This window comes from Dermacentor andersoni, chromosome 11 (assembly GCF_023375885.2).
Source record: "Dermacentor andersoni chromosome 11, qqDerAnde1_hic_scaffold, whole genome shotgun sequence".
In the NCBI taxonomy this organism is placed as follows: domain Eukaryota; kingdom Metazoa; phylum Arthropoda; class Arachnida; order Ixodida; family Ixodidae; genus Dermacentor; species Dermacentor andersoni.
The window spans coordinates 30799725-30871813 of NC_092824.1; positions in this window are offsets into that span (position 1 = coordinate 30799725).

A 72089-nucleotide genomic window follows, 5' to 3' on the forward strand; every position below is an offset into this window, starting at 1 on the left:
TGGGTTCAGCAACATACTTCGCAAATAAAGAAAGACAAGACTCTCAATATTCAATAGGGAAAACGAAGAACTCCATACAAAGGCAAGCGCTGCGAACCTTTTACGTAAATATTGTTTGATCATCTTTTGTGTTTTCCCAGTGACCTTTAGGATGTAAGGAGAAATTTACGTAAGGATCCCAGGGAATCGATAAAGCTTCTGTAACGTAGCACTAGTGCGCTTGCTGTAAGGCTGCGGCTCCACTGGCAGTGGATGTGGGCCTGCCTCTACGACATCCGTTCCATACATAGCTGTGCATGCTGTACTTTCGTTCACACTCGAAAATACCTCGATACCGTTCAATCGGACTTGCTCCTTTGCCATCCGCACCATGCACAGCGCAGCTCGCTATTTTTCGAATGCAATTATGCGCAACTTTTCTTTTTATATCGGCGAAGTCTTGAATAAAACAAGTTTTATTCCTTAAAAAGAAGCACACTGAGTTATATGGCTGCTAATGCGTAGTTATTGATCATTTTTAATTTTCTTGTTATTTTCTGGTTTTTTTATCTGCAAGCCCTTGCGAGTAGAGCTCAGTAGAGCTCAAGCATTAACGCTCCGTCTACTACAAACGCATACATATCCCAATCAGTCGCTCTTACATAAAATCTGTCCGGATACTTACACCGATGCTACCTGCCACGATTGTGGAGAAATAGCCACGTTAGACCACATGCTCTGTCGGTATGCCCGGTCACGCTCTATCATCGCTAACAGCTCGGCCAGATGGGAGGCGGTTCTCGGCAGCCCTCCTCTGGCTGACCAACTCTGGGCTGTCCAGCAGGCCCACGATGCGGCCGATAGGCTCGGCCTTCCGTTTCGCACGTGAGAGTGGCCCACTTCGTGAAGACTCACGACCTGCAGGACTTCATTAAAGTTTTACCATACCATACCAAGCCCTTGCGAGGAGCCTCACGCACGTGCTTCGCTGCGCGCCAATCACATTCGCTCGCGTGAGCATGTACGTGAGGCTCCTCCCTACAAATTGCCAAGTGATCCTCGCCTCAGTGGCCCAATTAGTCTCACCCGTATGTTTCTTGTACGTCCTCCTGGTAGTCGTATTTCCTCTCTTTTTCTGAACAACTTTCTCCCAGCTTGATGTAATATTTTCAGGCAAGAAGTTCTCGGCACACTTTTAGTGCTTCAAGATAATTCCACGGGCCATACTAAGCGCTAAACGTGGTTATTGGTCGGTTTAGGTACAGCCAACTTTTCATCCTTGCGTATAGCTATATTTTATCATGACTTGCTGTTTTACGTCTTCCTGCTTTCTTCCTTATATATGCTACAAGGGACAGTCTGAGCTACAGCATTAGCGCCTGACTATACTGGGTTTGCAGCGAATGCTTCAGCCTATTTATAAAGATCACCCGCGGGAGATAGCACATTTCCAGTTTTTGAGCAGAATTTCACAAACAGGAGGGTATTATCTGAAAGAGAAAACTACATGCATATTCGACTAAATGACGTTGTAGTTGTCGACTAACAACTACAAATACTGACATGTTACTTTGACTTCCACTTCCTCGTGGAACATGCACATTAATTGCATTTGCTCTGCTTTCCGCAGACTGTTTCCTGAGACACAAACTGAAAAATGCCTCTTTCAGTGCAAAATTATTATGTTATTCTTCATTTATTACACCAAAGGTAGAGCATGCATGTAAATAATTGGATCCTATACTAAGTCAAATATCACACATCTTGAAGAAATATAAAGGCTGTCAGGTGTATACCTCATAAATTCACAAGGCTGGACTCTCCCTCTGAAATTAGGTTAAAGCATTCTATACCTACTCCAAAAAATTCCTTTCCTTCGTTCTCAACAAGAAGCCTCAAATTAAATCACTCATTTACATAAGGCCTGCACTAACATGGCACACAAGACAGTATCATCCTGACTCACAACTCTCTATTATGCTCGAAGTGATACGTCTAAATTTTGTTTTGTTTTTTTCCCGAAAAATATCAGACTGGAACGATGATTTACAAACACTGAGAAAAATATATAAGTGATACCTGCTTGTTCTTCATTTGTTCGCTATTCTTTGTATAGATTCTATTGCTCCTCTACTTAGACCGAAGGGTATGCAGTATGTACTAAATCAATAGATAAGCAAAAAAGAAATCACTAATAAAACTTGTGATTAATTACTTTATGGCACATATTGCTATTTACTTATTGCGGCTGGTGATTTTGCAATCTGTACCAACTTAACAAGGAACGACGGTCCAAAATCACAGCAGTTCCATAATATACCATGGCGAAGAAAGCTATGGACGCCCTAATCACTTTTGTGTTTCTATGCATAATATGACGGTTTCATCAAAAAATGTATGGCAAGAGTGCATTTTCACCTTAAGTTCGACTGCACATATCTGGACAGCAGTGCCATCCTTAATATTTGCTCCAAGCACATATGCCTTTCAAGCTCACTGGATGCAATTCACAATTTGCAAATATACCGTCGATATAAATATCTCTAATTAGTAATATTTCGTTATTTACTCGGTTAGGCATTTCGATTTCTTGGGCGATTAATGTTCACCGCTTCGAGTAGACAAGCTCACCGGATTCTAATTGCTCTATGAGCCACAGGTGATTTTCTTTAATAATGTTTAACGTCTTCGCACGAAAACCTGGAAAATATACGCTGTAAGATATTAGCCTTAAGAACTATAAGCTATATGTAGTCGTTATAGGGTGACGCCACATCTTTGGTCCAGATTCGAGACAAACTATATTGATCTCTTCGCTACAAACCTATCGTGCGGTTGAAAGTGTGGCCAGCCTTCAATTCTTTTTTGCTTGTATTTGTGCCGCTGCATAGAACAGTGAAGAACACAGGTCAGGCTTTTCTAAAAGACTAAACCAACATTATCTGGATGGTTCATTACTATTGTTTCACAGATGGTGTTTGAGGAGCGAAAATCACGAGAAAAAACATGAAGAAACTGTGGCAGCCGAATCTACAGATTGTAACGTTAACTCATAATGCGCAATTTTTTTTCAATTCTCCGCTTTGTTTTGCTCTGTCTTCTTGGTCCCTGGTACTAAATCCACCATTACATTTGACAAAATTTCGTTTTTTTTAATTACCCGCCGTGGTTGCTCAGTGGCGATGGTGTTGGGCTGCTGAGCACGAGGTCGCGGGATCAAATCTCGGCCACGGCGGCCGCATTTCAATGAGGGCGAAGTGCGAAAACACACGTGTACTTAGATTTAGGTGAACGTTAAAGAACACCAGGTGATCGAAATTTCCGGAGTCCTCCACTACGGCGTGCCTCATAATGAAGAAGCGGTTTTGGCACGTGAAACACCACAATTTTTTCGTTTTCTTTACTTTTCTTCTTCAGTGTCACACCTTTGAGTGAGTAAAAGTTTTCGGTGGTCGTTCTAGAAACGCATTAGGCAACGTGTGCGCCAAATTTACGAATAAGCTGAAGGAATAAAACAGTAGAAACCGGCAGAACATTTCAGTCTCAACCATATACTTTCTGGTGTTTTGAATGGCTTTAGACGGCATCAATCACTCCATGAAGTAGGCAAAGAGAGAATGTTTAAACATTATGGCAATATCCACAGAAAAAGAGGCTCGAATCTGGCATCTCCTATGAAAGCATCTGGTTATTAGATGGCAGTCCTTTCCTGGAAATGTGGAATTTATTTTTACACAGTCACTCTGGATAGAGTTTCTTGTAGCACAGTCATCGCTTGTGCTGAAATTTGGCAAGGGAAACAAAATTCCCCGAAATGTGGTACTTATCGGTAAGCACATTTGCATCGCGAAGAGCTTGAGAAGCAAGCCTATGATGAATTCCCAGGGGAAGTACCAGAAAATTTTTTCGCCTATTCGTTAAGCTTCCGCATGGACAAAACAAATTACGGTAATTCGCTGCTTCCGAATGGATAATGACTGAGTTGAAACGGGCACAGAGGTCGCAGCGAGCTGTCAGCCAATAAGCGTAATGACTTCCGTGTACCGTTGGTGTGTCGGTTCATGGTGCTCTTAAACTCGAATCTGCCTTGTTCTTTGCTTTTTCCAGTTAATGACCGCTGTCATGAGTAGCCTACTGTGCTAAGTGGCGTTCCTCCTAGCGCTAGCAGAGTGTGATCGTGATTAGCTTGCTGATATGCAAAATCCTCAGCGATGTGATTTTATCTACAAACCTTCAACATACCTTCTATTGACATCCCCGACGTGTCTACCAGGCTCGTTTGTCCATCCTTGGTTTCAGCCTCGTTTACAGGCGTTACCAGGAATTTATTGCAGGTTAAGCTTTTAGTCTGGTCACATTTTACATGCGAAGGTTACTCCAAACACACTATCAGCAGCCCTAAGTATCTAGATTCGCAAATCATTAGTGATGACGTGTCTACGTCCGGAATTACTAGTGACGTATACCAATACCTCCACCATCATGACAGCTAGGCTCTTAAGTGTTTAGTTGTAGACAATGCCCACGATTAAAGATGGATACGAAGAGTAGTACTAACGCATCTTTAAAGATGGGTTGCCATGCCCTCGCAAACAGTGATTGGGCACGTGAGAACCTCGCGCATTTTCTCTTGTGTCAGCAGGGGTTAACTAAACGCTGAATTTTCTTGCTTCTACAAGAAATAAATGTAATCCAAAGAGAGCCCATAATTCACATTTGTTGCCACGTTTCTTATGTAGAGTATCATCGAAACCTATAAGTACCTAACCGTAATTAATAAGTACACCATAGCTTGAATATTGTCTTATGCCTTCTTTATGATTTCATCGTAGAACTGAGCTGAATTTGGTTGTAGAACGCAAGCTGGGGTGCTACTGTCAAGAGTTGATCATACGTGCATCCGCTCTGACAGGCCTTCGTACTTTTCTGATTCTGTTACATTTCTGAACAGATCGGGTACTATTAATCTACCGTTTCATCGCAGTAGAGGAGGCTGGTAGTGAATTTTCGATTTGATATATCTCAACTAGACAAGAACATTTGTTGTCAGAAAATGGGACAGCCCAAACGACGGACATTGGACAACCATTAGAATGTGAGATAGCGAAGGTGTTCGAACAAATTAGGGTTGCATTGAGGAAATGAACGGGAATGAATTAAAATGGGAGATTAAAGGTGGTATACGGGAAGAGATCAACTCAAAATCTCACTCCGCCGATTTTATGCTCTTTATGGAAGCTGAAGCTACGAATAATTCGTTCCGAACGCCAGGAACAGTCGTTACCTTTTGTGCCTAACGTATATTGTTTCAACTGTGTGGCCGTCTTTTCTTCAATTTTTTTACTATGCTTTGTGTACGGCCGTTGATTACAGCTGTGTTAGATTTTATTCACAAGGTGCTTAGCAAAAACCAAACTAAAGCATAAGTGAATGAGTACAGGCAGGAAAAAAATCTTTACTGCATAACGCTGATGTAGTTGATACATACGCAGTCTTTTTTTTTCCTTCATCGTGCTCTGCAACCTGCAAAAAATAAGCGAAGGGCCGATAGGTAACCTATCTAAACTCAAGCAGTAATGTGGCCCCCGAAACTCTGGAATCGCATCGCTGCTGAGCAAGTTTCTCTTCTGTGCTAAACGTTGCCGGACCCGGAACGTAAACTCAGGGTCCCGAAATTGCCGAGAAAAACAGTTCGTAAGGCGATATTGGGGACGCAGCCACATGTGAAAGAAATGTAGATGAGGCAGTAGATAGATAGCAGACAAATCACGCAAACGCCAACCAAGGACTTATTCTTATAAGTAACCAGACATTCCTGCTTTTCTATCTGATGTGACTACGGAAAACTCCCGATTCACGAACTTGCCGCTGTTAAAACAGAGGGCTCCCATAAAACATAGCTACTTTCACCTATAATCTATATTCAATTGTAAGAACGATGCTGGCGTCAAGTTAAACTTTGGCTGCCTCCCTTTCTTCTTTATCCCTCAATATTCAGAAAGATACACCCTTCATCACTTCCCGTATCTGACGAGGAGAAGACCGCAAAGCATCACCTTTCGTTCTTTAATGCGACTATTATTGCATCAGGGCATAAAGGGGTATGGGATGTGGGGGAATAAGGAGGATTAAATAAATGAAAAAAGGTTTGCGGATCTAGTGAAGTCCAGTAGAGATTGATATTGTGGTCCCTGCGTCCAAGTAGTGTAGTGGCTGGGATGATGCGGCGAAAGTCCCGCTGCTGCGAAGTCCAGGAGCCTCGACGGTTTCAACGCAGTGCCGATCTACAGCACTTGTGCAGCCCTCGATATTGATGCTGCACTTCACAATCACGGGCTTCACATGTGCTAATAGAATGTTGAATTCCTGTCTGCATGTCTTTCTCTTCACATCATTATTTCATTCGTACAAATGATTACAGTTAAGGAGAGCCCGTCGGCATACCTTTTGTAACAAAGGCAGTGTCATTCAAGAAAAAATAAAATCTATGGACCCGTACCTTTGGGTGTTGTTGTACGTTTTAGCGCTGTTTTTTAAACATTATAGAAAACCATCAGCTCGCCCAATCTGTCGTTCTTCTAAAGAAATCAAGTTGTGACCAGGGTTTGAGCTTTTTTGTTCATAGATTCAATTCAATTCAATTCACTCCTCATTTTCTTTTAGACAGAGAAAGAAACAGGACTAAAACCTCGCAAGCTTGACCGAGGTCCTACCCCCTTTATCGTCTTGGCAGTACAATACCCAGGCAGCGATTTTCAAATCTCCAAATAAACACTAAAACAAGATAACAAAATACATTGAAAAACGTCCTTAATATGGACGCGTGTACTTGTTTGTTTTTATCGGGCGACATATTTCACCGTCTAACAAATGTTATCGTACAGCGCAGGACGCACCTGCATGTATGGGAAGTTTCTGGAATGTTATCGATAGTTTACACCGCTGTCTGTCACCAAACCTTGTGTAATCTGATTGCATGTATGTGCGACACAAATAGTGCAGAACATTGTGGAGGACACGCGGGTCCCATCAATTAGTCTTGAACATTCGACGATTGATGTATAAAAGCCGACGCGCTTGACCCGTAGACCAGACTTTCAACGATCGCCGACTGTGTTCGCCGCTCTCGTTGTGCTTTAAGTGTAGCCTGTTTTGTGGGCACAGGTTCGCCCAATAAAAGATAGTTTTGCCTTTCACAGTATTGCTACTGTGTTCTTGGGCGTCACGACCACGTGACAATATTATCTGTATTGATGCTGGCATCTGAGAAAAAAGTTTTATACATTTCCAAGGCATTCGTTCTGAAATCAGGTGCACATAGACACACACAAACATACATACATGCATACATGCACACACATGCATGCATACATACATACATATATACATACATACATGCATGCATACATACATACATATATACATACATACATACATACATACATACATACATACATACATACATACATACATACATACATACATTTAGTAAAGCAATTAATGGGGCTACCTGGTGAACGTTCATGATTATGTTACGCTTATAAGTGTCACATCAGTGTAATAAGTGCTATAAGTGTAACATGAAGCGCAATATAATCATGTACATACATACACACATACATACATACATGCATACATACATACATACATACTGTATCGGACATACACTTCACACATGACAATATTGAAAAATGAAGAAAAAGAAGCTTTATTCAAACGCAAGAAACTCTGAATCAAATGGTAGTCACATGCCCAGCGCTGGAGAAAAAAAGACAAAATTACTTTTATGAACTTTAGAAGACACTAACACCACTTCATCTCTCCCTGATCCTAGGGGAAAATGCAATGGTATCTTAAGCCCATATATGTCTATGTTTCTAGAACAAATACCTTTCTTAAACAAAGTGTACAGTAATAATTTTTGTTGCTTGAAGCATTTTAATCAATATATATATTCTCATCTTGGCATGGCGCATCATAGAAATAGTTACTTTCGCACTATAAAGCCTTACATGGTTGTCCGAAGATACGAGAAAACAACTATGTTACGCGGAACCAGAAATTCAAAGCCCTTTTCCAGTTGCCGCTTGAAGACTCAGTGTATGAAGCGACTAGATGGTGGTACTGTTTTAGAGCACACCTCGTGGCGCCTCTTAAGCGAGCGTGGGCATTATCTTTCGTAAACTAGCGTACAAGCGCAGCGAAAGATCAAAACAAACGTGAACTGCCGCGGGAAATGAAAGGTGGCCATAACTAAGAGAGCGCTAGGAGGAAAGCGGAGAAGGAGGGTATGGCGAAAGCGTGAGAATAAAAACGTATTGCCGAGCAAGGTGGCCTTGGCAGCAACAATGGCTACGAGATGGCGCGAAAGTAGCGCGGGACGTCTGTATGGTAACACAGCGCTGCATGAGCGGCAGTCTGTTTGCGGCGGCGGCTGTAAATCAAGTCCACGAGTCACCCACGCGCTGCCTCTCGTGATCTCCCAATTAGCGAGGCACTTGCTTCACACATCGCTACGTTTCAAACGTGCCGAAGGAAACAGGTTGTCCACGCCAGCCAATATATCGATAAATAAAAACATTGAAGGACCTGCGCTCACATTTTGTATAAGGAAGAATCGTAATCTTCGGTAAATATTTTACAGAGTTTATCAGAAGGTCAATTACCGTCGCAGCACACACTATCCGACCGATTAAGTGGGCAGAGCAACCACATATTCAGGGCAATATAAAAAAAATTATTTCATCAAGAGACGATACGAACATTGAGTCACAATCACGGCAGAATTACGCCAGGACGATAACATATACAAAGTACGAGCATTGTATACATCACCCATGTACAAAGAAGTGTCCGAGTCCTCACTCACTGACTTATAACCACACACCGAACGAAGCGCCCACTTGTAAAATAAAAACATATTGTAAAATTATAATGGATGATGCTCATTATATAGAGTCCACGCAACGGTTGACTACAATCATGATATGACAGAGAAATTATACATAATTTTGCAGTGAGCCTATGAGATGTGTATATACAAAAGTTATCATGCATATAAGAGCAGGCACAGATGTCATGGGCACCTGCGTTCTATGTACATTCAATGAATACTTTTGATGGTCTGGCTACAAGAACCAGGAGAGTCGAAAATTAAGCCAAACGCGTCCATCAGTCACCGACAGGAAACGACATTACCACTGTCGAAGGAACTCCTTTTTCCCATAGAAGAACAAGTCTGACAGTATCAGTATCTCAAAGTAGAGCCTCTCCAGAAGTGAAAACAGCGCGTGGTGACAATGTCCTTCAAGTGCCACACAACTTATGCCTTAGAGAAAAGGCCCCTGCAGCAATCAAAAGTCGCGTGATGCGTCCACGTGAGCAGCGGCCGGATGGAATAAAGTGGTTAACTCGGAGGTCATGCAAACCAGCTCACGGCTACATCGCGCAAACATGGAAATGCAGCATACATCCTAATTCCTGCAGGCCTTCTGCAGAGCTCACGTGCGTTATTAAACTGCATTTCTCAAAATAAACTGCGTCGAAAAGTCAGTAAAGTGGGACTTACATGCAAACTGCAGAAAAGACATCATCAGGTTGTACTTCGAATATAAGAGAACACATAATTATGTTACGCGGAAACTCCATACACGAAGCGCTGAACCTGCCGTTTGTTTATGTCTGGGCTCAGATGGAAAACTCCCGACCAACTAGAGGCTAACAACATCACAATAAAGGTCTGCTCCAATCTACGCTTTGAAGGCAGTTGTCCAGCGAAGCTTTCGTATCGCCTGATTCGATTGAGGAATGTGACGTAGCCTTCAACTGCATCCTACTACGGCTGTTGTGTAGCACCCCGGCAAAAAGGGATGCTCAACCACCGTGTCTCCTCGAAACGAAGGGTGAATTCCTAATTCGCTATGGTTATCTAGAGTGGAGGCAGGTGTGGCTGACGCCCCGCAATGTTCACAGGCCCCTTTGTGTGTGTGCATCCTTTCCGCGAAATAAAGAGGTCCCCGGGCTGCCGCCAGCGGAGACACACTCGTGAAGACGTCAACTGGGACAATGGATCATCCGCCTATCCACAGCCAGATGCCCTTTCCACGAACTGTCAAGCTCTACAGGAAAACTTCCGCGTACCAACGTCGCCTAGAAGAAAGGATCAAGCCGCCCCGCTCGGACCTGCAGGGTCACTGAAAGTGAGAGCAGCTGCAAAGCGACGACGAGCGCTTACCAAGTAAACTGGGAGAATGGACCAGGCGCCCGTTCCGCGAACGAACGATGCCTACAAGAAAAGATAAGCGCCTCCAATCCTGGACCGGCGGGTTGGTACCTGCTGAGTCGGGGCCGTACCGGCTCACTGAAAATGGGAAACGCCCATCCACAGACCAGACTCAGTGCTGTGACGATGACGTGAGGAAGTTCTAGCCCACGATTTTAGAGAGCCTATTTAAAGGGGCTCCGCAATGTACTTTTTGACTTCATTCTCTTCTCATCTTTCACCAACCATTGAATAAACAATGCAAGTTTCGCACTAGAAGTCGTCTCGTCCTTGCCTGGTCGCCATGGTCTACAAGACGCCTGCAGCCTGGCGACAACGCCACGTAACCACTAGTAACAACGCAATAGTAACGTCGGTCGAGCTTCGATATACCGGCGTCGCAACAATTCGGCAGCGGTGCGGTGCGCTACCTTGGAGGACGCAACAGTCCGGACGAGCCTGAGCAGGACGCCATTGTGTATATTGACATGGCTGTTCCACTCGCAACTCATCTGTTCATGCTACTCTATGGGAGTCCTAACTATGGGTAACCTTTTCATAGTGATATCACAAAAGAAATGAAATAGTTGCTGGTCGGGTTCTTCCTATAAATATGAAAGTGTAGTTACGTCCCTCCCTGCTTCGTAATAGAGAGTTGCCGCTTCCTGGCAACTGCAGCTTATGTAAACGTAATCCTTACCGGAAAACGCTTGCGGTCAACGCTGTGCATGAAGGCGACCTTGTTCGTATCTACTTGCGATAGCTATTATATGGGCACTTTAGAAGCACTCCTGCCATCGCCACGGGAGTTGCAGAGTGGTTCCGTTAAAGTGCGACGGGTATAACATCTTAGCCACGCGCCCTCTGCTGTATCTGCGAGTGAAAGTGTGCGAGGGTGAGCAGACCATGGCGGCTCAATATCGTGCGTACAAATCACGAAAGCGGGGTGGAAGCGCTTAATTTCCGTTGCGTGCAAGCAAGCGGGGTGAAAGCCAACAAGAGAGTGCGTTCTACAAAGGCGGCCGGTGCGTTCGGCGCGGCCGCGGGTTCGCTTTGTTTCGAATGGCATTGTTCGAGCGAGCGGCAGCAAGAAGCCCTAATCGCTCACTGCTGCCGCCACGCTTAATCACTCCAGAGTCTTGACAGCGCGTTTGTTAGAACATCGAGTGAGATTTTAAAAGCGAAAGCTTTACTGGCCGCGAACTTGCGATTTCGTCATGGCGGAGCTCAGAGGAGGCACATGACGTCACAACGTGCGCCTCGCCCAGGATATTTCTCTCTCTCTCTCACTCCCTAGTCACTACTGCCCATGCACCACTATTAACACCGATCCACAGGTGTTCGGTCGCTGCGCAGCGCCGCGCCTCTCCGCCGCCACCGTTTGGTATGACATCACAGAACGTTCCTCGTCGTTGCGCTCGCCTCCGCTCGCTTCGCCAGCTGCGTCGCATGCCTGATAACACGTCGGAGGACTGAAAAGGAGATCTCGCGCATGCCACAACCACAGTTGAGGCGGCAGTATGGACGGCGACACTTTTGATAATCAGGAGGAGGCCTGGAATCGAGATGGGAACGATCAGAAGAGGAAACGAATCATCTAGGAAACAGAAGAAGAGCGCGCCGAATGACTGGCTAAACGCCGCAACATAGCTAGACAACCAGACTAACCTGGACTTGCAATCAAGATTAACCAAGGCTAATCATGCTGTGCCTTAGCTTTCGCTATGTATATCCTCGCATAGCCAAGCTAAGCCACCGCCAATAATTTTTTTTATGTTTGCTTGTGTGCGCGTGATACCATGCTTGTTATTTTGTTAGTAAGCGGATGTTTACAACTATATACGGCTGATAAAACTGCCATCTCAATGCGTATAGATTTCTAGCAATTTAGTATCGCAATCGATTCTTCGCCTTCCGTGGGCAACTGCGACTCTCCTCTTTTACCCCGCAATGCTGGAGCCGCCGTTGCCGCGCAACGGTTGATGGATGGATACAGTAAGCGTCCCCTTTGAAGCTGGCTCGTTGTTTGCGCCATCTAGTTGTTGTACTCGTTTTGACTAATAGTACCTATATTTTTGAGAAAATAATGGAATGCTTCAAGCTTTTTCAACTGTTATTCGGAGCCTGGATTTTTTCTCTCTCCGTAGTTCGTGGTCTCACCATGTTCATTAAACCAAACTTCAATTGCCTTTTACTGATGTACATGGCCAACATGTTTACTTTCCCCCTTGCTATACTTGAATCTAAGAGCTTGAAGGTGGTCAGCGGAACTTAGACCGACTGCGGGGTAGGTTTCTTTGCATTCCATACCTGGCGACAACATTCCGGGCACTGCAGCGAAGGCTACGTAGGCGAAGCCTATGCAATGTATTACTACGCCAAGTGGTCTGAAACCACCACTCGAGGTTTCGGTTTTTGGTTGAGGCTTTTGGTTGCGCCGGCGCTTTCCGCAAATGACGTTTTCGATGACTACTTTCGTGCATGCTGGTGATAGATATATATTAGCCGTGTTAAGGCACTGCAAAGATTTCAAATACGTATATCGCAACATATGTATGGAAAGCTGGTATATATATTTTATATATTAATACTCGAAAATTGTTTGGTTCGCAAGCAGCCATGACAGTGAGAAATCGCCGTTGTAGCTAAGTACGAAGTGAATTTCAGTTAAACTCTTATGCAAAATAAGCCAGTTCTGTAACTTTTGGAAAATGCCTCTGACTACGCGCTTTGCCGCGCATTTTACGTATACAATGCATGGGATGCGGTGCTGCGACATTCTATGTCATGTGTTTCATCGCAAGGCGCAAAGTCAACCTGTTTATTTAGGCAAAATTTCTGTACAGATGATTCCGGCATTCCAGAAATATTCGTTACTATTCCCACAACCGTTATCCCACAACTATAACATCCAAGAACCATGTCCTGCACCCATTACGACTGCTTAGCAGCTATGTGCTGCTGCACAAATTTGCGGGTTCCATCACTGCGGCCAAATTTCCATGTGGGCCAAACATCAAAGCGCCCGTACATTAAGTTTATGTGCACGTCAAAGAACGCCGTTCGCGTATTTTTCACACCCGCTTGGTTAAGCCTAAGGGGGAGCTTCCCAATTAAAATGGAAAAGCAAAGTTGTACACAGGCTTTCAGTGTGGAGCTGCACGCTGTTCCTTCGGGTCATAACGTGGGTTTGGCTAGTAAAACTTCACAGCAACTTAGTTCATATGCCGCGTGATTAGTAAAACCTTGAAGCAGAAGCTCAAGCATAATACACAATGTTGTAAGGCTTCTGCGACCATACCTGCATTCACAGCGGCTCTTTTTCCGCCCATCTCAGTATCACTCGCATCACTCTCCCTGCTCGTATCTGATAATGCCGTCACGCTCGCAGAATTCCACAGTGATCCTCTGAATATGAGAACAGGCCTAAGCCACTTGTCTGCCGTTATAGAATTGATGCTTTCCTGCAGTAACTTTTCGACAGCTGCAAGGGGTGACTGTGGTATTGTTAGCCGCTGCATCACCTTTAAACTTACGCCAAATCAGTTTGATCGGAACCAACTCGCAGTGGTATGGAGGAAGCCACACGACGTCGTGACCGGTAGCCTTAGCAACCACATCCAAGCGATAGGCCGAAAACATCTTTTGTGTTAGTTGACCAGCTCCAGCAAAACTGGCTTGTATTGACCCTGAGAAAATGCGCAGCCTTTCTCGGTTAGCCAAGACTGAATGTCAACCTTTCGTGTTGATGCTGTCGGTACTTTCGCGGGGTGCACACTGTGGTTGGGCGCCTTGTTCGTTACTATAACGCTGCCTGGTTTGATGTCTGTTAGAAGGTGCTCAGAGAACCAGTTCTTGACCAGCGGCCCATCCATTTCTTTGTGGTAGTCACAACCTCACTTCGCTGCTCGGAAAACGAGGTAAGCACTATTTACGAAGCCATCCTCGTTACCGGCGTGCGATAAGATCAGTCTGCCACATTTGCCGATGCGTGCGTGAAGGCCTGTTGTCGGACTTTCCCGAAAAGCATCCACATGGTGTAACGGCGTTCACGCCCTCCCAGACCTTTTTCTTGGTATGTCCATTATTGACTCAAATTTCATCCAGGTAGTATATGTGCCTGCAAAAAGAAACAAACAACAAAAAGATTTTAATCATGTCGCCAAGCGTACGCAGCTTGTAATTTCTCAAGACGGGCGAATGACTCAGTGAATTTGCACCACCCAGCTATTACTATCGAGCAATATCCAGGCACCACATGTTCGTGAGGCGCAATAAGCCAAGCACATTATTCTGCACTGCGTACAAACGCTTGCCAAGTGATTGGCGTGAGCTGCACAGCGGGCATCGAATTGTGGTGATGCACGACATGCGGCCGCAAAAAACGCCACCGCTTGCAGCGCTAACCCTTAATGTCTGTTCCGCAGGGATAAACAGCGCACCGAACTGCTAAGCAACAGCGCTTGCGCTGGTGCACGCAGCGCTTCTATGAACAGCGAAAGCTTGGGCGCCACCATTTTTTATGCTAACAGTTACAGGCAGATGGAGTTCGCGTGTTGTCCGTCTCTGAAAACAAGATTGTTTTACGGAAGAATTAAAGGTTCAGGCTTATGGGTTGCTAAGAAAATGCATGGACTATAAAAGTTGAGAAAGGGTTCCATTAATATACATACCGCTTTTGGGTGCGAAGTTGCCGCATGGCACGCAGGTACTGCCGCCGCCACAATATCATGTTTCTCTGGAGAAGAGCACAGTTGCTCTTCTATTTGCAAAAAGAAAGCCCACAGTCATTGACCAGCCTTTGCATTGTACGTACGGAGATTTTAGGCATATCCATGTCTCTACCACTGGTCACTTCCGGAACAAATTTTGCGGCTGTGGCAATTTCTTTTCGCAGGAAATACTGGCGCAGTTTTTCTAGTAGAGCGGCGAGGGAGAAGCTGTCGTGAAGTTGCAGTTTCGTTGTTCCGCTTTCTGCATTGCTGTGTGCACCTGGGAGACGCGGCCGTTTGCGCTTCGGTGACTTCAAGGTGCCGCGCTGTATGTCGCGCTTATTCCGGTACACATTGCGTTCGCTAAACCCAGTCAGCTCGCTCACCTTCCGACATGCGTCTGTGATGGTCAGCATGCGGGTCGCTTTTGCATACTTGTGCGTACACGTTGTACACGACTTTCTTAGCCTGCGTGGACAGCCTTTGCTTCGACAATTCTTGCCACAGATGCATGGCGGCTGGGGTCGCGAAAGGCCGTGGACGTGCATCGGCAGGCGACGTTGACGGGCTGTAACCAGGGGACGCCACATTCGTTTAAAGGCGGCGGAAAAGAGATACGGACGCCAGGAAACCGCATAGCATGGAACAGCGTGACACGAAGTCGCTTCCACAGGGCAACGTTTTTTTTTACTATTAAAATGTTATATTGCAATGAAAAAGTGCAAGTTACTCTAACATTTTGATTTACGCTGCATAGCGTAGAAATTTTTTCCGTAGGAAACCGTATTAAGGGACGCAGCAAAAGAGGTAAAACTCGGCTCCGTAGTTTTGGCTGCACTTCCCTAGAAAGTTGTGGCCAGGTATAATATTTCCCCTCGTTTCCCTAGCTTTACCACAGCAAACACGTGTGTCTTCATTCTTGGTGGATCGTTCTTTATAACTACGCTTTCTGAGCCATGCTGAACCCGCTTCGAACAGTATGGAGCTTCCATTTCAATTATCATACATTCTTTCTTTTCTGATCTCGATTTTGCTTTCAGGTAGTTACTCATAGAAGGTTTCTTTTCCATTGCCGCCACTTGTAAGATTGTGCAAGCCTCTCTCACTTTGCATGCGCCTTTCTTTGTTACCATGTCGCGGGTGATACCACTCGCATACTTGCAGGTAAGCTTTCAAGTTGTTTTACGCCGCTGTGGCTCAATGAATTCCTTGTGCAAATATCTCAACACTCTCACATCCTATTTACTTTCTTTCAAAATACGCTTTATTCCCATCAAACCTTCTTAGGCGCATATCAAGCTGCACACCTTCATTAGTAGTCTTCCCGTTTGTGCCCGATTCGAGGCATCCCACTGGCCTGTCGTTGGCATGGGGTTCAGATGTACCCTGTACATTATGAAAACAACCGCATTCCCATATGTAAGTACTGGAAACATTACACCTTTCCACATATACAGGAGCATCTCGCACCTATTGTATCCCCCATAGCGCTCTGTGTCTTATTATGCCCGCATTTCTATCCCTCTTTGCAATTATTGTTTTTTCCTGCCTCAAGAGATCTATCACCTTCGCTTGTCGATACAACAAGGAAGTGGTATTATTTTGCCGGACGTATTTCCTTGCCCGCTATTAAAACTTTTCGTTCACTGTTTTCATTTATTACCATAAAGTCTATTTCTTGAACGCTAAATATTAATCCGAAATTCTCAGCTTCTTTTCTACAGATATCATCCAGACATTGCATATCACGCTGCTTGTTAGCAAGCAACACAATGTCGTCCACATCAAATAATCATGAAAGGTACTGCTCAACTGTGGTTCACCCTCTTCTGCAACAGAAGTAAACTCGATAGTGATTCCTTCTAGCGTCCTTTCCATTCTTACGACGTACACATGAAAAGCGGCGGTGATAGTGGGCACCCCTGTGTAAGTACCTTGGTGAAATCAACACCCACCTCCTTCCTCGTATCTTTATACTCAACACAAACGGCGGTATCTTCTCGGTGAATCTCCCAGAAAAGCTGAATATAGTCGTCACCTACACCTTCTCCTTCCAGAATATCACATAAGTGTTGCGGTCTACATTGTAACGCACCCCGGTAATGTGGAAATAAACTGTATATTAACCCTGTAACCCTGTATTTTTCTATGCAATGTGGGAGAATAAAGAAGTTATCAATCCAAACGCCTACCGATTCTGAAGCTTTCCTGTGGTTCTACCAATGTGCCATTTTGTTCTGTTCAAGCTTGCTGTTTTTAATTATTGGCGTGCATTGTTCACGTGTATGTTACCGATGTAATGCTCGCCGTTCTGTATGAGTGAATTGTTTTTCATCCTTACCTTTAAGAAGCAAATTCAATCGGCTCTGCCGCAAACTGTCTCGTATGCGCCTATCAAGAGAGAGAGAGAGAGAGAACTTTATTAAGAACCAGCAGTTTAGTCAGCTGCGCTTATGCCACCCACGATGGGACGTCGACGTCCCATCAAGGAAGCTTTTTCTTTTTTCTACCGCTTTCAACAGAGCTTTAAGCCTGACGAAAACCTCGCCTAAACCTGTGGCTTTGAGTTTAGAAATTTCTGCTTCACCTTTGTTCCAGTTGAAATTTGTCAGCACTAACACCTTTTCCGTCTGATAGTCGTTCATGATCTTTCCCCAGAAACCACCTCACAATGTCCTTGAAATGATTGGGCTGTTATTTTTCGAACGCACTTGAATGCTGCATTCCCTTCCAATGTGTGGCCATCTTCGTGTAGCATAGGCTGTACTGTACGCGACGTTCTCGCTAATAAGTTAAAATGTTTACAAACTATTTCATGAGTGGCATCCTATTTCTCGCGCTTTCCTCAAAGCCAAGTTTCACATTAACCTTTATTTTTGTTTTAAGCAATGTTTAAACCAGATGTTTTTTTCTCCAAAACATTTCTCATTTACTGTCTGTTTCATTTTGCGGGAACTGTGCTTTTCGCCTGCCTATGCTCTCGTGATGCTTTCTATCGTTCGTCCATTGCTGCCCATATCTCCCTGTTCCACCAGCATCTGGGTTTCTTTTTTTCCTTTCCAACAAGCATGCTGCGTCTCTGTCCCAATTTATCTCGTCCGTACACTTATATTGTCACTATTCCTCCTCATTACTTGGTAATTCCCCAAGTTTACCTACTTTCTTCTTACTATAATTGTTAGTTCAGCATTCAAATTTGAAATTGCCATTCTTCGTTCCTTTCTCTCTTTCCCTACTACATATGCCATATACAACATAATGCGTTTCTGGTCCCTCCTTATGCTACTATAACTTTACTTCTCAACGACAATTTCTCTCATCATGAATTACTTTGGCGATCAGACAGTAATCGATGGCTGTATGCCTATTTCCGCCGTATCACGTGATCTGGCCGTCACATTTAGGCCCCGTATTCTCGATAACGAGGTTACGTTGTGCACAGATATCTAGCATTGCCTTCCCGTCGTTGTCGGAATAACCGTGTAGATCCTCTCTGTGCGCATTATTGTCACTAAACAGGATAATTACGGTATCACTCTCGAACCCCCTAATATCTCCCGTTTAGGCATTCCACGAACTCTTGGCTCTTGGCAATTTTTATGTGTCCATAAATACGTCGCGCTGGGTCTACTAGTTTTCCGCTGACTGCGCCTGATAATCAAAGGTGCTCTTCACACTTTGAATTTCCTCTTTCTATTTGACCCCAGGATATATAAGCATTCCAACTCCCCCTCTCTCTCTTTCCAATTTTGTTCTATTAAAGCATTCCCAAACACAATTATTGATAATTTGTGGATCCCGTCAGTTTGTACGGTGCGTTTCTGTAATCACATACACATGTATTTGTTCTCTAATCCAATGCTTCTCAATATCTAACCACTTTTCATTTGGTCTGCCACCTTGCAAGTCTATGATTTAGTACGGCAAGCTCTTTTCTTTCTTTATTTGTGTCTCTTTTTTCTATTGGGGCCTGTCATGCTAGTCTAAGGTTCTCCTAGGGCGCTTTCTTCATTACTACTTACACTGGTATCTTGTGCGCCCGTGGGGCCCCAAAAGAAATAATTGCACGACCAGTACGGCGCCAGCCCACTTTTCGTCCAAACCTGTAATTGAAGTGCATTTCGTCTCTGAAAACTGCCATACTTTCTCACTTCCCTTTTGGCTTCCGCAATCTCGAAACCTTTCGCTCGGCTCACTTTCCAAATCTCCTCATTAGTTGCCGCGACTTCTCTTTGTACAGAAGAACTTCACTTTGGCTTAGTTGGTATTTACTGCATATCATATTGACCGCAAATAAAGACTGGGGCAGAGTGAGAGAACACATAAACAGCATGGGCGTTAACTTTCAACTGTTCTATTCACAGCAGCCCGTTGGCATATATAGGCAAATAGAACATGCGCAGATCGCCGCAAACAAGAATACACATCAGCTTAGCGTGGCAACCAATTATCGAAAAAATCAATTTCCGATTGAAACAACCTAATGGAGATATCGCTTACACAGCCTTGGCCTTTCTTTTTATGTGATAAGCCTCCATCAGTTCACGTGCAGTCTGGTCATGGCTTCTCCCCAGAATATTTATCTCCTCAAAAAGAGGTGCACAGCGACAGGCATTGCAGTGCGCAGGTAATGATCGAGGCAGGGAACATGAACAAAAGTTAACGAAAGATGAATTGGCGCACTGACGCAAGTGCAGTCTGTGAAATCAGTAAAATTATGTTTGTTTCAGCGTGGAAAGGGAGCAACGGAGGAGGCAGGCGCCTGGAAGTGGAGAAGACATGCGTCGCATTCATGCCTTTTGCTTTTGTGCTTCAACGCCGCAGGGCTCGCTGTGTATGTTTGCGGCATCCATACGTTTGCCAGGAGCCTGCGTTCAGGAAGTGAAAGGTCACCAACTTTCTGACATCCATTAAATACAGCTTCGCACAATGTTGCAATATACCCGTTATCGGCCACCAGACAATATTGCTTCTGTTTGGACGTTATTTATGGGCTTGACCTGCACTGAATGGCGCTACTGTGTGTGCCCTGCTCTGTTTTTATGCTGCTTAATAATTCAAGATTTTTCGTCTGGCTCGTTCCTTTCCCTTCCCTCCTCTCCTTCCTCTGTTTAATTTCCATATTTCTGTCTCCTCCTTTCTGAAGAGTAGGCAGGCGTTGTGCCCCTTCCGCTGGCAGGGGCACAATCATCGCTTTCTTTTTCATGTCTAGTTTTAACGACTGAACTAGAGACGACTAGTACGATTTCTTACATAGAAGGATTTAGTGACCACAAACTCCTTCATTTCCAAATTATTCTACCTTTACCTTTTACACGTTCAGCCACTATAACTATTCGGGGTTATAACCGTGGTAATTACGATAGATTCAACAACGAACTAGAAGCTTTTGATAACAAACCCTTTCTGCCGTCGTCTGAATCGCGGACCATGAATGAGCATTGGGGTCTTTTTAAGGAAAAAATATTAGAATTAGTTTGCAAATATGTGCCGCTAATCTCTATATCGAACGATAAAAATAACCGTTGGTTTACTAAACAACTTAGAACTTTACGAAATAAAAAGAAACACTTCTATAATACTGCACAACGTAAGGATGCTGCCTCCTACTGAGATATGTACAATGATTGCTTACAAGTTTACTGTAAAGAATTTGGCGCAGCCAAGAAGAAATATTGTTCGCAGGACTTGTCTTCACTCATTAGGGATAATCCTGAAAAGTTTTGGCAAATAATTTCTCCTTATATTAAGTCTACTAATCGCGTTACAATACACAATTCTAAACAATCTTCACTTTCTGATGAAGGTTCTGTGGTTGTTTTAATGCACATTTCCCGCCGATTTTAAACAAGTAGATTGTTCCAATGTGCAATTTGTTCCTTAGCCACCCTTCCTCCCTTTGATGATTCCAATCACCGTCACTGCCGAACGAATCGGGAACCCCATCACGACGCTTAAAATTTCCACTTCATTTGGCATTGATCATACCAACTCTAAAATGCTGAAAAATAATACTGATATTTCCGGTCGCTTTCTGTGTCTCCTCTTTAACCGGTCGGTATCATCAGGTGAGCTGCCTAAGGAATGGAAGATTGGTAATGTAGTTCGCGTATTTCAACCCGGTGACAAGCACTCGCACTGTAATTATCGACCCATTTCACTAACATGCATATGCTGCGAATTACTTGAACATATTATAGCTTCTCATATCTGAGTCACCTTGAATCAAATAATTTTTTTTTGTAATCAGCATGACTTCAGAAAACGCTACTCATGTTACACTCAGTCATTTGAATTCATGACTGGCCTTCACTTTAACATGAAATCTAACGATCAAACAGATTGGCTCTTTCTTGGTTTTGCGAATTCGTTCGATACTGTACATCACTGCCGTTTAAATTGCAAATTGTCTGCCCTTTCTATTGATTCAATAACATTCTCTTGGCTAAGTAAGTTCTTGTCTTCGCTTTAGCAATTTAGAGTGGTCAAAAATATGTCGTGTAACGTTTGTGACGTCATATCCGGTGTCCCATAAGACCATTAGTATTTTTATTACAAATCAGCGGCTTGCTCGCTAACCTTTTGTAGGCTGACAACTGCGTCATCTACCGAAATATTAAATGTTTGATGATTACTTTCCTCTCCAAAATGACCTTGAACTAACCTTTAGATGGTGCATAAGTTGGCAGATGTCCTTTAACGCCTCCAAAGGCAAGTTAATCTCGTTTAGCAGAAAGCGCGCTAACTGAGTGTTCCACGTTTCGATTAATAATAGCGCAGTTTCGACTGCTCCATTGTACAAATATCTCGGCGTTTATCTTGCATCAAAATTATCCTGGACAACGCATGTACCAGCTGTTTCAGCCAAAGCTTCTCAATCTCTCATCTACCTGCTTAGAAAATTGCGTAACGTATTGTATGAAAGCTAGCATATCTTACCTATGTTCGCCCCCAACTAGAATGCGCTTCATCCACATGGTCACCATATCAAGATTATCTAATCCATTTGTTGGAAGCCAATCAGCATATGGCAGCCAGATTTATCTCTGCCAACTACGACTATTATTCGAGCATTCCCCGAATAAAACAAGACCTTGCAATTCAGTCCTCAGAAGATCGGTGCGTCATTGCTCTTGTGTGTCTGTTTCGCTGGTATATTTACAGTAACAACTTTCACCGTTTGCCGCTTCATGCTCCGGTGCGCACATCTCGTCGCATTCACAACGAACTTACTTTCTTGCGCATTTGTGGTGAAATGCAGCATTTAACTCATCACCACGACCAAAAGGTATTGCAGATTGGAACAGTCTCCGGGATCACATTCTATCCATCTCCAATCGTAAAACATTTAGTGATAATCTGAATATTGTATAACGACATTGCTCTTTGCAATTTTTGGCCATGTAATTACGGTTGCCCCCTTTACTGAATGCCCGTCAATGGGGCCGTAAGGTAAAGTGAATAAATAAATAAATAAATAAAGAATAAATAAATATAAATGAATAAATTATTAATAATAAATAAACAGCAGGCAAAGGAAAATGAAATCCCGTTGGAAGAACGGTGTTGTCGCAAATAAAAGGTTGAATGCCGAAAAAATCATGAAATCAACCTTTTTTTGTCATCTGTAAACATATGCCAACATCCCAGGTTCGCCCTCCTACCGAACATGTTTTGAATTTTGTCTGCACATCACCTTCACCCTTACTTTCCCAAATATCAGAAAAGTTCAAACAAGGCGACTCATTCACCAAGGACATCACGTGGTCGCCTCGTATCACCCAGCGTATGTACAAAAGATTCTAGGGTGCTGGAATTATTTGGAACCGTAATATTTAGCCGCAAACAAATATCTATCCTAACAGATTACTCAAAACAATGCTGCTATATTTAGTATAATGTGAAATTTGCGTCGCATATAGTTATTATATATCAGTGGAAGCCAACAAACAAAGACACGGGGCAAAGCGCAGGGCAAATTACTTGTACTTGCCAAGTGAATTAAAGAAATGGTAAATTAATGGCAATGAAAGTGGAGGAACAAACAAGTTGCCGCAGGTGGGGAATGATCCTACGTCTTCCAATTACGCGTGCGATGCTCTAACCAATGGAGTTAACGCGGCGCGGTTTTCCTATCCACTTTTTTGGGTATTTACGTGTTGCTACTGGAGCTAACCTGGGGAGTGTTAGCCAGCGCCACCACTCACAAACCGGGGCGGCGGAGGTGGAACATCATTTCTACCACCAGCGTCACGAGTTCATGATCTTTTTGGGTGAAGGCAACTGGTCAAACAGCCCGCACATGCCACCTGAAGGTATCAATGTTGCCGGATTCGAGACCGTCGTTATGTAAGAATGAGAAGAAAGTGAGTTAGGCAAGAGCCTGGTTTTATTAATCACATCATGAAAAGCGAACAAGCAAATACTTTTAAGGACAAGTGATTTCCCCTATGTATTCCTTGTTGTATATGTTTGTTGGCTTCCCATGGTATGACATCGTTCTTTCAATCATTTGAATTATTTGCTTTTACTCGCCAAAACTACTTGCTGATTATGAGGCACAACGTAGGGAGGGAATCCGGAAATTCGGACACATCTAGGGTTCTTTAATTGGTACCTAAATGAGCACACGGGCGTTTGGGCATTTCACTCCCGACAAAATGCGGCCGCTGTGGGCGGCATTTGATCCCGCGACCTCGTGCCTGTGATAGTTCCTTTAGTGACGCTGGGGTACACTTAAGATAACGGAATTAAAACGTTGTAGAGAACTTGTTAATCACCTTAAAGGCTCCAGCTTCTAGAAACGCAGAAAACTTCAGTTGCACTATAATGACTATGATACACATATTTTCATAATATTCGATCTCAATCACTCGCGTAATTCTCTCAGTACCGAGACGATAAATCCTGCATTGTTCGTACAAGCCACCTATGATGATCCAGAACGCTTGCAGTGGTAATACATTGCGAATACTCTAATTACCACAAAGACTTCGAACTTTGCCGCGCACATTACCAATCAGATACTTCCTAACGCGCCGTGCCGGCTTAGTGGCTATGGTGTTGGGCTGCGAAGCACGAGGACACGGGATCGAATCCCGGCCACGGCGGACGCATTTCAATGGAAGCGAAATTCAAAAACACCCGTGTGCTTAGATTTAGTTTCACGTTAAAGAACACCAGGTGGTCCAAATTTCCGGCGCCCTCACTACGGCGCCACTAATTATCAGAATGTAGCCTTGGCACGTAAAACCTCATAATGTTCAGATACCTACTACTTCCACGATATATCTTCAGCCTGACTTATTCAAGTAGTAAAGCAAGGGCGCCTTGTCTAACGCACAAAAACAGTAGGAAAGCAACGGTTCAGCAAACATTCGTAAAGCTCAGTATTATATTTCAGAAGCGTTACAATTCTCGTAGATATCAAACAAAGTATATCCTCAATTTTTACTAAATACACTAGAATCTCAGCAAATAGAAATCGTGTAAAGAAAGATGACCACAGAAATGGAACAACAGCGTTAGAGTTGGTTGATTTGCCTTTAGGGAACTAATAAAACAAGTTTGTCACACGGGAAAGGACTGAGCTCCATCACCAGGTAAGGGGAACTACACGTGCAACCGAAAACGACGCTGAGGCGCCAATCTGAGTTGCATAACAACACGCTGTACTGCTTGTCGCTTTCTCGACATAGATTGCCGAGTTTTTCTCGATAGTTCTTCACAATCTCGCCAATCGTCTCAAAGACACATTTCGGGTCTCTTTCGTGGTGCCGTGTTAATTTTGTGACTTTGCTGTGGACAATACCATTAAAACGCGGCTAAACTTATAGAGGATTTAAAAAGTCATTGCTTTAAGAAAACAGCTAATTTTTGTGGGAAGAATTGCTCGTTTCATTTCATTCTAAGATTCCATACTAACTGTTCTACGAACGGCTTCGTGAACCCAGATACTTTCGAGGAAGCTACACGTATCAGTGTTTGTTGGCACTGAAGCATCCGTCCCCCATAAAGCAGCATCTTCTGAAGCTATGAGCTCAAAATCTGTCAAAATAGCACTCTTGATCAAGGGACTTATGACTCTGATTCCTTTAGTTTCCGTTAAACGTGAGTAGCGTGATGTAAAGCGCTCTCGAGAAAACAGGAAACAGTGGATATCGGCTGTGCACTACTCTCGCAATCTTGCTGGAATAAAGTTTACCATAGCGACACCATTTGCATGGACACACTAAGTGAATTTTCGCTGTCGACATCGAAATGAGGTTCCACATAATGAACAAGTGTAAAAAAGTCACGGCTCGAACTCCATGCGCTATTGGTGTGAAAGAAAGCTTGCCAGGATTAGTGGATAAGTACAGGAGCCTAATGCGCGCCGTCCTCCTGCATTCTCAATGTTGGAGGCCTTGTGGTGCAAGGCACCCTAAAGGGGGGGAGGTGCGAAGGGGTTGCGGAGGCTGGCTTTTGCGCCTGCTCATGGTTATCTTATCCCTCTTCGCCAAATGCTGACCGCGCTGCATCTTGGAGGAAACGTACGATCAGGCATTGTTCATGGTAGAGCCGTGATGGCGGTTCGCTTGCCGTGCGCTGTCGTCTGGCGCGTCTAGTCATAGAGATCGCGTAATCTCTTGTGTCGCAAAGCGTTCAAGCGAGAGCGAGCACTAAGCGTTCGCTTCGCATGCACAAAGGCTATAGTACTCCGTCATTCTCCAGCAAAGTTTACTTCAGTGCTAGTAATAAATGTGCCAGGAGAGGGTACTAAATGCCGCAGCCCCCTGTTGGCGAAGCAGGCTTAAAACACACCTGCGCCGCTCAAGTACATAATTTATTACACGGACTGCAGTTAACTCATACTCTTTTAGTTTGCGTATATATGCCCTACCTTTCTAACGGTGTAACCAAACTGGCTTGTTTAGTTCACAAATGAATATGGGAAATGCTACAGTCCTTGCGTAAAGAATAAAAATTGGGAGAATGTGTGGCGCCATGGGTCACGTATTCTTTGCCAATCGATGCGCCTTATCATCGCGACACGTAAACTCGAAGTAACCAAGAAATTGCTCGGGGTAGTGGGAAAAGTGGGTGTTAAACGCCGGATAACGAGTTAAGGCACATTCTCAGTCAACTTCTGCAATGAATGAAACTGACGCTCTTGAAGCATTGTTAGCACATCACGCTAGGAACTTATTTGTGCAGCTTACGGGTCGGAACGCCGGTTTGCTTTATGAGGCGCGTTATATTATGAAATCGTGGATTGCGGATTTGGGGCTATTTAACATGCATCTGAATTAAATTCGAGTACATAAGTGCTCTTTTTTTTTAATTTCGCTCCCATGGAAATTCAGCCGCCGTGGCTACGATTGAATTGGGGATCTTGAGCTGAGCAGTGCAACGCCCGAACCACAGAGCACCTTGGGGAGTATAACACTAGCAAGTCTGAAATGTTTATCCATAGATTTAATATAATAAACTCCAGAAAAAAAAAACTCGCATATTGCCCATGCATTGGAATCGCAACTGCAAAGTAGTCACCATGTTGCTACTCTGCGCAGGAGCACATGCGCAGACGATGAGATGCGATTCAGAGGAGACGGGCAACCAACGCCATACAGAGCCTCGCTAAGTAAGGTGGCGCTAAATTGTTCAGACGTATGCAAACACATCCTTTACCGAATCGAGACTGAAGAGTACGTGGAATGGCCAGCGACTGCTGTCTATATTGCATGTAGGAACCTGCATCTGCCAGAGCTGGACAATCTCCTTCGGCCCTCGTATGTAAAATATGCGTGGCTCTGCTGTCGCAAACACCGCAGACAACCGGAACAAGGGGAAGTTATGGCTTAAGAAAAATCCATGCCGTCTTCCTCTGTGACGGGTTTCACTTGGGATATGCGCACACTTTGAGGCGCCCGTCGCATCAGAAGCGATTTGTTGGGACGCCATATACGTCGGTGTGGTGCGCCAGAAGGTGAACCAACGCGACGACGCGGCGGTAGGTCTGACGCACGCTAGCTCGGACGCAGTTTACCTGGTAGGTTCTTGACATCCTCCGGAGTGAGCGCGCCTTGCTTTGGTGCGCTCTCCCTTGAAATGATTGATGTCATGTATCGGCGGGCTTGACGCTGTAAGTTTTCGAGCAGTCGCGGGCCGGCATCGTTTTGTCGGCGACGTCGAGAGTACAGGCGCGGGCTCTCGCGTTCCCTGGAGTGAAACTCGAAATCCTCGATTCGGCGTCGCCTCTTCTCAGCCGCAGCTTCGGCGGCGACGCAACGGTTCCCGCTTGGCAGTACGGCGCTCAACCTGGCAAGACGCTCCTTCTTAGTCGGCCGGACTTTCTTCGGTCTTCTCATAGGAGTAGCACGTACCAACGGAGTAGAGGAGGCCGGACGTATGTCGCCGCTTCTGTTGCGAGCTTTTACTCGCCTCTGACGGCACGACTCTGCCCTACGCGCGTGGTGTAGGAGGAGGTTAAATGTCTCGGTGCTCTCGCAGGTGGTTGTAGGCAACGCGAGGAGACCGAGCAGCGGTTCACTTGGGAAATGCTCCTCGGCGGAACTGAAAGCATAAACAGCTGCGTTATTCTAAGGGATACGGAACCCAGATCAATCCCCACGAACACCGAAGGCGAATGCAGGGCACACCGACTAGAGCGAGAAACATAGACGCGCGAGGAAATCGCCAATAAATAAACCTGTACACTGACGTTGCCTTACAATACGATGCAGGTTCTGGTATTATTTATACCGCTACTGGTTATTGCACAAACAACGGGCAAGCACAAGGCGTGCCTATCAGCGACGCTGCTTACTGGACAGCCACCATGCTTGAAATACACGCCATCGAAGAACCAATTCAAATCTTTGATGCGCATACGGAAGCCACAGTTCACATCTACACTGACAGTCGAGAGGTCCTCAAGCAACTGAAATCCTGATACAACACGGCTATAATAACGCACGGTAATAAACGTGTGCGTTTTCTCGTATAGGGGAGAACAGGCATCATCATGAGAAAAGCAGAAAACTGAGGGGCCAATGAGGGTGCATGCGATATAATTGCAGACGCCCGCCATCGCAGCCTTGAAGTCAGCCCGCCATTGCTGAAACTGACCCCGTCATCTCTCACTGTGCGAGACCACGGATTGTTTCACTTAACCACGGCAGTAAGGCTCTACTACGGCAGTCCACTCAAAGCATTCTCCCACCCATTCGCTCTCGCCTCGCCAGAGGAGCGCATCTTCTCTTCCTCAAGGCAAGAGCCCGTTCAACCGGATGTTCTGAGCAAGTGGATAGGAACACAAGTGGGATAGTCCAACAGTCTCGCAATCAACATCGACATGAAACATCGGATCTCGCCGTGTCCTGGCACAGCCAGGCTCAGGGACAAGCACACGCGACCCCTAAGGGTGGCGTCGTACAACGATCCGGTACCACCGCAAGGAGATGCCACCGGAAGAATTAACGCTCTGCTGTTTTAGCTAAAGAGGCGCACGTCCTTCCTTTTACCTGGTCCTTTACCGAGATGCCAGGTCACTGGCCATCCTATCTAATAAACGTTTCAATCAATCTATGTCAATGAAAAAATTGTAAATCTCATGTGAGGATTTTATAAATGACCCTCCGATCTCTCCGAGATTTAGACGGCCGTGTATACACGTTTTTGCGCACTTAAGCGATCCTGTAAACGATTGCTGTTGAATAATGTCTTTTTTATTATTTTTGGCATTACGAAGATAAGTCATACAAAAATGGCGGCGTGTTTGCTGTGGCGACGTTTTTTTTGGGGAAACCTTTTGCTCTGAGTTTAGCGGTAAACACATAAGGACGTCATACCTTAGTGCTCTATGTAGCCACATAGGAGAATGAAATATATTTTGCAAAAGAAAAAAGATATTGGAATTGTCGATGGCAAAAAACAAAATTTGAAATTAAAGGCATGAGCTGCGGTTATGTTACCTAATAATAGTTTCGTCGCCACTTACAGATGCACACGACCCTTTGAAAAATAAAAGAAAGCTTTTTGGGGAACCCAGCGCACCCTCAGCGGCTTTTTGACGTAGTAACAATGCAGTTTTCATTGGAACTGTGGCTTCATTGGCGATAGCGTATCCCGGAGGTGGTCGTACACTCGTTGCTTCACGTCAAGACGAGTATATGCATATAAGGAACAATGCGCTGCTTTAAATGCAAAGTAGTATATTACAGATAGGTGTCGCAAGTATGAAGGCCGTCAACTATCTGTGTCATGGGTGTCTCCTAGCACCCAACGCGGCTTTAATTGTTGTTTGCACTGTATGAAGTAAAAGCACTAAGGCCCACAGCACAATACATTTTTCCGAGATTTAGTGGATGAAAGGAAAATTTGCGCAAACACAGGTATGTTTGTGCCCCCGCTAGAATTTCTTTAAACCCGCATTGACAAACCGTTCTTGTCTTAAAGCTAAAACGCCCTTCTGTGAGGGTAAGGAAAGTATCGCGTTGATAAAAAGGTAAGGTGTGAGAAAGAAACGTGCTTTCTTGGGTGAAAAGGCACCCTTACGAGAGTTGGTCTTATCATCACAAGAAATGAGCATGGCAACGAGGCTTCGAAATTTTCATAGTTTTGAAGAGCTGATTTACAATAAAGCATCACATTTTCTTTCTCAAAAGAAGAAGTACAAAAAAGAAATTCCCGTTTTTACACGCCGTGAGAAATGCAGTCTAAGAACTTCAAGTTGTTGCTGTCGTACATATGTCATGTAGTAACACGTGTCTGCGGGTTTCTTTAAAACCAATAGCTTTACTTACCGCGTCAATCCGAGTTTAGCCATTGACCTTCATTTGAGCGCCGCTGCGCTGTAGCCTTGGCAACGCGTCATGTGACACGTCGCTCCAAGCTCCCTCGCTGGCGCTGGCTTGGCACATGCGTTCTCCACACCGGGGTCACCACCTAAACACGCGACTCGCTCCGGGCCTGCCTAAGAAGAGGCTGGGCTGTTTTCTCTGAGCGTTGCTGGTGGGGCGGCAGGCTTTGAGCCGTCGTCCCCAATCGTAGTCTGGCCACTCCGCGGATATCGCGCGGCGATCTGCTTCACTGGAGTAGAGTCCAGAATGCAACAGGCGTCACACCGTCATGATCAATGTAACAACCGCGTTCGCGCCCTCTCTGTTTGAACTTAGACGCTGCGCATGTTCACGGCGTCTCTTTGGATGTCTAGCATTGGGCTTTTTATGAGGCGTCGCAATGTCGAACGATGCGTGTCTACCGATGCCTAATCACAGTCATGTCTAGCCACCGACATAGGTACAGCCGTTAGCTGGCTTAACAATGATTGTTCAATTAGGTATATTCATCATCATCAGCCTGGTTACGCCCAATGCAGGGCAAAGGCCTCTCCCATACTTCTCCAACTACCCCGGTCATACACTAATTGTGGCCATGTTGTCCCTGCAAACTTCTTTATCTCATGTGCCCACCTAACATTCTGCCGCCCTCTGCTACGCTTCCCTTCCATTGGAATCCATTCCGTAACTCTCAATGACCATCGGTTATCTACCCTCCTCATTACGTGTCCTGCCCATGCCCATTTCTTTTCCTTGATTTCAACTAAGATGTCATTAACTCGAATTTGTTCCCTCACCCAATCTGCTCTTTTCTTATCTCTTAACGTTACACCCATCATTCTTTCCATAGCTCGTTGCGTCGTCCTCAATTTAAGTAGAACCTTTTTCGTAAGCCTCCAGGTTTCTGCCCCGTACGTGAGTACTGGTAAGACACAGCTGTTATACACTTTTCTCTTGAGGGATAATGGCAACCTGCTGTTCATGATCTGAGAATGCCTGCCAAACGCACCCCAGCCCATTCTTATTCTTCTAATTATTTCAGTCTCATGATCCGGATCCGCAGTCACTACCTGTCCTAAGTAGATGTATTCCCTTACCACTTCCAATGCCTCACTACCTATCGTAAACTGCTGTTCACTTCCGAGACTGTTAAACTTTACTTTAGTTTTCTGCAGAATAATTTTTAGACCCACGCTTCCGCTTTCCCTCTCCAGGTTAGTGAGCATGCCTTCCAATTGGTCCCCTGAGCTACTAAGCAAGGCAATATCATCAGCCAATCTCAAGTTACTAATATATTCTCTATTAACTCTTATCCTCAATTCTTCCCATTCCAAGTCTCTGAATACCTCCTGTAAACACGCTGTGAATAGCATTGGAGAGATTGTATCTCCCTGTGGAACCGCTATGGATATCTTTAGTATTTTTACATATGGCTCGTCTACACCCTGATTCCATAGTGCCTCCATGACTACTTAAGTTTCGACCGAATCGACCGCTTTTTCGTTGTCAATGAAATCTATATATAAGGGTTGGTTATATTTCGCACATATCTCTATCACCTGACTGACAATGTGAATATGGTTTATTGTTGAGTAGCTTTTACGGAATCCTGCCTGGTCCTTTGGTTGACAAAAGTCTAAGGTGTTCCTGACTCTATTTGCGATTACCTTAGTAAATACTTTGTGGGCGACGGACAGTAAGCTGACAGGTCTATAATTTTTCAAGTCTTTGGCATCCCCTTTCTTATGGATTACGATTATGTTAGCGTTCTTCCAAGATTCCAGCACACTCGAGGTCATGGGGCATCGTGTATACAGGGTGGCCAGTTTTTCTAGAATAATGTGCCCACTATCCTTCAAGGAATCTGTTGTTACCTGATCCTCCCCAGTTGCCTTCCCCCTTTGCATAGCTCCCAAGGCGTTCTTTACTTTTTCCGGCGTTACTTGTGGGATTTCAAATTGCTCTAGACTATTCCCTCTTCAATTATCGTCATGGGTGCTACTGGTGCTGTATAAATCTCTATAGAACTCCTCAGCCACTTGAACTATCTCATCCATACTAGTAATGATATTGCCGGCTTTTTCTCTTAACGCATACATGGGATTCTTGCCAATTCCTAGTTTCTTCTTCACTGCTTTGAAGCTTCCTCCATTCCAGAGAGAATATTCAGTTCTATCCATAGTATACTTCCTGATGTCAGCTGCCTTACGCTTGTTGATTAACTTTCAAGGTTCTGCAAGTTCTCTTCTATCCGTAGGGTTAGTGGCTTTCATACATTGACGTTTCTTGATCAGATCTTTCGTCTCCTGCGATAGCTTACTGGTATCCTGTCTGACCGAGTTACTACCGACTTCTATTGCACACTCCTTAATGATGCCCATACGGTTGTCGTTCATTGCTTCAAAACTAATGTCCTCTTCCTGAGTTAAAGCAGAATACCTGTTCTGTAGCTTGATCTGGAATTCCTCTATTCTCTCTCTTGCGGCTAACTCATGGATCGGCTTCTTATGTACCAGTTTCTTCTGTTCCCTCCTCAAGTCTAAGCTAATTTGAGTTCTTACCATCCTATGGTCACTGCACTTGCTGAGCACGTCCACATCTTGTATGATGCCAGGGTTAGCGCAGAATATGAAGTGTATTTCATTTCTAGTCTGGCCATTCGGGCTCCTCCATGTCCACTTTTGGCTATGTCGCTTGCGGAAGAAGGTATTCAGTATCCTGCATATTATTCTGTTCTGGAAACTCTACTAATAACTCTCCCCTGCTATTCCTAGAGCCCATGCCATATTCCCCCACTGACTTGTCTCCAGCCTGCTTCTTGCTTGCCCTGGCATTGAAGTCGCCCATCAGTATGGTGTATTTTGTTTTGACTTTACCCATCAGCGATTTCACGTCTTCATAGAAGGTTTCGACTTCCGGGTCATCATGAGTGGATGTTGAGGCGTAGACCTGTACGACCTCCAATTTGTACCTCTTATTAAGATTCACAACAAGACCTGCCATCCTCTTGTTAATGCTATAGAATTCCTGTATATTACCAGCTATATCCTTATTAATTAGGAATCCGACTCCTAGTTCTCGTCTCTCAGGTAAGCGCATGTAGCACAGGGCGTGTCCGCTTTTTAGCACTGTATATTCTTCGTTTATCCTCCTAACCTCACTGAGCCCTATTATATCGCTTTTACTACCCTCTAATTACACCAATAACACTGCTAGACTCGCCTCACTAGGTAACGTTCTAACGTTAAACTTTGCCAGGTTGAGATTCCAATGGCGGCCTGTCCGGTATAGTAACTACAACTACAACTAATAACAATAACTACAACTAAATGAAAAATTAACTAAGTGAAACCAAGGCTTAACCAGGGGTGCTATAAGGTAAAGCTATTCGAAACATTTATATTTCAATTCTTCCATCAGCCCTCCGCTATTGGTCAAAAGCTTTTTGAACCACCCCCACTTCGCCTGTCCGTCACGCAACGTCACGAAAACCACGATAGCTTCCCATCTGACATGACGCGTACCTACTGATTATGCAGGATTGGACCGAACAAAAGAGACATAGCTATTTCTGATTAGACGCCTTTTCGCCATTAGACTTCAGCTACTGGTCAAAAGTTTTAGGGCTCCACCCACTTCACCTGGCTGTCACGCGACGTCACAAAACCGCACAAACTTACCGCCTCCAAGTGACTCGTACGAGCTACAGATGCATTATTATATCGAACAGAACTGATTTTTTTTCTGAACAGCCGCAGGCTAGGCCATTCCGAAAGGAATAAAATATGGCTGCCGACGATCGCTCAGGCACTGTCTACTCACACCTGCAGGCGAGCATGAGTTTATTCGCGTAGAATAAAACATTTCGCGCGGTCATGTAATGTTTTCGAGCACTTTCGGAGTGTTTACGACCTCGCGCTTCAAACACTTCTTTGCTGAGGATTTGTTTTAGCAGCATTCTTAACCTTCCATGGCATGCCGCTACGATTTTCGACCAGCCACCGCAAACTAAGTAAGGGAAAGCGCACCAAACGCGAAAGCCAACACCACCCTCTTCATTCTGTTATCAATTTTCAATGCACTTTCACGGCCCCATGGAATCCCTCTTGAGCTTGAGCGTGCTCCTCACCTCTTTTCAGCCAATTACATAAGATAAGCCACTCAGTGTAGGCAATGTTATTGCTTTTTAAAGCAAGCAAAAGTGACCTCCTATAAATGAGTTCAGCTTTTGATTCGTCTCTTCATACAACCCTGCCGGTTACCGCCCGATGCATGCGTCGGTAGTTACGCAAATTTGACGTGAGGAGATTGGAATAAAACAAACTGGAATTGTTTTCCGTTATAGGGCCCCAGGCTAAACCAAGCTTTCGATTTGCATATCCAGCGTTAGCTGAGCTGTGCCGCAGCCAATTCTTTTTTCGTTTTCTCTTATTGGGGATGCGGCGAGATATGTTGCCATATCCTGTTGCACGATTCAGGTGAATTTGTATCTTGTAAAAATTCCGCTTATTTATCTCTTTGTAAACCTAATTACGTATATAAATGTATATGCATACACACACACACACTCACACACACACACACACATATATATATATATATATATATATATATATATATATATATATGTGTGTGTGTGTGCGTGTGTGTGTGTGTGTGTGTGTGTGTGTACAAGTATTCGCTTGCTTATTGATTGATTTCTTGTTGTACGTTACCGATAATAACAATAATCTTTAACGCGGAGGAGCGGTCTCTTTTGATATACCTCGTGGCGAGACACTGCCACGTGCTAGAAAACAAGCGTGCTGATGCAGTGTCCCTACGGAAGAAGAACAAGTAACAAAACAGACGCAAGGAAAGTTGAAATGTATAAGCGGAGTCCGCCCCAGCGCCGAGCAGCAGCTACGCAAATGTTGGGAAAACTTGAACAGAGACAGGGTGCAGGGGGACAGCCACCGACCCAAAATAGGTGCTCCGAACCGGTGAGTTATATTCCTTGTCATCTCACGCCTCTCAAAATGCAAAACAAAGCAAAAAATAAAAACGTTAGAGAGCAACGGCACCGCCGGGCGTGGTCGCAAAATTCGTTATCGCCGCGGCGTGCATTCAGCCCAAATGGCTGAATGCCCGCCGTTTCGGTTTTCCCCCGTCTTAGGCTGCCGCGGCCCAGCTCGACCAAGGCTGCGGAACACTTTTCAGGAAACAGAAAGAAAAGTCATAGTGCCGCCTGCTTTTCTCGCTCCTTTTATTCGGGAAGCAACATATTGTATGGAACAACTTTATTGCAGCCGAGGTCGTGCTGCTGCCACCATCACCAGCTGAGCAGCTGGTGATGATATATACAGATGAAGATGACGTACAATGGAAGATGACATGTACAGATGATGAAGTTGAAAGTTAGGTATGTGTTGCGCTCGCACTAATGCCCTCTCGCTTTGGTAGTGGCCGCACGGCCGCGCGGAAGTATCATGAAAAGCGTCGAGTATATGTCGTTAAACGAAAGACATGCACCATCTCTGGCCGACGGGAAAGGTGTTCTAAATCCTAGGCGCGGTAATTGACAGGGGATGTCTGAGCAATGGCCGTTTAAGGTCCAATAAAACGCGTGAGAAATTTATCGCATAGCCAGGGACGCGCACAGGAGTGCAGAGAACATCGTAACCTGGAGAAAAAGGGCATAGCGCGGTGAGTCGAGTCGCAACGAGACTTGCGAGCGTCCTCGGAGATGCCGGTGTCAAGGCGAACGAGGTGACGGCAGTCCGCGACACGAGTCAGAAACTATTCCGAGAAAGGAGCTCCCGGGGGTACAGGAGTCGAAAGGAACTGTGCATCAAGAACAAATCTTGGTGAGCGGCCATAGACGAGGAATAAGGGTAAAAGCCGGTGGTGCGTTGCGTAGCCGTGTTAAAGGCGATAGTCAAGAACGGCAGGAATACATCCCAGTTCTTGTAGTCGGGGCGGATGTACGTCGCAATCATGGCGGAGAGAGTACGAGTTAAACACTCTGTCAAGCCGTTGGTCTGCGTATGGTAATTGGAAGTCGTCTTGTGATTTGTGTTCGAGGCACGCAGAACATCGGCCAGGACAGAAGAGAGGAAGACTTTGTTATGGTTGCAGAGGAGAACGGGCGGAACGCCATGGCGTAAGAAAATGTTGCGTAGAAAGAAATCGGCGACTTAGCAGAAGTCCTCGATGGCAGAGAGGCTGTCTCCGTGTAGCGTTTTAGATGATTGACCGCCGTCACAATCCAGTGATGTCGTGGGCCGAGAAGCGCGCAAGACTCTTCCAACTACATCGAAAGGCAAAGCGGGACAAGGCAGAGCGTGTAAAGAGGCAGAAGGAGCCGTTGTCGCTAGTATGCGGCTTTGACAATGAATGCAGGGTGCAACATACATCAGAACGGCTTAAGACACACCAGGCCAGGAGCAGCGACTTCGAATTCTGTCGTAAGTCGTTCCGTAACATGATCGTGGAAGGCTTCGAGCACCTCATATTGCAGAGAAACCGGTATGACCGGGACCCATTTGTTGCCATCTACGTGATAAATGTAGCGATGGAAAGCCCCATTGTGCAGATTCAATTAACCTGTCGACAAAGTAGGGCATGCGGAGGTGACGAAGAACCTTCTATACGTTTGAGAATAGTTCGGCAGAATGGGTTGACTCGTTGGGGGGGGGGGGGGGGGGGAGCGGTTGTGCCTTAGCCAATGAAGGGTTGCGATGAGTAAAGCCGATGAAGAGGACATGGGGCGTACACTAATTCGCAACGGTCACACGACCACCTGAAATAGGGGCACTGCCTTTGGTTCCCCTCCCAGGCGTGGCCACAGTGTTGATGGTGAATCCACTTCGCTTTGTGGTGTTAACAGCAACCCACCGTGGTGGCGTAGTGGCTATAGCTTTGCGCTGGCAAGGCCGACGGCGCGGGAGCTAATCCAGCCAGGGCGGCAGCATTTCTATGGGGCCGAAATTCAGAAACGGCCGCGTGTAATGTATAGCGTGAACGATAAAGAACACCAAGTGGCCAAAGTTTATTCCGAATCCTCGACTATAGCGTGCCTCATAATCATATCGGGGTTTACCAGGCAACACAAAAGAGGCAAGACATTGCAATACAACTTGGTACAATACGTATGGAGAGAATTTGAACGCAAAAGTTGCATCATGAGCGAAATCGAATGTAGAAACATGCATATACCGGAGAGCCAAAGCACGTTCATGTGAATCTCAGCGCACCGTTAATGGTTCTCCCGGTTGTTGGAAAAACCATTACAGGGCGCGGCTCCCATCCAAATCTCAATCAAGGGGCCGAGGCCTAGTATTTGGCCTTTATAAAGATGACGGAATCGTCACCACCGTATTAGAAATAAACGAGCAACCGCATGCCCAATAAATTAGTTCTTTTTTCAAAAACGCCTGGAGGAAGTGAATTTTAAATGATAATCCGGTCAAGGTGCCCAATTTTTGGGAATAATAAAATCACACCACCCACGTCTATTCAATCATTCTAAATTTATTAACTTACAATCTGAAGGTGAACTCCAGATTCCAGCTTGCCTCATTCATTGATAGGCAGATATAAAATAGATGAAAGCCATTGCAGACATTGCAAGTTAATATACAGTTATCCCTCAGCTGCCCATACCCCAGACAAATACAAATCGCTTCTGTAGCTAACTTGCGCTATATTAGCTTATAGAATTTCCCTCAACAGTGATAGTGACAACTGATTAGAAATTCTTGGAGTTTTATGTCCCAGTTAGGGAAACATTGCGATTCATATACCGCGACATCCACTCACACTACATAAAAGAAGACGAAAGGTTAACCATACCGAAATGGAGCACTGAACCACCAAACACATCATGCTTAAATCGATGCCCATTTCAAGAAAGAGTGTCTACACACATTCTACTGATACTTCTGAGAGAGAGAGAGAGAAAGAAAATAGGTTGTTGAACGCTAGCTGCTGATTTTTCAGCGTATGCCTCTTGGGGAGCTGTGCTGCAGAGCCGCAAAAAATAATAAAAATTTGCAAATTAGCGTTCTACTTGAACTGTGTATACAACACATCTCTTTTGTTCACTTTAGACCTATCATCATTTGCAATTTAAAGAAATACGCACTCGTTTTTATATTTGCGTTGCAGGGAAATGAATTAGGTCGGAGTTTTTTCACTATTAGCGGGTTTCAATAATATTTCTGCAAACACTTCCCTATCTAAATAAAATGTCGACTTCTACAGTAACGACGTTTTAACTTTTTCTAAGTCAACAAGCCTCATTGGAATAGACGCAGTGGTTGCTCAGAAAAACAATATTTTTTTCACAATTCCTTAACGATTCCAACTCCCGAGCTATTTCTTCCTCCTAATTATCTCCTTCCTGTCATACATCTGTCTGCATGCAACTATTCCAGCCATTCCTGCCTCTACAGTGTGCCTTCACATGAACTGCTGTTTGAATTTCGCCATAGCTTGTGAATGGTATCGTTCATAAGCATAACCAACACACGACATTATAGTTGTGACCTGTGCGGAGCACAAATATAAATATATCATGAAATCGCACATTCCATAGGATGAAAATAAATGAATTGTAAGCACACAGTTAAGTTTCATAAAATTTATTTAACCGTGCCTCAAAAATTCTCGTTGATCCAACATGCACAATCTACATGCAGGATTTTCACTTCAAAACAGACGCGAAGCTTACGTACCACGAAACGCCTGATATAATGCCAAGAATACTTTGCGCTTATACTGAAGGCGCATTAAAACAAGGTACCATTTCAGCTTTACAGTTACAATCGCCCATGTTACCTTTGAGAACGCATGGGTAAACACCTTGTTTACGACCTCGGCAGCGCCACTGATTAGACGATTTTTACTGTACCGCATTCGCAAACATCATGGGTCCCGTATAGCCATACTGCAAATTTAGGCCGGGAAAATATCTGCTGAAATCTCTATGTGGAACTTCGAAATCTAGCTCGCGATGTCTCTTCTAGTAGAAGCTTTATCCTCAGAATCAATTAATCCCCAAACATTGCCTTCAATGCCGATCATCGATCCCGAAAAGCAAGCAGTCTTTAATACAACTGCCCGAAAACGGTGGCTTAAACATTCATTTAAAATTCAAATTTGAAAAATTGTGTAACGATAATTTATGCTCGAAGGTAGGCCCAAATGCCAAGCTGCCGAGATGTTGGTCGGGTAGTTAGAGGCTGTCCTAAAAGAAATATAAATAGAAACAGGAAATATGGCAGCATTATACAAGTTCTCAAAATTTTTAACAGTTGCCTAGCAGCAACTTCATCATTTAAAACCAGCCAAGAAAAAAAATACCAGGTGCAGCAAAATTTCGGAGAAGAGTATATTTCAATTCTGAATTGCTCGACGCACTCGAATACAATGAAATGTATAATAAACCTTGGGCCAGAGAATTGAGAAGAAAGTGTTCCAACATGATCTAAATTCCAAGTAAATCACGGCGGGTAAGTTAGACATTGTGAGTGTGGGTGCGCCAGTCTGTTCATGTTGGTATTTCGAATTTCACATCACATTATATGTCATATGAAGAAAGTTGGCTATGCCATAAATGATAGTCAAATCTCGTTGATTCATTTCACTTTGATTCATAGTTGTCGTTTATGTACTAAGCATCATGAATAACTTTTCAAATTATTAATAATTTATGTTATCACACTTTTCTACGCCCTCATGCCTCCTAACAATCAGCCACTTCGGAACGGCTGGCCCCTTGTACAGTTCCTCCTAGTGAGAGAGATTTCTGTGTCAGGAAATATCAGACAAACAAAAATAAAATGGCGTTGGGAGCATGTTGTCGCAAAAAATGATTTGCGAGCCGGAGCAATCATCAAATCAATCTCCGTTTTGTTTCATCATGTGTAAACGTGCTCCAACATGCCCAAGTTTCCCTGCTACCGCACACTTTTAACTTAGTCGACATAAGACCACACCCTTCCTATCGTCTGTATCCCCAAATTATGAACAAGGTGTCTCAGCCTTGGAGGACATCATGTGGTCGCTCCGTGTAACCCACAAGTGAACGGGAGATTCGAGAGTTCTGTAGTTATTTGCAACCATAACATTCAGCGACAAACAACAACCTATCCCAGACATTATTCATAACGATGCTTCTATATCTACATAATGTGAATTTTTCGTCACGCATACTTCTTTAAGTAACGCTGGGAAACAGTGGAAACTGGGAAACTCGTAGTAAACTGCAGAAGTATTCGCAACAAGACCGACGACTTTTTGAGTCTTCTGGGAATTGCGAATCCAACTGCAGTAATTGGAACCGAGTCGTGGCTGGATGGCGATATAGGTGATAGTGAAGTATTTCCCGAGGGCTACGTCTGTTATAGGAAGGATCGCGGTCGTCGTGGAGGAGGTGCTTTCATTTTAATTTATGAGACTGTCGACTCCCGGAAGCTTGATGTTGATGTTGGCCAAAATGAGTCAGTATGGGTTCAACTTAGGTTACAGAATGGGAAATCTCTTGCAATGTGTTCGTTTTATCGCCCACCTGGAAGCCCGGTTAAAGTGCTGACTGACCTGTCTGATACCATGGAGACAATAGACGCCGATATCTTATTCGTAGGTAATGACTTTAACCTACCTGAAATTGATTGGTCCCGACCAAGCATTACAGGTAACTTAGGAAATGCGTCAAGTAAAGAAATGCTAAAGATATGCCACTCCTCCGCATTATCTCAACTGGTGCTAGAACCTACTCGAGGAAATAATATATTAGATTTGCTGTCCACTAACCTTCCCACGGTTGTGCACTCTACAATGATAGTACCTGGAATAGGGGATCGCAACGCTGTCGTTTGTGACATGAAGCTCACATACGCTACGATTGTTAATTGCGGCCAGCGACGCATATATGCTTACAAAAAAGCCCGTGCACTTGACATATGTCGAGCACTAGACGCATATTACGATGTTTTTGAAACCTTATCAGAATCTAATGATGTGCATGAACTGTGGCGCATATTCAAAAGCAAAATCTGAATTGCGGGAATGATACGTTCCATCGTGGTTGATGACGTCGCGGCGTGGCAAAAGTAAGCCATGGTATACGAGGGAAGTACGCGAAATCGCCAATCGAATGCACTATGCTTACGCTAGCTACAAAATGAACCGGTCGGCCACAAGAAAGGTTAAATTGCATCAACTTACAGAACAGAACACAGCACAGCTAACAACACAGCTAACAGAAACCTCAGCAGTCATGGAGGCATTGCGGAATCAGGGTGTAGACGAGCCGTACGTAAACATACCGAAAGATATCTATAGCGGCTCCACAGCCACTGTAGTCCTCCATAAAGAAAGCAACAAAATCCCTATAAAGAAAGGCGTCAGGCAGGGAGATACGATCTCTCCAATGCTATTCACAGCATGTTTACAGCAGGTATTTAGAGACCTGGATTGGGAAGAATTGGGGATAAGAGTAAATGGAGAATACCTTACGATACGATACGATACGAAGTTTACGATAGGTAGCGAGGCACTGAAAGTGGTAAGGGAATGCTTCTATTTAGGACAGGTAGTGACTGCTGATCCGGATTATGAGAGTGAAATAATCAGAAGAATAAGAATGGGCTGGGGTGCGTTTGGCAGGCATTCGCAGATCATGAACAGCAGGTTGCCATTATCCCTCGAGAGAAAAGTATATAACAGCTGTGTGTTACCAGTACTCACGTACGGGGCAGAAACCTGGAGGCTTACGAAAAGGGTTCTACTTAAATTGAGGACGACGCAACGAGCTATGGAAAGAAGAATGATGGGTGTAACGTTAAGGGATAAGAAAAGAGCAGATTGGGTGAGGGAAAAAACGCGCGTTCATGACATCTTAGTTGAAACCAAGAAAAAGAAATGGGCATGGGCAGGACATGTAATGAGGAGGGAAGATAACCGATGGTCATTAAGGGTTACGGACTGGATTCCGAGGGAAGGGAAGCGTAGCAGGGGCGACAGAAAGTTAGGTGGGCAGATGAGATTAGGAAGGTTGGAGGGTTAACGTGGCCACAATTACTACATGACCGGGGCAGTTGGAGAAGTATGGGAGAGGCCTTTGCCCTGCAGTGGGCGTAACCAGGCTGATGATGATGATGCTTATGACAAAAACAATGAGAATTGCAGTGAAACAGGCAAAGGAAAATTTTTTCGGCTCTTTCCCCTCGCGAATTAAAAACCAGCTTAAAGTATTCTGGAAGCTTATCAACATGAATAGGAAGGACGACTTATCTAGTCCCCCCTTACACGATGCTGGCACCATTGTTCACGAAAATATGGCCAAAGCAAAATGCTTCAACTCATTCTTTGCTTCCGTGTTCTCTACACGTTAAAACAGCAACAAAATGAATACGAATTTTGGCGAAGTGGGTGGTGAACCCGTGGAAGCCATTACAATTGATCAGAGGGGAATTGAATTGTTACTAAAGCGGCTGGACGTTGGTAAGGCTCGCTGTCTGATGGCTTACCTCTTGCATTACTATCATCGCATGCTCCCTCAGTTTCAAAATATCTTCGAGTTATTTTTGATAAATCATTATAAGAAAGTGCCTTACCTGATGATTGGAAATCTGCAAATGTTGTCCCTGTGCACAAGTCTGGACGCTGTAACAGTGTGTTCAATTAGCGACTCATTTCTTTGACATGTATTGTTTGCAATGTGTTTGAACATATCTTTTTTACTAGCATTATAAACCATTTAAACAGATACTCACTGCTAAGCCCTCGGCAACACGAACACATGATATAGCAAGTGCATTAGATAACGCCTGCTCTATTGATTCGGTTTTTCTCGATTTTCAGAAAGCTTTTGATGTTGTTCCCCATGATTTATTGATAGCGAAGTTATCATGGTATCATTTAAATACTTAAGTTATTGCTTGGATTAATGAATGTTTAAGCTCAAGGCACCAGAAAGTAGTTTTAAACAGCCAACACTCGGATGACATTGAGGTAACATCAGGAGTACCACAGGGATGCGTCCTGGGCCCTCTCCTATTTTAATCTACATGAATGATATATGTGTTGATATTTCATCTCCTATACGTTTATTCGCAGATGATTGTGTGTTATATAGAGTTATTCATAACGAAAATGATTGTCTTGCCTTGCCGGAGGATCTGAACAAGGTTACGGATTGGAGGAAAAGCTGGGGCATGCGTATAAATTTGCAGAAAACTGTTCACCTCTCTTTTACAAAAAACGTACTCCTCAATAATTTCAATACAAAATAAGCACTCAACAGCTGTCATCTGTATTCGAATTCAAATATATTGGTGTTTTTTGTTTACCTCCAAACTGTCATGGCACCGTAATATTGTATACGTTTCAGCCAAGGCGTGTAGGCTACTAGGTTTCTTGCGACTGCAAAAACCGAAGGAAAATGCAAAACATTTTCCTTCGGAAACTAAGCAACTCCTGTATATTACGAATGTTAGATCTGTCCTCGATTATGCTTGCACTGTGTGGGACCCTTGGCTAAAGGTTGATATACACAAGTTAGAAAGAGTGCAAAATTTAGCGGCTCGTTTTGTGTTCCGAAATTACTCTAGGCATTTTAGCGGATCACGTGCGAAAGAGAATCTTGGCTGGGAACTACTAGAGGCACGAAGATAATCACTCAGGTCAAAGTTCTTTCACAACATATTTCATTCGAGAACTGGTATTGAACCCGATAAGCACATATTTAAGCCCGATTATGTATCTTTACGTCGAGATCATGTGAATAAGGTAAGAAAAATAAAATGCAAAACCGAGATGCTAACAATGTCTTTTTTTCCCCAGGACGATTTCGAACTGGAACAGGTTACCGCAGAACCCTGTACTAATTCCGTCTAATGATGCATTTTTTTCTTCCTAGTTATAATATGTTCTTTTCATGAATGAAGTTGTGCTCTCAGGATCAATGCTGCCTAACGATGTATCTTTCCTTTTCTTCATTAGTATAACATATTCGGTTAATGACTGAAGTTGTGTTTCTCAGGAGGTATATGTTGTGCCGTAAATTCTTTTCCATTTATTACGAAATGATTTGTACTGTTTCTTGTATATATTATTTGAACACCCCCCCCCCCCCCACACACACACTGTAATCCGACACTGGCGCTGTGGGTTCTGTAATAAATAAATAAATAAATAAATAAATACAGGCAAAGCCAGTAAAACGTTTTAAAGCACTTCCTAATCACTTTAAACGTTTCAGTTTGTACAAAGACAGTCAAATTCTTTGCACTCACTTTTATTACATTCGACCTCGATGACTCTTAGTTTTCTCAGGATAGACGGGTTAAATTGTGCATTACCCATAAAAGGCGCCTATTATGATGCAGAACGTTTGCAGAGTTAATACACTGCAAACACACTAATTACCTCAGACATCTTGAAATTTCCCGCCCCCATTATCGATAATTTGCTCTAACTTCTACGAAATATACTCAACCTGACTTCACGTGGTAAAGCGCGCGCGCCTTGTTTATTGCTTAACAACAAGTACAAAGCAAAAGTTCGGTAAACGTTCGTAACGCTCAGATCTGTATGAGAAGCGTTAAAATTCTCTTACACATTACACATACCATGACCTCCATTTTCACCAAATATTTTACATTTTCACTAAATGTAAATCGTTTAGACAAAAATAGCCGTTGAAAAGTAATAGCAGCCTTAAAATAGCTTCATCTTCAATTAGAAAACTGCTCACAAAAGTTCGTTACAGGAGATCACGTTCTTTCTTTATCTTCGGGCCAACGGAACTACATATACCACAGAAAACGAAGATGAGCAATGGATCCCAGTGGCATCGCAGTAGGTATCACTGTTAGCGGCTTTCCCGCCATTATTTGTCAGGTTTTGCCGATAGTTCTCCACGTTCTCGCCCAAAGTGTCAAAGCTACATTTCCTGTCTCTTTCATGGTGCCCTGTTTATTTTGTGACCTTGCAGTGGTCGAAGTTGGTGCTGTGGTCTCTTTCGGCTGACAATGTAAATCAGCTGCGAGTTTGCTTAGCGATTCCCATAGCGGTGACAAATCGACCGCACAATGCCCTCAAACTACGGCAGAAGTTATAGACGATTTCCAAAATGGTTGCTTTAAGAAAACAGCTATGTTTTGTTGAAAAAATTGCTCTATATATTTCCTTTCATCATAAGATTCTGTGCTAGCTGTTCTAGTCACCGGCTTCGTACACGTAGAAACGGCTCCGTGCAGCTGAGCGCTTACGCTGGCCGTGCTGTATCCCGGAGGTAATCAGTGGTGGGGACGTAGTTTATAGCCGAGCCGAGATGGCGGGTTGATTCACGTGCGCCGTCGTCTCGCGAGCCTTGTCATGGAGATTGCGTAATCTCATTTGTCGCAAAGGGTCTGAAGCGAGATGCAGCCTAAGCATCCGCTATCTGATATCAACGCTCTTTATTATTTCATTGAATTATCTTTAATAACACATTCGTGGTATTACATAAGTGATGGTTAACACGCATACATAAGAAAAGGCAGGTGTTGCGGTGAAATGCAAGTGTAAACAGTTTCCCGAAATTCTGAATAAGATGTGATGGCAGCGACATTGTAGCGTAGGTCGTTCCAGTCTTTGGCAGCCCGAGGAAAATTGAAGCTTGAAAAGCGACACTTCGTGTCCGAGGACCAGAGACTTGGAGTCGATGGCTTGTGCGCTGTGACATGCGTGAAAATGATAGTGTGATGTAAGGTGGGCGGCCTAGCGAGCTGTAAAAAAATTGTGATATAGAGAGAGCGTGGTGTGATGACATCGAAAAGAAAGACATGTCAAGCTATATTCTGCTTTTAGGAGTAAAATGCTCATGTTATATGAATATGAACAATGGGCGAATCTAGTCACCCGATTCTGAATTGATTAGAATGCTTTGATGGTATATGTTTGGTGAGTGTTCCAGATGGTGGCGCCATATTCCAGATGTGGTCTGACAAACGATTTGCATCCGAGTAGTTTCCCGTGTTGTCGAGCATGACGAAGGTGATGTTTCATGACTTCTAGGGTGTAGTTCTTGAACAAAATTAGGTAATTTGCATGCGCATTCCAGGTATACTCGAGAGACAGGGTTATGCCCATAGAGTTTCCTACACTTTACTGCAGGGAACTCTGGCGCTGCAGTCATTACCCACCATGGGAATGATGGGAAGTCCATAGATTTGTCTGGTCTTCGTGCTTGTGGATTCAGACGTCCTTGTGGCTTTGTATATTCAAGGCTTTATATGCCTTCATTTTCGGAAATTTCACAGTAATCTATACTCTTAGTAGTGCAGTGGACGCTGCGTCTCAGCAAGTGCCTCGAGGCACTGGCATGTCCGCGATAAACTCAAATGGGCGTTTCACGTCGCTTGTCGATGCATGCATTCGTGCCTTAATGCTTCGATGTCAGGCCTCTGTGCTAGAGGTCCTGTGTTCGAATCCTGCCGTCGGGCAATTTTCACAATGTTTAATAATTTTTTATGCAACACATTGTGTAAAATTACGAGTTTACAAAGTCGCAAAGCCATCTGAAGCCAAAAGGCAGAACGTTAGACAAATCCATGTGCTTCCTACGATTCACATGCTGATAAACCGATTGCATTGCAGCTCTCTTAGACACTAACGCCTGGGTTTCCTCCCGTAATTATAGTATGAGACTCTACGAATATGCCTAATCTCCTATAGGACAGAACTGATTGCACTGGGACTCTTGCGATTATCTAAGTAGAGCAATAAGGATTTACGATGGCGAGAAATTAAAGTAAATCTGTGGTTTTTAAGGTTACAGGCCATTTGCCAACGGCTTCATGTGTTTTGCAAGTTAATAAAATAATTCTGAAAATATTCTTGGTCGGCAGTGTCAGTCGCAGCACGATAAACCGTATAACCGTCGGCGAACTTGGGAATAGGTCAAGGTAGATGCAGCGTACGGTCGCAAATGTATAATATGAAAAGAAGCGGTCCTAAGACTGAGCCTCGAAAAAAGTCTGATGTGATAAGGAGGGATTTGCAAGTGAAGTTATTGAGAACGACGAACGGGAAATGATTAGTAAGGAATTCCTTTAACCATTGTAGTACGTGATGACCTAAATTCACTTTCAATAATTTTATTAGTAAGAGGTTACGAGGCACTGTGTCAGAAGCTTTGCAGTAGTCTAAATAGAAGGCATCGGTTTAAACATTGATATCAAGATTAACGTGCCTATCATCAAAGACAGAATCTAGTTGGGTTTCACATGAAAGCTCCTTATGAAAACCATGTTGAGAAGCTCGAAAGAAGTTTACCGAGTCTAAAAAGTTCATGACATGCGAGTATATGACATTTTCAATGATTGTGCCAGGGACACAAGTTAAGGAAATGGGGTGGCAGTTTAAGGGAGAGTTACTTGCTTTGAATACAGGAACGACTTTGTTCATCCGGTGAAACACCTGAATAATATGACTGCGAGAACAACAGAGTGAGAAATACCGCAGTTATATGCGTAATATGCATCACTATTTTTGAGCTTAATTTGTCTATACCATAAGGAGTACATATATTGTTTTATTTGCAATAACTGACACTATACCATCTATCGAAAACATAATTGGTCGTATGCGCGATGTTATGTTAGTAGGTAGCGGAATGATTATAGTGGCAGCGTCTTTAGTAAACACGGGAAAAAATTGTGTATTGAAAATATCACTGGACTCGGCATCCGTGGCGGGGTGACCAGCTGCATTCATCACGCTCATAGTACGACCTCCTTGAGTATAGAAAATGCGCCAGAATTATCGAGGATTTCAAATAAGTGCTGCGGTAGGTGGACATTACAAAATATTTTTTATCAGTGAAAACGGCGCCCTGGCAGGCGTTCTCTGCCAAGTAGCAGTTCTCGCGCATGCCAGCGTTCTTCACGTTTGCGTTTGCCGGCGCGACGTTGTGCTCGCTAATTTAGAAGGTAAGTGAATAGTTAGTCCCACTTATGTGGCCAATAAAGCTATTAACTATATAGGTGAACTTGTTTAATACTTTCATATGATAATGAAATGCTTCACCTTCTCTACGAAACTGCGACTTGTTTTTCAAGAAAAGTCATACTTGAGCACGCACAATGAAATTCGCATGCACAAAAGCTATAGTATTACTTCTCTTTTCAGCAAATTTAATTTCGGTGCTTATAATAGTTGTGCAAAGAGAGAGCACAGAATTCCGCAGCCCCTCTTTGTGAAAAGAGGGGCTGTGTCTTTCTACGCGTGTCTTTCCACACGTGTCTTTCCATCTGTGTCTTTCCACACGTAACATTCTGGTGGAGGTCAGCGATCCCTATCCTCACCACGGAACTCCGTAGTGGTCGGTACATCGAGCTTGTCACCATGCCTCCCGGTGACGAGACCGCCTCTGCAACGCCTTCGGCTTGTCCGACTGCTCCAATCATCACGGTTTCCCAACATCGCGAGCCTGGTGTGTTCTCTGGCCTGGAGGGAAAGGACGTTGACCAATGAATCAAGCTCTCTGAACACGCCAGTGCTAATAACAGGTGGGACCCAACGATCATGCTCGCCAATGTCATCTTTTATCTCGGCGGCACTCCACCCGTGTGGCACCAAACGCGTGACGACGAGATAAACAGTTGGGACAGTTTCAAAGAAAAGCTCAAGGAACTGTTCGGCGACCTTATTGGGCGCAAGGCTGCCGCGAGAAAGGCTCTTGCGCCTCGTGTTCAGACATCTACACGCCGTACGTTTCATACATCCTCGACGTCTTGGCTCTCTGCCGCAAAGCTGACGATACTATGTCTGAAGCAGATAAGGTGTCGCATGTGCTAAAAAGCATCACCGACGATGCTTTCTATTTGCTTGTTTTCGGCCACGTCTCGACTATTGACGCCATCATCGAAGAATGCCGTCGCCTTGAATAATCTAAGAGCCGCCGTATCACACATCACATCACGCGGCTACACAACACTGCTATTACGGCGACATGTGAGGGCCGACCGCGTTAAGCCACCCCCTGTGACGACGTAGCCCGAATTGTTCGCCATGGGCTCGAGGCCGCCTGTTTGCCAGCTTTCTCCTCGACACCTTCCGATCCACGAGCAACCACGATTGCGATGGTTTAGGCCGTCGTCAGACAGGATTTTGAGAATATGGGTCTGAAGTCCGTGTGTTCATCGTCTCCAGCCACGGTTCCCCAGTTCTCAAACAGCCCTCCTCGTCCCCGGCAGTCCTTCTCTGCCACATGTCACCGCAACCCGTCCGAATGGCGTACCCCTGATGACAGGCCAGTCTCCTTCCTCTGCTATCGCATCGGCCATGTCACTCGTCACTGCCGCAACCGATGGCCACCACCTCTTCGGACATACACCACCGCTCATTCCCGCCCCCTTTGGACCTTCTGTTCACTATGCTAACCGCCATCAACCCATTACCGCTGATGCTCCTGCCCCGAACCTTCGCTACAGCCGCTCGCCCTCACCTCGACACCATCAGTCTCGTTCGCCCCGACCTCGTCGCTACTCTCCGTCGCCTATTGCTTCCCGGATCCAGCCGGAAAACTAGGCACTGCAGCTCCTGGGGGTGAAGCTGCGTTGTCCACCCTGCCGTCAAATCCTCTGCTCACCTTAAACACGAACCAAAAACTTCTTGCCATTGACGTTGATGGCTATCCTGTCACGCCACTCATCGATACAGGTGCACAACTTTCTATTATTAGTGCTGCCTTCCGACGACGACTGAACAAGCTCCTAAACCCAGCATCGGCACGCGTCGTCCGCGTTGCGGATGGTGGTACCGTGCCTATCATTGGCATGTGTTTGGCACGTGTTATCATCGCCGGCCGCAACACTCCTGTCCTCTTCACCGTGATTACTCATTGCTCCTACGACCTCATTCTCGGCCTCGATTTTGTCTCCGCGCATTCTGCTCTTATTGACTGCTCTGCCAGTACCCTTCGCGTTTAGTTGATGATTCTCGCCGAACCTTCTGGAGCACCTCAGTGCCGCCTACGCTCCACCGGCTTTATTTGCCGGCCGTCAAAATCAATAGCCTATATTGAACTCTTGTCTTCCCCACCAGTCCCTGATGGCGAGTACCTCGTCACTCCTCTGCCCGACATTCCACTACACTATGATGTTACCGTGCCGCACAGTATACTTACTATTACTGCGAACTGCACTTTCATGCCCATCTTTAACTTTGGATTGGCAAAGCAAATTCTACCTCAAGATATTTGCCTTGCCAATGTTGATTGTCTCGGCGACCATCACTTGGCGACCTTATCGACCGATGCTTCTTGCGAGCTTAGCAGGCCCATCGTGCCAGCCTCGGCAGCCGATACCAACATACAGAAAATGGTTGCGACGGACCTGTCTTCTGCGTAGGCTGAAGACCTTTGCCAAGTATTATCGTCCTACAGAGATATTTTCGACTTCGATGATCGCCGTTTACGTCAGACGCTCGCGGTCAAGCATTGCATTCTTACTGGCGATGCAACTCCTATTCACCGACGACGGTATCGAGTTTCTGCGTCGGAACGCCAAGCAATTCAAAGTGAAGTGAACAAAATGCTAGAGAAAAACATCATTGAGGCTTCGTCGAGTCCCTGGGCGTCACCTGTAGTTTTGGTTAGGAAGAAGGATGGCACGTGGCGCTTCTGTGTAGACTGCCGTCATCAGAACAACATTACTAAGAAGGACGTCTACCTGCTCCCACGTATAGAGGACGCCCTTGACTGCCTCCAGGGTTCCAGCTATTTCTCTTCTATTGATCTTCGTTCTGGATACTTGCAGATTGCTGTTGACGATATGGACAGAGAAAAAACCGCGTTCATCACACCTGATGGCCTATACCAATTCAAAGTAATGCCGTTTACATTATTCAACGCCCCTGCCACGTTTGAGTTTATGATGGACTCCTTGCTCCGAGGTTTCAAATGGTACACATGTCTCTGCTACCTCGACGACGTCATCGTCTTCTCGCCCACGTTCAACACTCACCTTGAGCGTCTAACAGCTATACTTGATATATTTCGAAAGGCGAAGCTGTAACTTAACTCGTCCAAATGTCGTTTTGGCCGCTACCAAATTACTGTTCTATGTCACCTCGTTGACGCTTCCGGAGTACAGCCTGATCCCGACAAAACTCGCGCTGTCCGAGACTTTCAGGTTCCGAAGGCTGCCGCAGACGTTCGAAGTTTTGTAGGGCTATGCTCCTACTTTCGTCGTTCTAGTCAATATTTTGAGGCAATTGATAGACCACTCACTAATCTTTTGAAGAAAGGCGTACAATTCTCGTGGGCTATTCCAGAAGCCGCCGACTTCTCTCTTCTCGTTACTCTTTTCTCCTCACCGCCCATTCTCGCCCACTTCGACCCTGATGCCCCTACAGAATTGCGTACAGATGCCAGCGGTATTGGAGTAATGGCGTAGCCCAGCGTCAGCGTGGCCAGGATCGCGTTATTGCTTACGCGTGCCGCCTCTTCACACCATCAGAGCGCAACTATTCCATGACGGAACGCGAATGGCTTGCTGAATGCTTTGCTGTACCTTTGCGTACAACTCTCCCCGTCTCGACACTGCTGGGTTTTCTCCTTTTTACCTCTTGTATGACCCTGAACCGACGCTACAACTGAACACTGTGCTTCCGTCCACCACAGCTTCAACTAGCGCTTATGCTCGTGATGCTATTGCCCATGCTGACCATGCTAGCCATTTTGCGTGCGCTCGTCTAGAAGTCTCTCAAGGCAAACAAAAGCAACGCTACGACCTCCGTCCCCGTGATGTCCATTTTGTGCCCGCCACCCTCGTGTTCCTTTGGTCACCATCGCGTAAAGTTGGCCTTTGTGAAAAACTGCTTTCCTGCTACACCGGCCCATGTTGCGTGCTTCGGCAAGTGACCGATGTCACCTACGAAATCGTTCTAGCCACGCCCACTACGTCCTCGGCTGTGACAACTAGTGACATTGTCCACGTCGCCCGACTGAAACCTTACAACTCTCCACGCACCTTGGATATTTAACAGCACCGTGAGGGTGCTTTTGCCGCCGGGGGGTAGTATTACGATATGATCGAGCTATGCTCAAGGGACGAGCCGCTGCGAGAACGATGACGAAGTGGGTCTGTGCCCTTGGCGCAAGCCAGTGTCGCCCTGGCAGTCTGTCTCCAGTGTAAATAGCCTGTATATAGCCTCTTTCATCTGTGTTACTAGATGCAATCAGTTGACTCGCCTGCCGTGAACCTGTCGCCCATCCGAGGGTGTCGCTACCATCGACAGGCGACCAGGTGACGTGGCATCGTCCGTGCAGCAGACGACGAAGCGGGGTTACTGTGCGCCTTCAGACAAGCTCTTTCGGGTGCAAATAAAAGCCTCGGCTCTTTATAAGCGAACAATTCCGCATTGAATAAGAATTTGAAGAAAACCCGTGGTGCGATGCTTCCACACGCGTTTAACCCTTTCACACCCGACAGAGGTTGAGAAGATGACTTTTTGATGCGGTTTTGCTCTTTTGATCAGACACAGACGATGAGCAAATGCGAATGAATATCGCTGCTCGTGGATCACTTTGAGCAAAAAGCTGCCATATTGAGGTGCACCGGGCCAAGCGGGGGGCAGCGTCACAGAAAAAAATTAAGTTTTGTTAGAAGGCAAATATATTCGCGTTTCATTCGAACACAAACGTATGAACCATCCATATTTTTGTGCCTTAGTATTGCTCGCTCATGCTATATTTCTCAAAGTTCCGTAAGGCTTGTTTTCGCGAACCGAGAATTTACAGTTTAAACATACACGACAAAAATTTGATACGGTGCGGGCCCGGGCGTTTCAAAATTACAGGTGGCGAAACTTTTACGTTGTTGCCATTATGTCAGAACTAAACTAGTTGCGTCACTTGTAATGCTCTTACATTTACGAAATGGGTTCATGTAAACGCACAATTTATTTATTCTTTATTCGAAAAAGTGGGGCATGCGAGCAAGCAATCTTAATAGTAACATAAGAAGTTCAATTGAAAACTTACAAATTCTGTGTTCACGAGCACTTATTAAATACAAACACCATACCTAAGCAGCACTACAATCGCTCTAAACATTGTAATAGCCACAGCCCGCAAGTCGACAGCTCCTCTTGCCCTAAGTCAGCTCAGACGTTTATACTTGAGCTAGAAAGTTACTGTGTGCGTGACAAGGTGACACATTCCTCTCCCAATATGGCCCGCTAATCAAATTCGGAGACCTGTAGGAGTTCCGTAACAGCTGCGGCGGTTAACGCGAGTTGAATGCTGGCAACTGCAGACAAGCAGACGACACGTTAATCCCAGTCATGACAACAGGGCGCATCTCGATCACAGCGCCGCCACTATTTGTGATAGAGCCAGGGGCAACCTCTCTACTGTGGCGAGACCGCGAAGTTTCTTCACTGACCTTATCTAGTAACGCTGATCAATATGAAAAGGAAGGAGGAAAATTCCGAGATCAAAAATGAATACGAATATGCACAACGTTTATTAAAACACTAGAGGGACTCCCCTCCCCCCCAAAAATTATTTGAGTACGCCCATTCTTTTTTTTAAATTATTCGATAACGGGTTGTCTCTTTCTTCGCGAATATTCACCAGGCAATGTAGTGGGTGCACCTCAAACAGGAGGCGCCAGCCTCCAGACGGCACGAGCAGTAATGACGATGAAGAAGAAGCAAGTGTTATGGCGACCGTAGCAGAAATGTTGGTCTCTGCTCACAAAACTCGCGGAGTGAAGCAGCATCACTGCTTCCCGCAGTTTGTGGCGGCCTAAATCTGCGCGCTGTTGGTCATTGCAGGTATTGCTGTATGTCTACGGCGAGTATGTCTGCAACAAGAGCGGCTACCCCGACGCCCGCAGTGCCGTCCGCGAGAAGTTCTCTAAGGACATCATCAGTCCGATCTTGCAGGTACTCTCGAAGGATGTTAGTCTAGGAAAAGATTAGATAGGTTTAGCTAAGCTTGTAAAGTTAGATGGGATTAGGAACATCCAGCTTTACATGCACGCGTTCTGGCGTCATTTATTTGCAAGAATAATCATTCTGCCAGAAACAATATATTGTTGAAACAGGATAGACAATGAACGTTAGATTTACCGGACCTCGAATAGACGCGGCTGAGAAACTCCCAAGAGCAATCGTATAGCATTTTAACCTGGCAAGTCACAATTTCGATGAACAGTGACACTTTCGTTCGCCCAGGGAACAGTAAATACAGAATATCATATCTCGTTCACAAGTTGAATACACTGCCATCAACTGGCTAAAATGTTCCAAAATGAGCTTTTGAATCTATTTGTTGCACCAACGGCATGTATATAACCAGGACCACCTAATTATTTGCGTGTTTACGCTTGATCAGACCACAGCTGGTGAATCCCCATTTCCGATTTATTACGTAAGTTGATTATTTTCGTACAACTTATCTTCTAGAAGCCGTGTCTTGGAAATCTATTATGTAACCCCGTTTAAGTTTATAGTTTCATTTGTTCAATATTTCCTTACTACAACAACTAAGCCCTCCCTCCTCTTTCTCCTAGTTTTTCTTTTCTCATCTCTGGCGTTTTTTGAACAACTCGTCTTCCGCTAAACAGGTGCAGCGGCCTATTATTGTATTTATATATCTTCCTTCTTACCCATTTAGGGCTGGGGGAGAGATAGCTACACGTACATAAAAACACTACTAATTATTTGCTGCGTTCACGAAGGCAACACCTCTTGTTGAAACGTTTGCTTCAGCGACATTCGTAAAGAAATGCCTCCCGAATCGTTATTTGACGAAATAAAAAAACAATGTCGTTTATTGATTAATGAGCTACTTGCATCACTTAAGTTCACAATTAGATAAGTTACGTCTAACGACTGGCAACACAAATAGTCGCTTAAACAGAAAGGATGGAGCGTGGCCCCAATCGCGCGGCATGACGCAGTTTCATTTATGTCACCGTTCTCCATCACACAGGTGTTAAACAACACGTTACGCTTCCCGTTTCCACCACCGTATTCATACTAATGCAGAATTAGTTTGCAAGTAGATTGATAACTCCAGTTGAACTTGCCGTAGCCGTCGGCGTCACCGTCACCATGTGGTGTCGTATGTAGTGCAAGGGTACTAATATCCGAATGCACCCCACGCGTCGTATTCTGTCGGTGTGAGAGAAGGCTTGAGAGAGTGTGCGGAGAAGCACGGTGGCTTGATGCCGGCCCAACGTTGTAGGTCGCGTGATAAAGCACGTGCCAAGCGACAGGAGGGGGTGCAGCTGACTGTGCAGTACTATGAGCAAGCAAGTGCCACGGGCTGCAGAAGATTGCTCGTCACTTCCGCTCGTTCAGCCGGGGCTGCACATGCCTATCCGCTCCCTATCTTGAATGTTATCTGAGGCAGCTGCAAAGTTTGGGCGAGCTGGTATGGCTGCAAGCACGAGAGCATATTTGTCGCGTTTGCCTGACACTTGGGCGCTGCATGAATCTGCATGAGTTGCGAGAGAGAAATGTAGGAACATTTGCTTCTTAAAATCTGCTGAAACCTAGGTACTACGGAGGAGGACGCGCTTTGATCCGTTTCATTTTTCTAAATGGCGAAGCAGCGGATATTTGTCGTAACGGGGGCAATCTCACTGGAGCGAACATAACATAAGATTTGGCTCTTCGGGGTGCACCTCCGCTTCTTTTACTATTTAGACAGAGCCCTACCACCAATGTCAGGGTGGTCGTCACCTACGCTTTCGAAAACGTAAGTACGCCGCCATCGACCTGAAAAGGTGCAAATAGAGGCAACATTAGAATGTGGGAATATATATAAGAACAATATTAGCGGACGATTAGTGCACTCCCTAAGGCGAAATTTGAGCGCAGCTCTATATGTGCTTTCATTTCCCCATATATTGGCTAGCCCGGACAGCCTGTCGCGTGCGGCACGTTGCAAACGGAGCGAAGCATGGCAAAACAATCTGAATCAAGCACAATGATAGCGGCGATAAGAGTCAGCGATCATCAGAAATCTGATCTGTAGGTCAAGCGTGTCGGCTTTTATGCATGACTCGTTGAATGTTTGTGCAATTGGTGGTGCCTGCCTGGCGTCCAGCAAGTTCTACGCAACTCGCGTCGCACATACAATCAGATTACAACTACCATGGCGTCATCTCGTAGTCTCGTGCGGTACCCTGCTTTCCTTCTCACTCTTTTGTCATACTCTCCTCCTCCGCTTTCCGTCTTATGCCTTCACTGTAGGCTCCTCCTCCACTTTCATCCTCGCTCCCTCTTCTTTCATCTCCCACGGGGCTCCACCTTCGCTTTCATCGTTCGCTGTGTTCGTTCACTTGGTTATGATAGACAACGCCGACTGTCGGCGCAGTAACGAGCGCGGAAGAGCGGCGCTCTAAAACAGCACGCTTAACACGTTAGCTTAACCGAGGGCAATGCTATTGCGATACGGCACGAGACACGTATGGAGAAGTCCATTATCCGATGTTGCCTAGTGCGCAGAACCACTTTTCATTGCAGCGCACCGCGCATTGCAAACATCATCATCTGAAGAGGTTTTCTATGATGCTATGACTATCATATTCTATTGCCGCGCATGTGGTGCTCGGCACCATTTCAAATATAGGGACAAACCGGGCAAATCGTATCCTACTGCGTATAATACCTAGGCAAAAGAAAATTTGGAGAAGCGAGAGTCCGCTCAATTCTCTCTCACACCTCAAGCATGGGCACAAGAATCACGTAACTGAGGGATACAGGTTCTCGTGCTGGTGACTGCACGTGTTCTATCTTCCCGCGCACCTCCTGCTGAATGTCACGTTGTTTGATGTTTTGGAGACGTCTCGAAGCAACAGGCAACAGGAGCGATCGCTCCCCTTAATTTGCGCTTTTCCTGGTGCCAGTGTTGTGGCAGCTAGGGTTACGCTCATCGAGTGAGGTTTCTTCATGTCTATTTGTGCGCGCGTAGCACCACGCTTGATGGATTAATCACTAAGCGAGTACTTACTGCGATATACACAACCGATAAAAACCGCCGACCTCATTTCACATAGTTGTTGAATACTTTCCTATCGCTATCAATAATTAGGTTTTCGGGTAAAATTGGAACTATTCTTGCTGTGTCTGGCCATGTTCAAATGAAGCAAGACGGAACTTAGATTTTATGAAGATTTCTTAGAACTTTGCAACATATACGTGGGCCGTAAATTTCGCAACGACAATAGAATTGGTGTATACAATTAGTTTTTTACTAATGAATCCCCACTTTGGCAAATGATGCCCGCACGCGCAGTTTATTCGTCTACAGTGATGCAACTCGAATTAAATTCGGTAGGCTCAGAAAAATATTCAAAGGACGATTCCACTATATGTTCGTTTATTTTTCTTCTACAATGCACACCAGAGGCAGAAGTGGCCGTTGTCGCTTCGTGATCTTTTTATCTAAGAGCAAGTGTAGGTTCTAATGCTACGTGTTCTCGTAGCTGTGCAGTAAAGAAATTAATCAGTTGTTCTGTGGAGAAATATCGGAAACAAAATGCAAAATAATGAAAAAGAAACAATGCTGTCACTCTTTTTTTATCTAAAACAGATTCGGAGCCTCAACTCGTACCTGTGTACACAGTTTACACATCCAAGGCATTGCCAAATTGACCTCCATGCCAAACATAAACCCCTCACAGAATTATGAGCATGTATTAGTTGAGATCCTTGTTCTAAGGAGCATTAAGTGCAACTTAAAAATTACAACCATCCCTTTATTTGCAGGGTCGCCATAAGGATGAAAGGAGTCAACTTCTCAGTGCTTAGTACTCGAGTTGCGTAGAGAAAGCTGCTACTGGCAAAGCGAACGTCGAGGCAGCCATTCAGAATATGTTTAAATTGCTTCACTCAGAATACGATCTAAATACTGAGAGTGACGTCATAAGGCATATCGGTATGCTTTGTATTCTGCTCGGACTCAACATGCCTATTTACGTGTATGCCGGAGTGGATGAAGGAGACGGTTATGCATATGTGGGCCTCGCGCCTGCCGAACCACGATCAACACCTGCGTTCTTCGTTGCAAGACGCTTTAGACGAATTGTAGAACGCTTCGTCAGGGTTGTGCAGCCAAAAATACAAGCGAACTTCACTGTCGAAAGTTTGCGTAAGTTTGACTACCTCGCGAGGGACGTGGCAGATGGCAACAGCGAGGGCTCCCTGAAGGGAAACTTGTCAGTTTTGGATGCACTCAGACCCAATGTCAGTTTTGACCAATGGAAGGCCTACCTACTCGAAATTTTCGTTTCGTGGGCTGGAAAAATCCAGGGTGCCAGTAAGGACTTACGCGTCATATTAAAGGGCCCCGCAAAGATCGACAAGCTCCTACAGCTCTACGCACTCCCGCAACAACGCTTCGCAGCATTGGCCCACCTGGCGCTCTTGAGCGTCTATAAGTTCTTTAAGGAAGAGATTAACCTCGGGGCAAAGAAGAGTGCAGCGCAGTACACTCCCATGTGCCAGAGGAACATTCTTCACTACCGATTCTTGTGGGCCAGTGTTGCAGTGGACAAGCTTCGACAGCCGCAGCACGACTCCCTCATAGTGGGCCTCTACAAGATCGTCATGGTTTCCGCGTTCACAGAGATGGACGATATCTTCGAGGAAGTATATTCACGAAACCTGACTACATTCGACTTCAATGGCAACATCTCCAGTTTCCAGCTCGTGCTGCCGGGTGACTTGACAAGCGCGTATCCGGAGCAGCTACCCCGTCTCACCAGTGACTACTGGAGCAATACATTCCTGATGAGGCAGCTGCAGTGGAAGGCCGAACTGGTGGATGACGTACGCGGGTTCTCCGGGCTGAATACTATCCGCTGGGACGCGTACGCGGACCCGGTTATAATCTACGGAAGCAACGTCGTGTTTTTGCCCACTTTCTACTCGTTGCTCAACAGCCAGTGCCAAGACGAGAAGGAGCGGAGGCTACTTGACGGGTTGTCCACGGGCGTGACCATAGCCGACCACTTGTTCGAGTGGCTGTTTTTCTTGGTCTGGCGCAAGAATGACCGAGGTAACCTACTGGTAAAGAACTGGTTGCTGTGCCATCGTCAATCCCGCCTACCAGGGCATTCACAAGGTCGGATGATCCGTTACCCATGGCTTTCTGTGCGCGTAGTGCAGCGGGTGGCCGAACTCGATTGGTGGGACGGCGTCGTCATGCACTGGAGTACGTGGACAGTGCGGCCCGCGCAGATTTTCTACGCCCTCTTTTACTCGAGCTACATGTGCGGCCGCGTGGCTTCCACCGATGTGTTGAACACGACCTCCATGATGATGCACGCGCTTCCCGGTTTCAGCGCCGCATTTCAGTGTCCGGGTTTGCCTACAGTTCCACGTGATTTATGTCTCGTAACCGCCACTGCAACCATTACCTAGAGGCAATTTGTCCGCAGAAATTTCTTTTACTCAATCCATGGGCCCGCCAGGTATGCTGGCCACGTTGCGGTGCGCATCCTTCTGTTCAATGCTGTGACCACCACGAAATAGCTGAAGATGGTTCCATGTTAGGGAATAATTCCACGCCAGTTACTAATATGTTCAACCTCATAGCTTATCTTTCATTGTGCTAGTAAAGCCATTGATTCGCTATGCGTTCCTGCGTAGTATTGTCTATTCATCCACTTGTCATTCTCATTTCGACGAGTCAGCTATACAAAGTTACAAATACTACAGTTTACAAAAAATATCCGTGAGGTAATATATTTTATTGTACTATCTATGACTGATCTACGTTAAAATACTCACATATAGTGTGACTAGTATCATCGACATTATTCGGCAAGATGACAGGGATTGTGGCAGAACACTCCCAATTCCAACGTATCCATCCTGCTTAACTTTGAATCCAAATTTCATGGTGTTTATTGGAGCTATTGCTAGGCAAGAGCTTGATATGCATGTATGCTTGTAGTATAATGCTTATTTCTAACAATAAGGCCGCTAGTTTCATCACTCTCGGCGCCTCAGAAAGAAAAATAATAAAGGCGCATGAGCATAATTGTTTTCAAAAGAACAGTACCACGGCTTTCAAGCGGGTGCTGTTCCGTTACGCCAGAATCGCATTTCTTTAAAGACGAAGTCTTTCTCAACGAATTACCACTACTTTTCCGTATAATGTATGTTCCCAGCCTCATATTATGGTATTATCCTGGAGAATGTACAGCCTAAATATAGGAGTTCATATGTGCTATTGGGACCACTGTAGCCCCCATGATGTTCTGAGTATACAGGGTGTCCCAACCATCGTGCATCAAGATTTAAAGAAACTTAAATGCCACGTGGCTGCACAAAACGAAGGTAGTATTGTTTACTGTCGCTTTGAGATGTTCGAATTATTTTTTGCGTTGAGCCTAATCACATTAATAATCTTTGTCAATTTCTCATTTCTGTAATTCCATGAAGACTGTGAATGAGAAAATTGCAGAGTGACATAAAACGCTTCCTATGCAGCTTTCCGCTGCTTAGCATGCGCTACACATTAAAATCTTTTTGCACCCATGAGAGGAGCACGCGGATGCACACAGAGTTCCTTGAGGGGCTAGTCACGCGGCAATTTTCTCATTGAAACTTTTCATCTGGTCATAATAATTGAAAAGTTGAATAAATAATTGGATTATTTACATGGTTTGGGGGGAATGCAAAAAGGAATTTGAGCATCTCCAAGCGACAGCAAGGAACAGTAGCTCATTCTGTCCATGTACGCGGCATTTGCGTATCCTCAAATGTTTGGGCATGGTAGTTGGGAAACCCTGCATATATATATATATATATATACATACATATACATACATATACATACATATACATATACATATATATATATATTGAAGGCTCCTCGCCTTCGCTCAGGGGGTCCGCGAGCCGCGACCAGCACGACAAAGGACCAAAGGCGCAAGGAACAAGAACCGCTTTAATGTACGATAGAATGTAACACTCAAAATTACCGCAGCCTCGCGGCCAATAGCAGAAAAGAACCAGGCAAAGAAGCAAGCAGTAAAGAAGCAAAGCAGCAAAAAGCAGCAAAAGCAATGAAGCAAGCAGCAAAACAGCGAGGCAACAAAATATACAAGCCAAAGGGAGCGACGAAAGAACGGCTGCTACAAACCATCAACCAACACAATCTTTCGGGCGATAACAGAATGCATAAAGCGCAGAAAGCAAGCAAGCACCGAACCAGGCGCGCAGATAGTCCTAAAAGCGAACAACAAGAGCACTCTTTCATGCAGACACAATACAAAGACTCTTTTCCCCCTGCTCTGTAGCACGCTCGGACAGAAACCTTGACGGGCCACGCCCCACCAGCGGCTCCCCAGGCCCGCGCCCCGCAAAAAGCCCCGAGTGCCGTCTTCACTGCCTTCTTATCGGGCAGCTCCCTTCCCGGCAGTCCCCGCGCGAGTTTTTACGATAACGCGGTCGGTGCGCATGCTCCATGCGACGAGTGCCGTTGTGGCGCGCGTTTCAAAGGCTTCCCCTGTGCGCGCTACAGAGAGGGCCTAAGGGCCCGACACTCCCCCCCGTACAAGACCGGACACCCGCCTGGGTGTCCAACAGCACTATGCAACAACACTATGCAACAACACTATGCAACAACACTATGCAACAACCCTATGCAACAACACTATGCAACAACACTATGCAACAACACTATGCAACAACACTATGCATCGTCCCAGTCGAGTTATATCACGGCTGTTGCGAAGCAAAATGTTCGGGGCAGTTGGCACGCGATGGGCTGGAATGCTGTCTGGCGTCGTTCGGAGCTGCACGTGACGGCTCCAATTGGCATGCGCTCAAGGCGTGCGCTCTTTGAGAGACAATGCACTTTTCGCCCAACCGACGCTAGCCCACATCGGTAGCCTGGGTGAGAGGCCGACGACGTAGGTGATGTTTCGATGGGCCGCCGTGGCAGCCAGGCTGGTCACGCCCGTTGGAGTGGTAGCGTGGCATTCTGCGTAAGGCGAGCATATGCAAGGACAGCATATGTAAAAACGTCGCGATTAACAGATACCGGATGTAGGGCGCAGCCACGTTAACTGCTGAACTCGTATAATGACTAAAGCACGGTTAGCTGTCTGATGGGCGCTCGTAGTACGCTTTGAGGTCGTGCAAGCTTACGGGCCCTATTACTCTGCTGCCATGTTTTTCCCGTAGTAGGTACACCAAGCTAGAAATACGTTTTGTGATCACGTAAGGGCCATCCCATCTAGGCGCGAGGGAAGCAGCAAACCGTTTTGCAGCATCGCTGAGTGGGTGCGTGCGGCGGAACACTTCGTCGCCGACCGCGAACTCCAGGGGCCGCCTGCCTTTGTTGTATTGGTTCCCATGTTCCAGGCGGGCAAGGTCCAAGTTTTCCCTGGCCTCCTTCAGAGTGTGGGCCAGGCGGCTGGAAAGATTCTGTGTGAACGTGGAGTAATTACGAGTTGGTAATTCAGAGCCGTTGGTGAATGCATGCTCAATAGGAAATCTGAGCTCGCGACCGAGAAGAATAGCCGCTGGCGTAAACCCTGTCGAACGGTTTACTGTGGTCCTTGTGGCGAAAGCCATCTCCTGGATACGAACGTCCCAGTCCTTGTGCCGCTCGGTGAAAGCCACCAGCATTGTCTTAAGGTTTCTGTTGACACGCTCCGTGATGTTGGCTTGAGGGTGGTAGGGTGCCGTCCTTTTGTGCTGCACGCGAAGAGCTTTGCAAGTGTCAAGGAATATCCTGCCGGTGAAATATGTGGCATTGTCTGTGATAAGCTGCGCTGGGAAACCGAAACGGGTGAGTGCTTCCAACAGCCTATCCCAGATTATCTTAGAATCCAGCTTGCGTAGAGGGTACAGCTCTACCCATTTGGAGAAATGGTCAGTGACCACTAACAAGTATCGATTCCCTTTAGCTGACCTGGGGTATGGGCCTATAACATCACATGCCACAATTTTCCATGGGTATCGGCTCTCAACAGGTTGCATGAAGCCTGGTGGCTTCCCTCCCCTCGGTTTCACGGCCTGGCAGGTAGGACATGTGCGAACGTATCGGAACACATGCTTTCTCATGTGCGGCCATGTCGCGACGCGACACAGCTTCTCAAATGCTTTCTTGCCGTCGCTATGACCGGCGAGCGGGGTGTCATGAAAGTACTCTAGAAAAGGCTTGCGCAGCTTCCTAGGCACAACGACACGGAATGGAGACTCACCGCAATCCGTATCGGCAGCAGGTATATACCGCAAGAGCAGGCCATCTTCTGCTTGCATGTAGCAGTCGTAGTTGCCGCTACCGGCAGGGTTGGCGCCGTCCAGTGCCTTGCGTATCAAGTTGCACTGGTCGTCGCTTAGCTGGGCGTCCAGTAGCTGCTGGCGCGAGATCAGAGTTCCCCAGGCGTCCACAGGCACTGCCACCGCCAGGACTTCGGGTGCCGGCTCGCCATCCCCGGAGAGTGGTGCTCGGGACAGGGCGTCAGCTACCTTGTTGAAGGTACCTTTCCTGTATTCTACTCTGTAATTATACTTCTGAAGAGAGAGGGCCCAACGGGCTAAACGGCCGGCTGGGTTTTGTAGCTTTGACAGCCACGTCAGCGCCTGGTGGTCAGTCTGAATAGTAAAGTCAGCCCCATCCAGATACATGTCAAATTTCTTTAGTGCAAATACAATTACTAGGCACTCTTTTCCGCTCTGCTCCTGTGAGAGTGCGACTTGCAAAAGCAGAGGGTGAAGCTTCTCTTGGTGCTTCTGAAGCAAGACTGCGCCGATGCCATACTCACTTGCATCGGTCTGCGCGGTGAATGGCAGGTCGAGGTCGGGAAGCAGCAGACGTGCGGTATCGGCGATAGCCGATGACAGAGCCCGAAATGATCCCTGCTCCACGTCAGTCCAGTACCAACTGGCACCTTTCCGTAAGAGCTGGTGGAGAGGTCTTGCCAGGTCAGCGCAGTTGGGGATAAAGTGGCGGTAGAAGCCCACCATGCCCAAATACCGCTGCAGGCTCTTGACGTCTGTTGGTGGGGGAAGCTGCAGTATGGCCCGGAGTTTCTCCTCGTCAGGCCGGAATGTGCCTTGCTCGACAATGAAACCTAGGAGGTTCATTCTGGGCGAAACCAGTTGAACCTTCCGGGGGTTAAGGGTGATGCCTGCGGCCTGCATTCGTTGTAAAACGGTGGTTAGATGAAGGAGATGCTCCTCCAGGGTATTCGAGAACACTACCACGTCATCCATGTAAGCCATCGCATAATTGAATTTGGCGTCTTGAAGCACAATATCTATTACACGCTGAAAGGTTGCCGGTGAATTGCACAAACCAAAAGGCAATCGGACAAATTCGAACAGTCCCCGATGGCAAGTGAATGCAGTCTTTGCAATATCGCAGGGGGCAATCGGAATTTGCAGGAAGCCCCTGCTGCAGTCTAAAGTAGTAAAGAACTTTGCGGACCCAAGTGAATACATCACTGAATCGATTGATGGCAAGGGGTACGAGTCTCGAACTGTGACAGCGTTCAACCAACGGTAGTCGACACACAACCGCGCCGTGCCATCTTTCTTAGGTGCTAGTACAACTGGGAATGCCCAGGGGCTCTTAGACGGTCTTACTGCACCGGTAGCGATCATTTCGTCTAGCGCACTATCAAGAAGTGCTCGCTTGTGGATGCTCAGGGGCCGAGGGTTGAAACGAATTGGGCGGGCGCATCCGGTGTCTATCCTATGAGTCAGCACATTAACGCTGCCAGGAGCTTCCGTGAACATTTCGGCAAATGGTTTAAGCGCTGTCTCGATTTTGGTCTTCTCCGCCGGAGATCCTGTGAAAGACTTCAGAACAGTGAGAATACCACTACCAGTCTCGGAGACAGAGATATTGGCGGTAAACAGATTTGACTGTGGATCTCTTGGCTTAGTCATGAACTTGAGAGGATGTGCATGCATGCCGTACTGGTAGCTGCCATTAGAGAGATCGAGAACGATTCCTGCTTTCGCTATGAAGTTACGGCCCAAAATCACAGGACAAGAAAGTTCTGGGAGGTATAGGAAGCGTTGCCGGAATTTTCTATCATTGATGGTAACCGTTAACCGGGCTGCTGACGCAGCGGACGCAACGTGAGCGGATGCCATGCGAAGGGTCATGTTTACACTTCGTAACTGTAGACGTTTCGTCTCGCAGGCGCTTTTGACACGATCGCCGAAAACGGAAACAGCAGAGCCGGTGTCTAAAATAGCAGGTACTTCTATTCCGGCCATTTTGACCACTACCAATGGTGTTTGCTCAAGGTGGTCGTCAAGAAGACTGAGCGTGGACGGCAAAGACCTCACGATTTGTCCGAGATCCTGGGCCTTCGATCTGGGGGGGTGACACCTTTCCGGTACAGCTACTACCGTTGATGCCGGTGGTGATTTGAGTGTGAAGAGCCGTTTCTTTCCCCCTCTCCGCTGCCGAGGTTGTCCGCGGTTCAGCGCCGTGACAGCAGGATGGTGAGACGACCAAACCACCCGGCTTTTCGTAGTGTTGGAAACGGCTGCCCCCGCTCGGTGCTTGACAGCCGCTGCAAGATGCTTCGATGTTGCGAGTAACACCACGTGAGGGACGGCTGCTGCCGGAGAGGTCGTTCCGGAGCCTGCATGTGCCGAGGGGACGTCGGGGCGCGATAGGTCGTCGGCCGGCGACTGGGAGCTGCTCACCACCGCCGGCCCTCGTCGTACTCCAGAACAAACAAAAAAACAACGAGAAAGAAGAAAACCACGTTGGGCGCCAGATGAAGGCCCCTTGCCTTCGCTCAGGGGGTCCGTGAGCCGCGACCAGCACGACAAAGGACCAAAGGCGCAAGGAACAAGAACCGCTTTAATTTACGATAGAATGTAACACTCAAAATTACCGCAGCCTCGCGGCCAATAGCAGAAAAGAACAAGGCAAAGAAGCAAGCAGTAAAGAAGCAAAGCAGCAAAAGCAGCAAAATAAAAGAAGCAAGCAGCAAAACAGCGAGGCAACAATATATACAAGCCAAAGGGAGCGACGAAAGAACGGCTGCTACAAACCATCAACCAACACAATCTTTCGGGCGATAACAGAATGCATAAAGCGCAGAAAGCAAGCAAGCACCGAACGAGGCGCGCAGATAGTCCCAAAAGCGAACAACAAGAGCACTCTTTCATGCAGACACAATACAAAGACGCTTTTCCCCCTGCTCTGTAGCACGCTCGGACAGAAACCTAGACGGGCCACGCCCCACCAGCGCCTCACCAGGCCCGCGCCCCGCAAAAAGCCCCGAGTGCCGTCTTCGCTGCCTTCTTATCGGGCAGCTCCCTTCCCGGCAGTCCCCGCGCGAGTTCTTACGATAACACCATCGGTGCGCATGCTCCATGCGACGAGTGCCGTTGTGGCGCGCGTTTCAAAGGCTTCCCCCGTGCACGCTACAGAGAGGGCCTAAGGGCCCGACAATATATATATATATATATATATATATATATATATATATATATATATATAGTTGGCAGAGGAATATGCCCGTTGGCTCCAGGATTCGAACAGAGCACCCGCAGGCACACAAGCCTGCTGCTCAAGCTATTGCATGACAGGAGCATGGCCCAACAGTTATCGTTAAGCATTTCGCACGTGTAAGCCAGCGCGTTAAGCTGCTAGGCGCATTATACTGCAGTATTAATTATGTGAACACTACATGCCGTCTTTCGCCATCCTCGATGATTACACACAAAATTACAGATCATTTATCATTAAATGGGCGGTGAACCACTTGTTATCGATTCAAGAAATGCATTTTAAGTTAAAAAAGACTATTTCGTAAACACTCTACAGCAAAACGTACTTCAATGCGTTTAGCACAACGGGAGTTATTAGCAATCAAACATACCTCCACGGCGCTTCCGCTCATTCGATTGCGAAGGCTACGGCGTAGCGGGTCGTGCCCACAACGTTCCGCCTACCGCCCACAGTTCAAATGTGATTTTCGATGTCAGCGTTGACACTGCTACTGATTTGGGCGCATACCGCGTTCGAAACGCAGTTGTCCTCAGCGAGCCTCGGTGCGCTTAGCCAGCGGACCCGTCGCGGCAGCCCGCGGCGGTCGCGTTATCTACTCTACGTAGGAGACCGCAGCTACATGCAATTGTATTGCCTAAGCACAGCATTTGCTTTGCGCACGACAAGGCCTGAGTGCGCGCTCGTGTTTATATTGGGGGCCAGGAGTTAGGGAGTCGCCATCTGTCGGAAGCGCCTCCCTTGCGTAGTATGAGGGATCACGCGGCGCGCTCCTCCTTCTCCTCGGCCTCCTCCTCATCATCAGCCTGGTTACGCCCACTGCAGGGCAAAGGCCTCTCCCATACTTCTCCAACTAACCCGGTCATGCACTAATTGTGGCCATGTTGTCTCTGCAAACTTCTTAATCTCATCCGCCCACCTAACTTTCTGCCGCCCCCTGCTACGCTTTCCTTCCCTTGGAATCCAGCCCGTAACCTTTAATGACCATCGGTTACCTTCCCTCCTCATTACATATCCTGCCCATGCTCATTTATTTTTTCTTGATTTCAAGTAAGATGTCATTAACTAGCCTTTGTCTCCTCACGAATTCTGCTCTTTTCTTATCCCTTAAGTTACGCCCATCATTCATCTTTCCATAGCTCGTTGCGTCGCCCTCAGTTCGAGTACAACCCTTTTCGTAAGCCTCCAGGTTTCTGCCCTGTACGTGAGTACTGGTAAGACACAGCTTGTGTACACTTTTCTGTTGAGGAATAATGGTAGCATGCTGTTCATAATCTGAGAATGCTTGCCAAACGCACCCCATCCCATTCTTATTCTTCTGATTATTTCAGTCTCATATCCCGGATCCGCTGTCAGTGCCTATCCTGAGTAGATGTATTCCCTTACCACTTCCAGTGCCTCGCTACCTATCTTAAACTGTAGTTCTCTTCCGAAACTGTTAAGCATTACTTTAGTTTTTTGCAGGTTAATTTTTAGACCCACCCTTCTGCTTTGACTCTCCAGCTCAGTCAGCATGCATTGCAATTGGTCCCCTGAGTTACTAAGCAAGGTGATATCATCAGCGAATCGAAAGTTAATAAGGTATTCTCCATTAACCCTTATCCCCAATTCTTCCCAATCAAGGTCTCTGAATACCTCCTGTAAGCACTCTGTGAATCGCATTAGAGAGGTCGTATCTCCCTGCCAAACGCCTTTATTTATTGGGATTTTGTTGCTTTCTTTATAGAGGACTACGGTGGCTGTGGAGGCAATGTAGTCCATTATTCAGTATTTTTACATACGGCTCGTCTACACCCTGATTCCGTAATATCTGCATGAATGCTGAGGTTTCGACTGAATCAAATGCTATCTCGTAATCAATGAAAGTTATATATAAGGATTTGTTATATTCCGCACATTTCCCTATCGCCTGATTGATAATGTGAATATGGTGTATTGTTGAGTAGCGTTTTCGGAATCCTGCCTGGTCCTTTGGTTGACAGAAGTCTGAGGTGTTCCTGATTCTATTTGCGGTTACCTTAGTAAATACTTTGTAAGCAACGGACAGTAAGCTGATGGGTCTATAATTTTTCAAGTATTTGGCGTCCCCTTATGGATTAGGATTATGTAAGCGTTCTTCCAAGAATCCGTTACGCTCAAAGTCATAAAGGCATTGCGTATACAGGGTGGCCAGTTTTTCTAGACATTCTGCCCACCATCCTTCAACAAATCTGCTGTTACCTGTTCCTCCCCTGCTGCCTTCCCCATTTGCATAGCCACCAAGGCTTTTTTTACTTCTTACGGCATTACTTGTGCATGGGATTTCAATTTCCTCTAGACTATTCTCTTTCATTATCGTCGTGGGTGCCACTGGTAGTGTATAAATCTATATAGAACCCCTCAGCCACTTGAACTATCTCATCCATATTAGTAAAGATATTGCCGGCTTTGTCTCTTAACGCATACATTTGATTCTCGCCTATTCCTAGTTCCGTCTTCACTGCTTTTAGGATTCCTCCGTTCCTGAGAGCATGTTCATTTCTATCCATATTACACTTCTTTATGTCAGCTGTATTACGCTTGTTGATTAACTTGGAAAGTGCAGTGCTTGCTGGAGGTCAACGCCGGAAGACCGAGGACTTGACGCTGCGGAAACGTGAGGCCAATGCTGCGGAAAAAAAACACTGTTGTTCAAAAGCGCGAAAAGGGCTTCATGTCTGCCGTGCGTATGCCGCTTAAAAAAACAGGAGGCTGTCGAAAGGCTACAACACCGAAAAGAGCCTCTACTTCTAGCCGATGTGGCTGGCGTATATTCAGTTCTTTCTGTTCATGTGCGTCTGCGCACTTCATGTCATACGTGTTTACATTCCGAGCATATGTTTACTGCAACACACAGTACAGCTAAAGTTGCAAACCTTGCCTCGTGTAATATACTAACATGTTGCTATCGCATTCTTTAGTACGCCCACATGTCGAAATTCTGATTATCTAGATAAATAAGTTATCAAATTATTCAACGGTCGGATTGCGACAGAAAACATCTAGCACAGAATGCAAATACTGTAACCATTTCTCCACGGAAACCTTTCCCCCCTAATACCGTGCCTGATAATCGGACCGTAAATTTGAGATAATAAATCTCGGAGATGAGTAAATATAATGAACACGTTATGCGGCAAATGTGCGGACATATCGAAGATAGTGAAGTAGATAGAGTCGCCCGATAGGCGACGCATCGATTGCAATAGCGCATTAGTAGACAGGCGTAGTAATTCTGGATAGCATGTTTATCGGCCGTGTAAACTTGTAAAAACTCGCTTACTAACTAAATTGCAAATCATGGTATCAGCGCGCACAGGCAAACATGCACACATCCCACTCGATAACCGCAGACGCTTGCTCTCGAAACGCTGGCGTGAGAAATCGCGGAAGCAGCAGCGAGCGAATTGACCTTCGGGCTGTTGATGCCTTTAACGTAAACTGAGCGGTGAGGACAAAGCACATTCAAAGGTACAAGTAGTCGGCCCAGCTAGACTCTGCCCCCAAAGCATATTGTTTTCAAGTTAAAGCCCGCGCGATCGCACGTGACCGCGTATGGCGTGGCCACATGCAATACTGCCCTCTGCCCTTACCCCTTCTCCCCTGGTTCCTTGCACGCGAGGGAAAACGGCGAGCTTCCTCCCCAATTTCCCCACTTGCGCGTGCGCGATTCAGCCGTGATCGTCGGCTGACTCTCGCACTCTTTCACTGGCACATACAGCACAGCGCGCGGAGACGGTCTTCTATTCCCTGGACTTTATACTTTACCTCAGGGTGACGGCGACGACCTCGACGACCGCGACGACGGCAGAAATGCGCCTCGAGTGTTCATATAATCGCCATCGTAAAACAAAATTTTCGAGCCTTCACCCGTAAATCACTATCTTACTTCAACTGAAGGTTGAGTCGCCTTCCAATTTTTTTCAAATACAATGGAACTCATTTTTGCCCATGAAAAGTTAATTAGACCAGAATAGAGATTATCAGTCTATGACGTCACTTTAAGCTGGTATGAGAACCCCAAGAAGACAGTGCCAGCAGTATTTCGTTTTTCGCCTTTTATTTCAATACCAATTCTATGGACACTCCAAACGACTTTCCACCGTCGTCGTCACCATCACCGTCGTCGCTGCCATGGTGTTCCGTATAAGGTCAAAGTGCAAGACGAGCGCGGCCGCGAGCCATATACAGTGGGCGCGAAGAAAAACATGCGAGGCGGAGCAGAAAAACGATGGCAGTTTGTTTCGCCGGCGTCTTCTCGCGCGTGCGAGGGAGCAAGACGGTGAGGGTACGCGCCGTCTTTTCATGCGAACAGAGTGGATGCGAGGAGATACCCGCCGTAGTGCCGTAGTAGCTTTGGCGTTGCGGTGCAAGCCCGAGGACGCGGGATCGACTCCCGGTCGCGGCGGTAACACTTCGATGCAGGCGAAATACAAGAAGACCTGTGTACCGTACATTGTGTGCACGTTCACAGGCCTCTCACCAGGGCTGCCCATTTTGAGCTGACAAGCGCAGTGCATACAATGTGCGCTTGCGATCTTCTCTGCAAAGTATTACGTTACTACACGCCTCGCGAAGCGCTTAAATTTCAAACCGAACGTCGTTTGGTCTTGTCGTGGTCGCCGCTATCTTATTAGGAGACTCAACGCATATTGCACATTGCTTGCGGGGCAGAGCTGTGACGTCGGTCACAGTGACAAGTGGCTTCGAGAATTATTGAAGGCAATGTCAGTTATTTGTTTATACTGCTACTTCAATAGACGAATTATAGTTTAGAGAAATATTAATACATCGAAACCGAATGTCCTTGCGTTTTGGCTTTACTTTGTATCGTGGCAAGAGCCGGGTTTTTCCGTATCTGCTTGTGTTCGCGGCGTGCAGTCGCGCACGCAAAGAAAGAAACTATGTCAATAGACAGTGTTAGTTGGGCGTCTGCAGTAGCTCTGGGTACGCAGAAAACCCGCGGAGGCGTCAGTGCGCATGCGCAGTGCGCAGGAGCATGCACGCTATCTTGCGTACGCCCGCAGCTTTTCAAAAGCTGCGTAGCGTCCACTGCGGGCTCAGTGGCCTTTGCGGAATTATCTCGCGTGTTCTGGCGTGTCCGCGAGAGCGCATTTTTGGATATCACTCTTGCCGAATATATGACTCGGGCTTGTTGTTCGAGTTCCTGGCGGCTGATAGTGGCTACACACTTTCAGAAGGTGGCATATGGCGGCGCTGAGTAGCACACTACTCGTTCCTACGCGTGCAAGTCAGCAATCCTCTTGTAAGCTTTTGCATTCGGCCAACTGTTGCCGTGTCGTGCGCGCGCGCTGCGCTGCGCACACACAGCCTCGGGCCCTGCGCACGTGGGTGGTTGCGGACGCCCAACTAAATCTCCCTAATTTCTACGGTCTTCCGTGGCCGTCCGCCTTTATGAGCCCTTTCATCCTGTCGCGCCTGCATCATTGCTTGTGATTATCCCACAGATCAGGTGTTCTCGTGCAGAGTGTGCAAAATTTTCCGCTGTGCGAAACGAGGCTAACGCAGCAGCTAGCGCACCAGACTGTCACCGGAAGTGCACCACTCCCCAAAAACACGACGGGGAGAGAGGAAAAAATATAGAAGGTGGGGCCCGTGACATATTTGTCACGCCATCCTCCGGCTTCGGTATGAGAGAACGCTGAGGAGGAATTTGGCTTGGGGAGTAATTGGAGCGAGTGCATATGTTGGCGGGGACCCCCGTCTCCTGAAATCAGAGGTTCGCGCCGCTTCAAATATTTCTATCTCTGATATTAATCAACTAATTTGAAAAA